This window comes from Beta vulgaris, chromosome 7 (assembly GCF_026745355.1).
Source record: "Beta vulgaris subsp. vulgaris cultivar EL10 chromosome 7, EL10.2, whole genome shotgun sequence".
Taxonomy (NCBI): Eukaryota; Viridiplantae; Streptophyta; class Magnoliopsida; order Caryophyllales; family Amaranthaceae; genus Beta; species Beta vulgaris.
The window spans coordinates 40936610-41008172 of record NC_079208.1 but is presented as its reverse complement, the minus strand read 5'-3'; the positions used below and the strand labels follow the sequence as shown (position 1 = coordinate 41008172).

Below are 71563 nucleotides of genomic sequence, written 5' to 3'. Positions count from 1 at the left end.
GCATGCCTTAACAGAGGAGAGAGAACATTGGGGCAGAACAAAGGAGAGAGGACGTGAAGGTGTTTAATTTTTCAGTTTCAGATCTAGAATTTTTCGTTTAATTCCAAAAGTGTCAATTTTTCAGTTTCAAATCTAGAATTTCTTTTTTTTTGTATTTTCATTTTGAAATTTGAATTTAGGATTTTTTCTATTGATTTAGGAGCGATTTAGGATTTTTTTCGGATTTATTTGTGATAGTTTATCCAGATCTTGTTGATTTCGTTTCATGAACATATATTTCTCTAGAAATTTTCGTGATGTTTTTTATAATTTCATGATGCTAAAATAAAACATATACTTAGTAACTATTTTTGGATACATTTAGAACTATAAAATGCAAAACCAAAAAAAAAGGGTGTTGTGGGCTTTAGAAAAAACAGCATCCCTTTATACAAGGAAGGGTTGCGGTTTAGGCCCAAAACCACTGCCCTTCATTGTGAAGGGCCGCAGTCCAAAACCGCAACCCTTCATTTTTGCCGAAGGGCTGCTACGGCAAGAGCTGTTGGCCAAAAATGCAGCCCTTAGAGTTGTTTTGACCGCAACCCTTGTGTTTTATTACACTAGTGAAATTATGTACTTGTTTGTACTACGTTATTCCTATCTGTACTATGTTATAAAAAAACTATTTTTAAAATACAAGTATTATTATTTTACGGGATGGAATTGTAATTACTTAGCTTTCGCTAATTTTTTTGTATTTGTTTTTCTTAGTTCTTTTCCTATTTATATTGTGCAGGTTGGTGAAAGGGACTACGTTTCAGGATTGAGTGAATCTATAGTTTTATTTTCACCTAGTTTATTATATTGCAAAACTGTTATTTGGGGATTCTTTAGTTTTGAATTGGTTTAAGTTAGACAACTTAGTTTTGTTTATTTTAATAATTTATTTGCAAGTTATATTTTTTTTTTAATAATTAACCTTGCATTTATTCTTAACAATAGATGCTAGGGGTGTTCAATGTCGGATGTCGGATCGGATCCGATCCGAAAATTCGGATATCCGAAAATTTCGGATTGGGGAAATTGCGATCCGAAATTTTCGGATATCCGAACTTTTCGGATCGGATACCGGGTTTTCGGATCGGATCACCGGATCTTCGGATTGGATCACAGGATTTTCGGACCGGGTCCGTTGAAATTTTAGAAAAATCCCGATCTGTATCCGATCCGAAAACCCAAAATTTTTCCGGATACCCGATCCGAAATATCCGAAATCTTAAAATCGGATATCCGAAATTTCGGATCGGATCGGCGGATTTTCGGATCGAATATTTCGGATCGGATATTTTTGCACACCCCTAATAGATGCGGCGATAACACCTTAAAGTTTTTGTTAGATATTTTAATGAAAAGTAAATATTTTATAAAGTTTTTAGACCAATGTTTTGGAGTGTTACAAGTATTCCAAACTCTAATCCTACACAACATTTTATCAATTAAACCTTGACAGTCATTAGCTTTAAGTTCGCTAGTAGATATAGGAATACCCAAGTATCTGAAACGCATATTCCCAACTCCAAAACCACTCACATCAGTCACCCTCTGAATGTCATGATCAATCATCCCTACATAGTACACTTTATATTTATGCTTATTCACCTCCAAACCAGACACATTTGAAAACATTTGGAACCTTGAAGTAAGGTGTAGATGGACCTAAAATCACCATTGTAGAAAAGTAGCAGGTCATCTGCAAAGCAAAGGTGTGTGAATTTTAGCTTTTTGCATTTGACATGGTACCTAAAACCATCCATATCTCTAATGTACATCAAAATTCTATCTAAATAATCCATACATAGGGAAAAGAGCAAGGAGGACATAGGGTCCCCTTTCCTGAAACCCCTATGAGCTCAATAAAACATGAAGATGCCCCCATACATTAGAGTTTTCACACACACGATGATTAGATCTCTAAACTCCTTAGGAAACCCAACACCATCAAGCATTTGTTCAATAAACTGCCAGCTTACAGTATCATAAGCCTTTTTTAAACCCAATTTCATCGTGCAACTGCTCTTGTTTTTTTCCTCTTATAGCACCTGAAGAGATCTTGACAGATCATCACATTGTGGAGAATATTTCTTCCTGTAATAAAAGCTCCTTGGCTTGCAGAGACAATGTCAGGAAGGACCTGATTCAATATCTCACTTAGTAACTTTGTAATGCACTTATATTGTACATTACAACAGACTATATGCCTGAATTCAGTAACATTTTCAAGGCACTTCAGTTTTAGAATCAAAGTGAGAGTGTTCACATTAACTGCCTTCAACAATTTGCATGTCTTGAAAATTTCTAACACAGCTTCACAAATATTCTCCCATATCACCTCCCAGTAGTGTTTGTAGAAACAATTATTATTAAACCCATCACTCCCTGGTGCTTTGTCATCAGGGATGCTGAAAATTATTCTCTTAACATCTTCTTTGGTGAAAGCAACCTGAAGAGATCTCAGATGACCTTCTATAAGCTTCTTACCTCTATTAACCCGGGCTGGTAACACAATTTGCTTCTGATCAGTACTTGTGAATAATTTTTTATAGAACTCTACAAAAGCTTCAACCATCTTCTCTCTATGGTTAACCCAAATGCCATTGCTATCATAAATAGCATTGATTTTATTTTGTCTTCTTCTCGCCTTCAGTGCTTGCTATAAATTTTTTGTATCGTCATCTAATATTTCCATAGGAACAAAGGAAAAACTTCTTGGGCCCAACGAGAAGAAACAACCTTGACCATTAGGGATTTTAAACTCAACTCTTTCACTATATTAGGCGAAAACACCTTTGTTATAAACCTATTATCTCTCGAGCCACTCCTTGAGTTCCTCTACAAACTTAACTCGAACTTCACTCGAAGTTCCTTTCTCTTTCTTTACTTCACTCAAAGCCTCACACTTTACACAATTCACTCAAACCCTTTCCCCAAACTCAAACAATAAGAGTTCTTCTCAAATCTTTTCTCAACTCGAAATACAAAACAGTAGAATGATAGAAAGTACTAATGGAAACAATGAACTCGTATGGTAATGAAACTTGGAACTTGGAACTTTGAACTTTGGTGGTACTGACTCAATAAAAGTGATACTCAAATTAATACCTTTGTAGATTAATTATCACTTTGTCAAACACACATTAAACTCAATTAAGTGCTTTTCTTAAATAGTAGTAAGTTTAATGAACGTGGTTTATATCATGTTTTAGTGGGTAAAAACATTTTCCCATGATGTTCCTTAACCAGAGGAACACGTTCCTTTTGACACCCATGATCTCCATGATCTACGTTAGTCGTGTGTTATGGAAATTCTACTGCTTCCTTAATTATAGCAACCACTTATGCAGTAAACCAAAAATCTGATTTAATTAAAAAGTATTTTAATTAATAAAATCAAAATTAAATCCTTTTATCAAAATAATATCTTTTAATATATTTTATCTAAAAAAACCAAAAAGATTTTATTTTCAATTAAGATAAAATCTTTCCTTTATAAATATTTTCCTAAAAATCAGATTTTTAACAAACACAAAACAATTTCCTAAATTTTAGCCTTTAACAATTCAACTGACACATTATAACTGTTGCACCATATACTACTGTTGTCTAGTTTCTTTAATTTCGTTAGTTCCTTAACAGTGCCAGTTCATCAGTTCCTTACAAAGGAATTAATAAACACTATCTTATAATTTTAGTCAGTTCATCGTTTTAGACACATGTTTCCTGTACTAGTTCCACTAACATAGTTCCATAGGAACAATTCCTTTATTCACAGGAACAACTCCATAGTTCTAATTCGTTACCTTATGAAGATCTTTGTTTCTTAGATAAGAAACCTAATTACACCCTTATGTAAAAAAGCTCTTCTTCTCTTGGAGTTCCAACACAGGAACTTCATTCTTCTCTTGGAGTTCCAACTTAGAAACTTCACTTATTATATTTATAAAGCACCATTGTTAATTAATGAACCTTGCACACATAAAGCTTGTAAACCTTGTTAGTTATTACTTTAGTTTGTCATCATCAAAACCATATTGGCTCAAGAATTTTCCCCTTTTTGGTGATGACAAACCAAGGCAAAGTAATATAAAACTAACACAAATAACACATAATATAACAATGTAAGATCATGTTAAGTAGAGAATGAATTAGATTAAGAACAATAAATAAGCTACTTTGCCATTATCTTCCCCCTTTTGACATCATCAAAAAGCGTATTATTTTTCAAGAATTTATGATCAATCTTCCAAACTTATAGTGACACAACACCACCATAAATATATAATTAATGGTCAAACATGAGTTTAAATTTTTCAATTTGCTCAAACATCAATCTAGTAATATTAGCCATCCTCATACACATGTTTATCAATTAGTTAAAGAAGCTAAATCATACTAAACATAAACCACCACTGTACCAAAGTGCAATCCATAGAGTAGAAAACAAATAGAATGTCCAATAAAATTCAAAGAGAAGATCAAAGGCTCATTTCTATGAATGAATGATTGGAATAGGCTAAAAAAAATATCTATATGAATTGGTCACTTGTTCCTCCACCATTACTTCCTTACTTCTTTTTCCGTATTTTGAATGAAAATTCGTTGTTTGTTCCTTGCTTTAAGTTTCAAGGAACTAATTAATTCCTTTTGTTTACTTCAGATTTGATACGAAAGGAACATACATGGGACTACTAGAACCCATAGAGTTTATGACAGCTTTGAAGAAGTAGGAACTTGAATAACTTATGGAACATTGAATTTCTTCTCTATCTACCTCTCACACATCTCTCCTTTTATTCTCTTGTTTGCTCTCATATTTTTATTTCTTCTTTGTCTCCCTCAATCTCTCCTTTTTCATCTCCATATCAACTTATTCTCCATCAAAATTTTGTTTTTCTTTCCTTAGTTCCCCCTCAAATGTTGCATCATCAACATGGAGGAACACAAATTGAAGAATTTGGATATATAATGAACTGATTAGAAAGAAAATGGTATGTAAATGTGATATGAAAATTTTGAAGGATTTTTTATCTCTTTAAAAATAAATGATGGAATAAGAGGTTTGATAATCTAGAGAATGATATTGCTCGTTTATACTCATAATTGGACATTCACGTGTAATGCACTCGGTGTGGGTCGAATGTATAATAAATGAGTTCCTTGAATGAAAGGAACTACACTTTTTTACTTCATCTTTCTTTTGAATAACAATTAGCAATATGGACAATAAGGGTAATAGTACAAAGAAATCAATGAGTCATCTATTAAATTTAACTCATGAATATGCAAAAAACATAGAAACAATTGTGGTGACATATTTATATGGAAGACATTTCACAAAAACTCTACATATGCACGCTAGATGACTTTGCCATTTAGAGAAAAACAAGACATCATAACTTACTTAACAAAATCATCTCTACAATTTTTGTATGCCTTTTGAGTGAGAGAAATTTAAATACTTCAGTAGATAAACGCAAGGAACAACAGTTGTCATATATTGTTCCCCCTCACTAAGGCATTCATAACGTCTAGTTGTTAGAATTAGGAACCCACATTTTCTTGAGTTCCTCTCTTGAACACACATTAGACTTATTAATACTTAACTCAGTCTTAGACTTAAAGTCAGATTTGGCCATTAGACATCACTGAGCAGTTCTTTTGTCCCAAAATTCCTCTTCGGCTTTAGATTCTTGTTCCCAAGAGGGACACTCTTTAATATAGTGATCTAAGCTACCACATTTATAGCAACCATATTCAAATTTTGAATTAGAAGAATTTTTCCTTTGGTTTTGTTCGATTTCAGATTTTTGTACATCCTCTTAAATTTTCGAACAAGCTTCATAATTTCTTCTACATCAAAGTCTTCCTCTTCTTCTTCGTCTTTATCAGCCTTTAGAGCAAGTGCCCGATTTGTGGAACTTTCACCATATTGAGTTCCTAATTGGAGTTCATTGGTTAACAATGAACTAGCTAGCTTCTCTAGATTGAACTTGGTGAAATCTTTGGTTTCTTGGAGAGCAGTTACTTTAGCCATCCATTTCTCCTTTGGCAAGCTCCTTAAAATTTTGCAAACCTGTTCCTCAGATGAAATATACTTTCCAAGAGACTTTGACTCGTTAACAATGTTAGAAAATCGATTAAGCATATCACGAATTGCCTCATATGGTTTGATTGTAAAGAGTTCATATTTATTCATTAGTAAATCAATTTTAGACCTTTTAACCTCACTAGTTCCTTCGTGGGTGACTACAAGTAAATCCCATATTTGTTTAGCGGTTTTGCACCCCATGACACGGTTGTATTCATGAGGTCCAAGATCACAATATAATAGCTGAATAGCTTTAGTATTAATTTCCAATTTCTTATAGTCAATTGAATCAAAATCACATATGGGTTTAGAAACTACCTCGTTCCTTTCATTTTTGGTTGTGACTTTGAAATCTCCAACCTCTATAACTCTCCATACTTGATAGTTTTGTGCCTTGATGAAGATCTCCATCCAATTCTTCCAGTATGTGAAGGATCAACCGTTGAACATTGGAGGTCGTAATGTTGAGTAACCTTTTTCAAGTTTCTTGGTAGAATTCATCACTACTACAAAAAAGGGCAAAGATAACTGTTAAATAAGGCTTTACATAACAGTTTTGAGGTGTTATCCAAGTCAATGTAATGTAAAGTAAACATAACACCTAACGAAAGTGTTATGTTTGCCAGAGAAAACATAATAGTCATTTAAAATACATGCTATGCCACTAGATAACACATTTTTGTAAATAAGTGTTATATTTGCTATTTATATGGCAAATTAAAAAAAGGAAAATTTAACACTTATGTTGAATAACTGTTATGTTTTCATATAATATATATAACATATATTACCTATAACTGTTATCTATGATATTTAAAAAAAAAAATCAAATTATCATTTCACACATACATCGGCAGACGCAGCACAACAATGTCGTACAGTACAACTCCTTTTTTTTTTACAAGACAGTACAGTACCTATATCTGTTGTATAATTAATACTCAACCTATAAGATCTTACAAGCAATAAATTGAATATGATATTCCAAACTTCCAAAATTCTTTATATTACAAAATAATTCAACTAATATTTATAATTCTGAACTTCTAAAAAAACTACTATATCTACATATAAATATTAATGTAAATCATAAACAAGATCAAATCTAGCCTATAGCCACATCCACATGATGTCAATATCCAAATCCAAAAATATAATGTATGTCCAAAAGTGAATTTAGGTAAATAAAAATTAGGCAGAAAGTTAGAACACATTCATCATTTGTGCTTCGTGTTGATCTCCGACGTATGTAATCGATAACTCCTTGAGTTCATCAATTTTATCCTGAGAATAGGTTGGACCAATGCCTTAATAGTACTACAATAAAGGTAATTACAAAATAAGTATATAAAAACTTGAAAAGTAATTAAGCTTTATAATCAATCATGCATAAATTAAAAGGAAACAAATGCAGGTTTCATGAATTGTAGTAAATTGGTTGGTACATTAGCTAGCAATGCTTTTTTTGCTTGCTTTGTTGAGGAAATCTACATTAAACAATGCTTGATTTTCAAAACTCTTTTTATCATAGGTGTAGCAAGATCATTCATATATAAATTCACACTCAAATAATGAAATAAAATCTGCAAGTTGATGTCATGCAACCTTTTACACCTTGGAAAATGTAGATTGCAAGTTGATACTGCAAACATGATCTAACATGATCTATACAAATTGGTCTGAAATGATCTAGTCTACATCTACATTACTCAGACTCTTCAATTTACCTCAGTTGTGGGATACTTAATATTCTGACATGGGTATGGACTTATTTTATGCCAAAATCATGCGTAATTTTCACTAGACACTTGTCTCAGAGTTCGAGTAACATAGGCCTACATTTAGGAGAAAATGAGACAATAAATGTTATTATACATATCCTGTCAGAAAATAATTGTATTAGTGAACTTAGCTCACAACATTTATGAGAGTTCATATTATTCTAATCTTTCAGGAAAATAATTTTGTTGGATACTATGGCTGAAATTTTCTTTTCTCCCAACAGCTAGAGAAGAAGGCAAGGACTCTAAGACAACAGATATATAGATAACAAAAATAGGCTCACACTTCTTTCATTTCTCACCATTTCATTTTACACTTCTCACCGCCAATATATATATATATATATATATATATATATTATAATATATATATATATATATATATATATATTATATATATAAAACTTCTCACCACCAATAAATAAAATCAAAGAAAATATATATAAAGCACATTATTTGCAATTTTAAGAACACCCATGATGACAATCAAAGATATAAAGAATATGACTAAACTATACTAATGGTAATTAGAAGGGTAAACATGAAGAAAAAGGAACTAGGTACATAGATAATTAAAGAGATCAATAATAATGCTGGGCAAGACTCCCCCGTACCCTCATGAAGGATTGCACAAATACACTTAAACAAAGGAGCTCTCTCATGTCTTGACTCACCAAATTGCACATACTATACAAACTCAATAGTTTATAGCATCATACTCTGAACTAGAAGGTATACACAACTTTTCTCTTCAAAACTTTTTACAGAATCTTTTAGTATAATAAATACCTCGATCACAAGTACAAAAATAACAACATCATCATCTAACATCATTCCAATAATGCAATAGTAGATAAAATTAGGCTAGTAGACTAAAAGATCTAGTAATTACAAATTTGTACTGAGAGTAAACAATATTCAAACACACCAAGTAGGAAATTGGTGAACCCTAAACAATGAAAAGAACACAACAGAGCAATTGTAGTTGAGAAGTAATTAAAGAGACTATTTGGCATTTTATTTCTGTTTCTATATATCAAATGTCGAAAACTTTAATTATCAATAACATAGAGCTTAAATGAATTTAGATGAGAAATCTCTAATAAGTTTGTTGCAAAGAACAATAGCAGTAAGATCACATCTGATCATCAATGAGCTTAGTATTCTTTAAGCAAAATTGCCATAAAAGAAACTCACATTGTGCAATCTTATATGAAAAATCTTATTGGTTTATTGCTACAATAGCATCAACAAGAACATGGTCAAGAAAAAGCACAACAGTCGTCCTTTGAATACTACAAATAATGCATATTGTTTGTTTGGTCTTGTGTATAAGCTTGCGAATTTTACTATATTATGAGAAATGCAATTACTTAGCCATGTAAGGTAGAACAACACTAACTTACTAAGCATAACAATTTTAGCACCTCTATACAAAATATAACATAATGAAACATATTATGAATAAGCACACTAAAAAATCTAGATTTGATAATTAGGTTACATTAATTTAATAAACCAACATTCACTCGTCATAGTTCTCCACATCATAAGCAAATTAACTAAAACTTAGGGGTAGGGCGAGAAGAACAAAAAAGACAAAGAAAAACTTGGCATAATAATCCTTCAAAAACCAACGAGCAATTTCATTTTCCCAATAAAGTTTGATGTCGAGTTGGCCGGTACTAAACTAATTCCAGAAGAAAGGGGGGAAATTAATCAATAAAAATTAGTTAAAATCCCCAAAATTGATTAACAAATTGTTCCTCAAATCGAAAACCCTAAGAGTGTCACCTCGTCTTTCAATATGGGACCATGGGTCAAAGTTGAAAGTAACTGAGATTGCTAATAAATTAAAGCCAATAAAATCAGTTGTTTAGGTAAACTATATCATCCCCAACATACAAAACAGAGTAAACAACAAAGGGAGTGCGTGAATCGTATTCCTCCAAAACAGTTTACACAAAAACTACATCTCAAAGGTGGATTTAAGCCAAACCTGATGCTTAGAATTGAAGGCCAGCAAAGGGAGTGCGGGAATTGTAAAATGAAAGCTTCCATGGTGGGTGAACTTCGAGTCCCCACTTGTATTCCCAATGAAACCAGCTTCTCCTTCGCAACGTTCATCGCGTGTTTCACCAGATGTTCGCAACGTTAGTCCCCACTTTTACAGAATATATATATCCTAATCCCTAGACAGGGAAAGAAAGGATGTAACCTAATAAAGTTGAGCAGTTAGCCAGTTAGCAACAAAGAGTTAAATTGAATTATGTTGGTGCAGTCATTGCTTGATGACCATGGTTGAAAACCTTGTTTAAAATCATGGCTAATCTAACCCCTCCTTGTGCAACGCGTTTCATCACAAAAGGCAACCTCGAACTGAAGTATTCATCTGTAAACACACATCATTTCATAACAACAATATTGTTACTTGTCACGACAAACATCATAAGGGGAAACTTTTTTCCATAGAAATTAAAATATCTTCTAATTGAAGATCTGCCATTTTATGTTACCGATATTTGTCAAACTTTTTTGTTTGGTGAAATCTCATCATATAACACGCTTCCAAGTTACACCACCAAATTATTGCTTAATTACCTGCAAGAGTTACTCTAGGCTCAGCATCTTTGTAACCCCATTTACAAGCTATGTTAATGCTTTCTGTGGCATACCCGTGGTTAAATACATAATCAAAATTATACTAGATATGATAAAACTATAATATATATGCTAATTTATGGGGAAAAAGACAATCTTATATATATACTTGGTTACACAAGTATGAAGACTGTTGCAATCTATCCAATGTGAGACATCATCAGACCATATGCCCTGTATAATACAAAGTAATCCAATTACATTAGTAATAATTAAGCATGTTACAAGAATTTGGAATCAGTGAATTAATCATGTTTAAATCTTACATCAGTATAGTTTCCTTCAATGTCTTGTTGTAAGAGATTCATGTCATTGTCATAGTAATCCTTCATGGATGTTAGAATTATCTCTCTGTCCCACACCTATTAATATAATTAATCACCAAAAGTCAAAAGATTGAGTAACCGTAAGAAAAGACATGAAATTTTACTAATTAGTTTTCTTATATTAATCTCATATTCTAATTAAGTAGATCAAATGGAACCATAAAAAGAACATTAGAAAAAAAAATTAGTGGTATTTAGCAGATACACTTACATGATGAAGATTAGACTTGTGTCTAAACCAACGTAAATCAATAGTATTCCCTCCTTCATCACTGGTATGCGCGCAATGCATTGGCTGTGAGAATGATTTTTACATAAAAAATTTGTTAGTTTATAATCATGCTAATCATGTTTATAAGTTAAGATAGAAATTATATGATGATAAGCAAGTTTGGCAATATATATAGTGACAATTGGATATATCAATATGGATTATTTCAAACCTGATGAATATCTCCCATGAAGTGTGACAAAAATAGCAATGTCTCAGTCAAATTATCTGCATATAATTTCAAAGCAAAACGCTTGAGGAGATGAGCAAATAGGCATGTCATGGCAACCCACAAATCTTGGTTAATTACCAGTACTACTCAAAGACTCTAAACTAAGCTATTTAGCATCCACGATACACGTTAAGTTGGATTCGAAACAGAGTCAAATAAAAGCTAGAGATCTTACAACGTCTATCAGAAGTATCATCACGGTAATACTGAAGTTGAGAAGTGAAATTTTGGATAGCACCAGCAACGCACATGTCCTTAACACCATGTTGATCATGACAATCCCCTAAATCAATCCATTATTAGTTAGTTATAACTTAAAATTGTATCCTTAAGATATTTGTTAAAGATTGATCGTGCGCTCTAGGATCAGGTTGCTTACTTGTATAATCAAAAGAGCAAGAATCATCAGGAGTATCAATGAAGTGAAGTGGGCTAGTCCAGCGGTATTTGTACCAGTGCCTTACTTGATCAGGCCACACACATATTTCTGATAAGTTGCCATCTAAATTGTCTGGTAATAAACTCTTTACTGCGTGTAGTGCCTCTGGTTCCAACAGATTCTGTAATAAACACGCAATATAGTAGTATATAATTCAACTAGTTAGTCCCTATGATAAAGCAATTATCATGTTAGTAAGTTATTTCATTGATGAACAGACCTACGGTTGCAAGGGATTTTTACTATCATGTGCTTAATTAATGCAGGGAGTGGCAAAGAAGTTTCAAATTTCCCAGTTCGTGTTCGAGCTAGCGATGAATATAGCCATATAGGAACCAAATAACTTCCAATCCCTGTCGTCATTTCTTGCTCGTCTAGGGTTTTGTATTGAATTGCCGGTTCTTCAAAACAGATATTCGCTCGTCGTCAGCCAATTATTGTAACCCGTAAGATGCTGTTGATGCCACCGAGTTGGAGTTTTAAAATAAAAAAGAAGAAGGGAACAAAGAGAATTAAATACCGCTGGAAAATGAAGGTTTAAAGCTCAACGACAAAGGGAAGAAATTCGAAGGCTTTAAAGATAAGAAATAAAAGAGCCATCATACCTGTATTTAGTTGCCTGTAACAATGGTTTTCTTGACGCCGGTGAGAAGAATGGTGTTGCCGACAACAAATACGGTGAAGTTACTCGTTGTGCTTACTTTTCAGGCGATGTAACCCTAACAAAAAATCGTCAATCAAGCTAAGTGAAGGATTGAGAAACTGAATAGTTAGTGGGGTTTTGTTTTTTTTTCGGAAAGGTAGTGGGGTTTTAAATTAGTTAGGGATTTGAGAAGCATTTAAATTTTTTATAAAAATAGCAAAGATAACAGTGTACATGTTTGTACGGGAAAAAAGATTATGAATAGGGAATAAAAGATAACGCCTAATTTATAAAGGGTTAAGTTTCTTCTTTTACATGGACCATCTTCAAACTTTAGATAACGTTTTTGTTAGTAAAATGTTAATTTAGATTAACGATAACAGTTACTATAGTAATTGTTATTATAGCTGTGTTATGTTTTTCTTATTTTGTAGTAGTGCATGTTCCTTGGATCTTTTTCTCAATAGGGCTTCCTACTTTTCGTGAGATCTGGCTCTGATACCAATTGTTATTTCTATAGGAACTAAAGAAAAACTTCTTGGGCCTAACAAGAAGAAACAACCTTGACCACTGGGGATTTTAAACTCAACTCTTTCATTATAATAGGCCAAAACACCTTTGTACAAACCTATTATCTCTCGAGCCACTCCTTGAGTTCCTCTACAAACTTAACTCGAACTTCACTCGAAGTTCCTTTCTCTTTCTTTGCTTCACTCAAAGCCTCACACTTTACAAGATTCACTCAAACCCTTTCCCCAAACTCAAACAATAAGAGTTCTTCTCAACTCTTTTCTCAACTTGAAATACAAAATAGTAGAATGATAGAAAGTACTAATGAAACAATGAACTCGTATGGCAATGAAACTTGGAACTTTGAACTTTGGTTGTACTGACTCAATAAAAGTGATACTCAAATTAATACCTTTGTAGATTAATTATCACTTTGTTAGACACACAATGAACTCAATTAAGTGCTTGTCTTAAATAGCAGTAAGTTTAATGAACGTGGTTTAGATCATGTTTTAAATTTAGTGGTTAAAAACATTTTCCCATGATGTTCCTTAACCATAGGAACACGTTCCTTTTGACACCCATGATCTCCATGACCTACGTTATACGTGTGTTATGGAAATTCTACTGCTTCCTTAATTATAGCAACCACTTATGCAGTTACCAAAAATCTGATTTAATTTAAAAGTATTTTAATCAATATAATCAAAATTAAATCCTTTTATCAAAATAATATCTTTTAAAATATTTTATCTAAAAAAAACAAAAAAGATTTTATTTTCAATAAAGATAAAATCTTTCCTTGATAAATATTTTCCTAAAAATCAGATTTTTAACAAACATAAAACAGTTTCCTAAATTTTAGCCTTTAACAATTCAACTGACACAATATTATAACTGTTGCACCATATACTACTTGTCTAGTTTCTTTAATTTCGTTAGTTCCTAAACAGTGCCAGTTCATCAGTTCCTTACAAAGGAACTGATAAACACTATCTTATAATTTTAGTCAATTCATCGTTTTAGACACATGTTTCCTTGTACTAGTTCCACTAACATAGTTCCATAAGAACAGTTCCTTTGTAAATAGGAACAACTCCATAGTTCCAATTCATTACCTTATGAAGATCTTTGTTTCTTACAGAAGAAACCTAATTCCACCCTTATGTAAAAAATCTCTTCTTCTCTTGGAGTTCCAACACAGGAACTTCATTCTTCTCCTGGAGCTCCAACTTAGAAACTTCACTTATTATCTTTATAAAGCACCATTGTTAATTCATGAACCTTGCACACATAAAACTTGTAAACCTTGTTAGTTATTACTAAGTTTGTCATCATCAAAACTATATTGGTTCAACATCATCCCCACATTTTAATCAGTTTAGCTTTGAATTCTGTTGAAGCATGATGTTCAGCATTATCTTGGATCTTTGATACTCCTCGTTTGCATGTTTTTCAGCAGTTATCAGACTAGGATCATCTTTGTTAAGGTGCAAATTATTCTGAACATTCAACAAGGTCTCTCTAGTTTTCACAATAGCAGCTTCAATAATATCACCAATTTCACTCTTATTCAACTCTTTCAAAGCATGCTTCACTAGCTTCAACTTTTACAAACCTCTATACATAGGATACCCCCTAACTTGTTGTCTCCAAGCTTCTTTAACAGCATCAATAACAGAGCTATGTTGGCACCACATATTGTCAAAATTTAAAAGGCTTTTTCACATTACAATCATAGCATATGCTCAATAGATAAGAGTGTGTTCATAGTCTCCTTCATGCATAAAACTAACTTCAGCCAACTCAAACAAGTCTAACCAATCATGATTTTTTAAGACCCTATCTATCCTAGAATACACCCTTCTATCTCTTTCTTATTTATTATTCTAGGTAAATAAGCTCCTAGTAGCTTTAACATCACTAAGCTGACAGTAGGAGCACCTATCTTATCCTCAGTATAACTCAAGGCATTGAAATCTCCAATCAACAACCAAGGCAAATTACTTTCATCAGCAATCATCCTCAAGCCTTCCCAAAGCTCCTTCATGCTAGTGTTATCATTAAACCCATAGTAGCAGGTACATCTAAACAATAAGCCAACACTAGTTTGCAGAACACAATGTATGTATTGACTATTTACATAAGTAATATTTAAATTAAATGCATTAGGGCACCACCCAATAACAATCTTTCCATTATCATGACAAGCTAAGTTATGAGAGAAACACCAATTAGGACAAATTTTAGAGTAAAGTTTGACTAAATTATGGGATTTCACTCTTGTTTTAAAGAGACTAAATAATCTAATATTGTGAGTGTGAATAAAGTTCCTCACCTCATTCTGTATATTACAGCTGTTTAGGCCTCTTACACACCCTAGGATGTTAGCCATCTAGGCCAGGAAGCGCCACCCCTTCACCTTTGTCAACCAATTGCACCACAACTGCCGAATCGTTGTATGAAGCATGGAGAAGGTTTCTACGTTTGCAAAGACGATGCCCTCATCACGGGATTCCCGAATGGATATTGGTACAAACTTTCTACAATGGTTTGAAACATGAGTTTCGTATCTACATTGATGGTGCTTCAGGTGGTTCTCTTATGACTAAGAATTCAACTGAAGCAAAGGAGTTAATTGAGAAGATGGCGGCCAACGACAACTACCATCAAAGTGGTCGGAACCGTGCTAAGAAGGTAGGTAAATATGATATTGATGTGCTAACCACTTTGACTAATATTGTGCAGGCACTATCTCACAAGTTTGATCGACTCCAAGCTGGTTCATCTATGATGGTCTCATGTCAGATGTGTGGAGTACAAGGACATGCTGCTACTGAATGTCAAATCAACAATGATGGGATGACAATTAGAGAACCAATGCTCTTTATAATTCCAATCCAAAGCGGTCATATGATCCATATTCTAACAAGTACAATGAGGGGTGGAAGCATAATCCCGCATTCTCATACAAGAACACCCAGGCACAACTCAGTCCATCTCCCCCACCTCGCAAATAACTTTAATTGCACCACCAGGTTTTCAAGCTAGAGCACCGTTCCGTTATCATGGCAATCAAGGTGTTAATCAACAACCTCCTCCAATTCAACTGAAGAGCAACTTTGAGATTATGATGGAGAACCTTTTAGCCCAACAAACCAACTTCATGGCTCAACAAGGTAAGAAAAATGAGAAGACTGATAACACAATTCAACAAATTTAAGCTTAGAACAAGCTCTTGGAAAGTCAAATAAGCCAACTTGCACATCAGGCGGGCCAATCTTCGAAATCTCCAGGTCATTTTCTAGGTAATACAAAACAATCGTCTAAGGGTCATATCAATGTTGTGACTTTGAGGAATTGGAAAAGAGCTACAAGATCAACCTTTGAAGGAGCCATCAGTGGAAGAGGTGGTTCAAACTGAGAAAGTGGTAGAGAACGAGATTGTTGAAGAAGAGAAGAAGGAACCTACTCCTACCACTATTCGGCCATACATGCCACTAGTTCCATTCCCATAAAGGTTGGCCCATGCAAAATTAGAGAAGAAATATGGGAAGTTCCTTGATATACTGAAGAAGCTGCACATAAACATACCACTCTTATGCAAAATTTTTGAAAAACATGCTCTCAAACAAGCGGAAGATCGAGGAGAATGCAACTGTTTCACTTACAGCAGAATGTAGTGCTATTTTGCATAATAAGCTTCCTAAGAAGCTAGGGGATCCGGGTAGCTACTCTATTCTTGTAAAGCTTGGAGATGTTGAAATAAAAAAGGCGCTTTGTGATCTTGGGGCAAGTGTTAGTCTAATGCCAATTTGCAAAAAGCTTAAAATGGGTGAACCAAAACCCATATGTATCTCCTTATAATGAGCAGATAGAACTGTAAAGTATCCACTTGGTATCCTTGAAGATGTTCCCCTCCGTGTTGGGAAGTTTTTCATTCCATGTGACTTTGTAGTAATGGAGATGGAGGAAGATGCGCAGGTCCTTCATTCTTGGGAGACCTTTCCTAGCCACTACTAGAGCCATCATTGACATGAAGAATGGAAAGATTACCTTTAAAGTGGGTAATAAGAAGATGGAGTACAATCCCACAAACTCTATGGAAGCTCCTTCATTTCGGGAGACTATCTATAGGGTGGATGTTTTAGATGAGGCAATTGAGGTAAAAGCTTTTAGTCTACAACTTGATGATTCGCTGCAAACTGTTCTCATGGGAAGTGCCGATGAAGAGGATTGGGAAACTACGACGTACAAGAGGCTCTTAGAGGAATTCCGTTCATTACCTAGTGATGATCCTATCAAGGAGTTGTTGACACGAGGAATGTAAGGAGAAGTTTAGATCCTATCTGGTTGGGTCGAAGGTGATAGTTCATACGGACCACACGGCATTGAAGTATTTGATGAGTAAAAAGGATGCTAAGCCTCGTTTGATTCGTTGGATTCTCTTGCTGCATGAATTTGACTTAGAGATAAAGGACAAGAAGGGAGCAGAAAACTTTGTTGCTGATCACCTCTCTCGACTTGTCCTTGATGATGGAGATGATAAAGGCCTCCCCATTGATGATTCGTTCCTGACGACCACTTGTTTTCTCTTTCTGTTAAGGAGTTTCCCTGTATGCTGATATAGCTAATTATATGGCTAGTGGTATTGTTCCTCATGGTTATTCATCACAACAGAAGAAGAAATTAAAAAACTACTTTTGGGATGATCCTTTTCTTTACAAAGGATGCGCGGATGGCGTCATTAGAAGGTGCATTCCAGAAGCTGGGGTAAGCCTTATAATTTCTCATTGTCACGATTCTCCATGTGAGAGGACATGCTAAAACTGCTAGACTGCTGCAAAAAGTTTTCAGTGTGGTTTTTATTGGCCAACTCTATTCAAGGATGTTCATACCTATGTCCAGTCTTGTGATCGTTGTCAAAGAACTGGGAATATCTCTAGGAGGAATAATACCTCTAAACAACATTCTTGCGGTCGAATCATTTGATGTATGGGACATAGATTTCATGGGTCATTTTCCTTCATCATATGGGAATCGGTATATTCTAGTTGTTGTGGACTATGTCTTAAAGTGGGTTGAGGCTATTGCCACTCCTACTAATGATGCTCGTGTGGTTCAAAAGTTCTTTAAGAAGACGATTTTCCCTAGATTTGGAGTACCACCAGTATTGATTAGTGATGGAGGTACGCATTTTGTCGAAAAGAAGTTTGAAGCTATGTTGAAGAAATATGGAGTACATCATCGAGTGGGGCTCTCATATCACCCACAAACTAGTGGCCAAGTGGATATTTCTAATCGAGAGATCAAAACTATCTCAGAGAAGACAGTTGCAAGATCAAGGAAGGATTAGTCCACAAAACTTTATGATGCACTTTGTGCGTACAGAACTGCATTGAAAACAGCCATCGGCATAACTTCGTATAGGCTTGTATATGGAAAAGCATGCCATCTCCCCGTTGAATTAGAGCATCGTGCATTTTCGGTGATTAAGAATCTAAATTTTGATTTACAAGCGGCGGTAGAGAAGAGATTATTACAACTAAATGAGTTAGAAGAATTGCGCCTCGAAGCTATGAAAACTCAAGGTTGTACAAAGAACGAACAAAAAGGTGGCATGACAAGCATATCATGAGGCGAGAATTTCATGACGGAAAGTTGGTTTTACTGTTCAATTCTTGATTGAAGCTAATTCCTGGTAAACTTCTCTCAAGGTGGTCTAGCCTTTTCAAAATCCTTAAGGTTTTTCCGTATGGTTCGGTTGAGATTTTGAGTAAAGCAACTGGCTCTTTTAAGATAAATGGACAATGTCTTAAGCACTATCGAGAAGGTGAACCTATTGAATAAAAGAAGGTTTACACCCTTTCCGACCCTTATTCAGAGTGACATCAAAAGGTGGTCAAGCTAGATGACCTTAAACTAGCACTTCTTGGGAGGCAACCCAAGCTTTCTCTTTCACTTTTCCTATTGCATCAAAATTTTACTAAGCCACGTTTAAAAGTGTTAGTGTGGAAATATTTTTGATTTTTGATTTGCAAAACAAAAAGGAAAAAGAGAAAAGAAGCCATGTTCAATCCCCCATTAATGGTGCCTTCTTCCTCACCCTCCTATGGCCATTTGGCACACATGCCATCACACTCTCTTCTTCTTCTTCACTCAAAAATCTGTCACCAATCCCTCACCATAGCTTATTCAAGCTAACAATTCAGATTATTTACTCCAACTTCTCCCTCCCAACCACTGATTTTAGGCTCCCAACTTCACTATAAATAGCCATGGAATTCAACACCAAGAACCCATCAACAACAACCTTCATCCTCTCTTCTCTCACTAACCAGAATTTCAGTCAATAATTTGCTGGAAAAAGGTGATTAAAGGAACCCAAAAAAAAGAAAACCCCATATTCTCTCTCTCTCCTCTGTTTCTCCCCCCACAACCGACCACCGGTCGCCACCGGTCGCGCGACGCCGGTCTCGCGCCACGCTCAGTCCCGCCTCGCCGTCGCTCGCCGGAGATCCGCGCCAACACTCGCGCACTCTCTCTCCTCACACTTTCTCTCTCACTCCTCTTTTTCGCGCGACACTGCTGCACGCGCAACACCGCCAACGATACGCTCGCGCCGTACCACCGGAGACCACCGCCGGAGATTGTTGCTGCTGCTCGCCACCATTCACCGGAACCGGCGTCCCATCCCCTGCCACGATTTCGTCCTCCCTGCTCCTAGTAGCAGAGGTGATGTTTTTTTTTTCTCTCCTGTTAATTTCTGATTTCCTAAGTTTATATTTCAAGCCCAAATTTAATTCTTTATTAGTTATTTAGTTTGGGCCTAAGAGAATACTTTTGGACTAGAACTTAGGTGTTTATAAATCTGAATTTTATTATGTTGGGCTAAAAAGATAGTTTAAACTTGTTGTATGGACTTGTCATGTTATATTCATAGACTGAAGTAGTTTGTTTAAATTAAACCACCTAACTTATTTACTAAAACTATGTTTGGGCTATAATTCCTAATGACTAAGTCGTTTGAGTTAACTAAAACTAATTAAAACTAATTCGTTAAGCTTGTTGTTTATCATTTGAATACTTCACTAATACTTAAGTTTACTTATAATCACTAGTTACTTGACTTATTAGTTTTAAATGATTAAGTATTATGATAATAATGTTAATGGATCTATTATAACTTTAAACTTAATTAATTTATTAATGGACGACTAATTAGTTATTAACTATGAACTAGAATAATGTTATGTTTTCGAAAGGTTATATAATATGTGTAATATAACTTTAATGTTTCGATAATTTCAAAAGTTAACTGAACGAGTTATTTACTAGTTAGTGGTCAAAGAGTCACCTTAATTAAAAAGTTATTAACGATTAAGAAGTAATGACCTTTAAGGAGACCTTTACGACGTTATAATGACCGCTATGACCTTAATAAGCGCTTAGGCTTAAAAGATAAATAACGAAACGTTCATTAATAAAACTATTCTTGAATAGATTAAGGAAGATAAAGGATATTACAAGCCTCCCCCGGCTATCAAGGTTATTAAGCAGGAATTCAGGTAACGTCTACTGCTAACACCCGCATTCCCCTTTGAAGTATGTTTTATGATCATGATTAATATTATGCTTTATATATGGATTGCGGGAAATGAAATGTTTTATGATGGTTATGATGATACGATGCTATAAAATAATGATGATGATGTTATGATATGAAATGAAAGAATATAATTATTCACGATGATGATATATGCTTAAAAGAAATGAAACATGATAAATTCAAGTGAAAGACGGTTCTTGGCAAGTATTCTGTTATCCCGGGTGTGCACGTACCTTCCGGCCGGTTAACCACCTTCCGTTTAGTGAGGGTTTGTCCTCGGGTGGCACCGCGATTCTGGGCAAATAACGCCACCTTCCGTTTAGTGAGGGCTTTTGTCCTCGGGTGGCTGCCTTCCGTTTATGATGTTACTATGTTTGGGGAGACGTCCCTTCCGTTGTACTAGCCAAGTTACCAAAGTAAAAATATATGATGATGAACATGATAAAGAAGATAATGTAACATGATATGATATGTTTGTAAATGTTTTACTTTTCTCTTTCTCCCTGTTTTATAATAAAATGATGTGAAATGAATTTACGATGTTAGAGTAGTATGTTACTGAGCCTCGGCTCACGACGTTTTGTTTTATGTTTTAGGTACCGATGGTGATAACGGGATGGCGTAGCAGTGAGGATTTAATTAATATCTAGATTACATAGACTCTCATGGTTTTAATTTAAGTTTATGTCAAAACTCTGATTAGTAACTAAGTTTCTTAATCAAGACTAATGTTGGATCTATATTATGCTTCATGTTATAAAATGTTTAAGTTTATGATTTTATGTCGCCTTGTATTTTCCTTATGGAAAGTACGGCGGTAACGCGCCGACTATCTAGGTTCCGCTGCTAATAATCGATTAATTAACTTAACAACGATGATTAGAGGTCGGGGTGTTACAAATATCCCACGAAGTCAGTGGGCATTGCAACCCCTTCGCAACTCGTCTATGCCTACCGCCAACCCCTCGCAATCCTTGTTGTGACACACCAGACCCATCGAAAAAATACCCGAATGTCCAACCCATCGCAGTTCAATCCTGCCCACTACCAACCCCTTGCAATTCTTACTACGACACACCCAGCCCATCGCAGCAAAACAAACCGAAAAAAAGGGGCATCCAAGTTTGACCCTACCGCAGCCATCCCAGTTCAACCTACTACCGCGCATACCACAAAACCACCACAAAAATAATATATATCGAAAAAATGAGAGAGAGAGAGAGAGAGAGAGCGAAACTCACTGAAAAAGGAACCGGTGGTGAGATTCGAATTCCATTGTTCTTCCCTCTTGCTACTTCAATCTGTACTTCACGGCTGAACCCATTCATCTCTCCCACCTTCGTGTTTTTTTTTTGTCACTAAACTCCATTTGGTGATTGTTGCTTCCCCTGTTCTTCGTCGAAATTTGACTACTGAGTTCGAATTTTAATGGTTGTAATTGTGGCCCTTCTTGACTAAATTCACTGCTCTTCATTCCTTTCTTGCATTGGCTTCTTGAAATTTAATGAGTTGCTGCGAATTTCATTAATCTTGACTCAACACTTGACTATTTCCATGAATACCTTGCTGCGAATTTGATGGTTTGGGGTTTTTGTGCTTGAATTCATTGCCCTCAATTCGAATTATTAGCCGAAAATTTGACACTAACGAATTTGGGGTTTTATTTTATTGCTGCACTATTTGGCGAAGGACATATTGCGTGATTTCAGACTATTTCGAGAAGTATTTGTGACTGGATTGTTCGAGTGTTTTGGTTTTGATTGACAATATTGTGTGTGTGACTGTTTTATTCATTGCGTGTGAGACTTGGTCGTGCCTTAATTATATTCTAATGGCGCGCTCTCTAAATTATCGACAAAAGAACGTGCCTACAAGCTCTTCTAAGGCCAAATATGTTCCTATGAAAAAGGGTCCTACCTCTAAGAGTAAGTCTTCCGTTTCAAATGGTCAAAAGGCAATTTCATCCGCTACTCGGACAAAGAGAAAAGACGTGGAAATTAACTACTATGACATTGATTTTAATGGTGATACGCAATTCAAAGCGAAACTAGTATTTCACCCCGGGCGATGCTCCAGTCCAGTTATAATTATTAAATATATTATTCATAAATTTCATATTTGATTCTATTAGCTTTTCGTAATATTATGTCTGGTACGAAATTGAAAAATGGATGTTATGGCATGATAAGTTGTTCAAAAAACACTTTTGAGGAATTGGGGATAATAAAATAACAATTTCAATGTGATTTGTGTAAACAAATGTTATTACTTAATAAAAAAAGGTTAAAAGATAAAAAAAAAAAAGCGTGTCTACATGATTTTATAATTACATATAATTATGAGACTTTATTATGTTTTACTTTAAAACTTTAAGCATTGAAATTGTATTGGATTAGTGGTTAAACTCTCACATTTCATTTCAATGGTCGTGTGTTCGAATCCTAGTAACTACACATTGTTAATATTTTTGATTGAGATTGTAAGCATGTGTATTAGATCTTGAAAAAGAGTGTCACGTGGCACCGTCCTTTGATAGGAACGCCTTTTAATATATTTGTATAGATATGAAAAGTTGTTCAAAAGAGGGGTTGTCGTTACTAATTATTGTGACCTTGATGCCTTGACAACTTTGCATATAGAAGATGATGTTCGTTGGCTCTTCAACAATATCGGTTTGGGAAATTTTTTTATGACCAAAACTCCAGCATGCACATGAGTGACACTAGAATTCCTTAGCTCCTTGAAAGTTCACATGTTTCCTCATCCGTCCAGTGGCACATCTTCAATCACTTTTCGGTTATTCAGTAGACCATACTTGGACTTTGGAGATGCTTAATGATGCGCTTGGTTTGTGAAGTGGTGGAGAAAGAGTTACTCCTCAACAATGGTCTGTAACACCACTTTGGCGAATTATTAGTGGAGAGTCTAACTATGACTCGAGTTCAAGCTCTATCAAGTCCACTCGCCACCTCGCTTTGCGCTATACTCTTAAGGTGCTTTCCAACACTGTTTTTGGTCGTCAAGAAGGGAGTAATGTTCGGCAAGATGAGCTCTTTATGCTTCATCACATGCTTTATGTTACACCTATTGACACTGGAGCCTTTCTTATCAACCAACTACAAAGCGTAGCCAACAATGTCAATGTTGGAGGTAAAACTGTGCAAGGAGGATTTATCACTCGAATATCCGCTTATTTGGGCTATGTTGAACAACTTAAGCATGATGGTTTTATCGATGAGACTGATGTTGTTGAATTCCTTTTTGGTTGGTTCAAGAAGAAGGATGGTACTACTCTTTGGTGTGTCCAGAATGATGAGGATGAATTTCCTACTCCCGAGCAAATGACCTTGACGAATACGGAAAATTGGTCCTTTGATTGTTCTTCGAGGAGGATTTTTGTACTATTGTTATTGATCCGCCAATTGAGCAATCTTTTCCATCTAGCACATCTGAAGGTGCTAGCTTTTCTTCTACAGCGATTGAGCGAGCACTTGACAAACTTGAGCAACTTCAAACATCGATGGATGGAATCATAAACGAGCAGAAGGACATAAAGAAGCAATTGTCATCTATGTATGCGCTCTTGGAGAGTTTTAGCACTTGGATGCAATCTGGAGGGTTCCCCAATCCTCCATTTATCCCTCCTCAGTGAGATCTTGTGAGTAGCTCTCCCCTTTCTTCTTGTGCCTGACTATTACACTGTGGGCATTACAACATTTAAGTGTGGGGGAGGGATTCATTGTATATAGTCATTTTATTTATTTATGTTCATTTTTGTTTCTTTTTGGTAGTTTTTTTAGATTAGTTTGATATTTCCATGTTGAATGGCAATTGAAGTGAGAATTTTGAATCACTATTATTTTGAATATTTTGTTATGAATTGACTTGCACTGAATTGATGATCTATTGCATGAAAGATAGCATAAATCCCTCTTTGATTTGGTTTGTGGCTATAATGATCTCCTTTGATATTGACTCGACCGACAATAATAGCTTCAGCACCTTGGTAAGGAATTTGAGTCATATTCAACTGTTACATGTTATTTCAGCCGTGTTCTTTTCATGTGTGTTAGTTATCCTTCATGTAATTTGAATCTTCGATTTGCTCTGCGACTATTTGAGACTTTTTGATGCAATATGGACGAATGATTGATGGTCTATCTAGATGATTAGAGCTTCAACATCTTAGAGCCACAATAAATTTTTTTCTTCCCTTTACATTTACCCCTAGGATGAACCAATTTGAGCCTCATGATTCGCTTTTTGACAGCCTTACATTATATGCCTTAGAGCCTTTTTTCAGGTTTTGTCTTGAAGGTGGATTAATTTGTATGCCCTATGAGTGATTCGAAACAGGAAAGAAAAAAAGACATCAATTCTTGAAAACAAAAGGAATTTGAAGAAAAAAAGAAAGGAGATGAATTTGAGAAAAAGAAAGGAGATCAATTTGCAAATATAAAGAAGACGGTTACGTGAAGTTGATGTGCTTTATTGCAGTTAGGATGAGTGATTCTTATTCTAACCTCATAAACACATGAGTGACTTATTTGTTTTGTTTTACACAACTAAAGTGAGAAGTTGTTATTGTACAACTGAGTCAAGTTTAGGGGAGATGTGTGGTAAGACTGGTTGATCGCTGAGGGTGCTAAGTCTTGTTTGCATGTAAAATTAAGTCGTGCTTATTAGTTTGTAACGCATACATGATTTCGAAAGAAAATGAAATTTGTTTTTTCATGACTATCTTGTTTTGCTATTCGGTTTAGGACTTCATCATTTGGCTTTGTAGGTATGCCTTCTGAAAAGCTTCACGAGACCTTACTCGTCCACTAGGGTAGTCTAGGGGTTTAAAGGACTTTTGCACGTGCTAAGTGCAATTGTGATTTCTACGATAGTGAGTATAGGTTCTATTGCTTCCTTAGAATAGTTTTTTTTCTTACTTTCTTTTCTTGAGGGAGAGCAAAGGTTAAGTATAAGGGAATTTGATAACACGTTTATATACTCATTTTTATGTGATATATTTGTGTATTTCATCATATTTTCCCCATATATTTAATCTTTTAGAGCTATTATTCTTTACTTTTCGATATTGCTTTTCTCGGGTGTGTTTGTTTTGTTTTTGTAGGATTATGTCGTTTATTGCTAGGATTATTGGAGTTGATTGGAATTTGCACGAAAGCTTGGATGATTGCGGAGCATTTAGATTGATTGATAGCTTTTATTCAGCGATGCTTTTGAAGACATATTGCAATATGGCGTTGGTAACCATTAATTATCGTGCCTAAGAAGCAACAAATTAGACTTTTGATAGCAAGAGAGCAAGAAAACAGCATAAATTGCCACCCTTTGGCGGTCCTTTCAAGCTTACTGCAAGGCGATGGCGGTGTCCAATTTCAATATTACGTAATCCTAATTATAGAGTACTATTTTAGGAATCCAAATCCTAGTCGAACTCCTTGTATTTTGATAGGATATAAATAGATTTTGGATAGAAATTGAGAGGGGATTTTGAGGAAGGATATCAAGTGAGATTTAGGGATTGAGTTTTTCTTGGGCTTCTTCATGGCTATCACGTAATTCCCCACATTTTTCCTTAAGTATTTATTTTTCAACATTCAAGTTTGCAATTTTATCAATTAATTCAAGTATTATTTTCTCTTCTCTGTTCTATTATTATTATTATTATTATTATTATTATTATTATTATTATTATTATTATTATTATTATTATTATTATTATTATTATTATTATTATTATTATTATTATTATTATTATTATTATTATTAACCATGCTTTCTTTTAATCTTTATTTTATTTATTCAATCATCATGCGTGAGTAGTTTTCTATTCTAGGGTTAGGTTGAACCCTAACATGAATTGATACATGTTCAATTCCCAATTCCCAAATCTTGATAATTTATGATTCATTTATTTTAGGATTTGTTTCAATTATCAATATATCACTAGAAATAGTATATATTGAATGTGATTGTTTTTGCAACAAAAGTTGATTCTAAATCGAATCTAGAACTCTAATTTAAGATAAAGGAAGTCATCACAAAAGTAGTTGATGGAATTTATTAGGATGTTAGGATGCTATGTCTAAAGTCCTTAAATTGCATGACTCCATGAAAATAGGCATGATTGCATTGTTAAGGAAGCTATTGATTGATCGAAAGAAGTCCTTAGTATCATTAGGGCGCGTCCATCCTATGAGTTATCTATTAATTATGGCATTAATTCGTGTTAGTGGGGATACTTAAACTTATATGTCTTTAGTCCTTGATTCATTCTCAATAATTTCATTTGCTTTAGTTATTTAGATTAGTTTCATCATCACTTATTTTGATTACTTGCTTAGTATAAATTAGAGTCAATTTAACTACTTCGAATCAGTTAGTCTCTTGGGATTTGACCCTTACTTTCCCGACTACATCAGTTAGGAGGAATAGTTAGGTTATTTTTGTTAGGTACGCAGCACGCCTTTCATTTGCCTAGGACGAGGAGTGGCAATGATACTATTTGGGTTATCGTGGACTGATTGACGAAGTCCGCCGTATTTATACCTATTAAGGAGACATGGAAAAAGAAGCAACTTGCAAAGACTTAAATTAGGCATGTGGTGAGATTGCATGGGGTTCTAAGGAATATTATTTCGGATTGCGATTCGAGGTTTCTCTCGAAATTTTGGAAAAAGGTCCAATTAAATCTTGGGACAAACTTAAAGACGAGTACAACTTTTCACCCTGCGACTGATGGTCAGACTGAAAGGACTAACCTAACCATGGAGGATAAGTTGAGAGCGTGCGCTATTGATTTCCTAGGTAGTTGGGAGGACCAATTAGACCTGATCGAATTCTCATATAACAATAGCTATCATGCGAGCATTAAAATGGCACCTTTTTCAGGCACTATATGTATGGAAATGTAGAAGTCCCATTTGCTGGAATGACTTTAGTGAAAATATAGTCTTGGGGACATATTTTATTGAGGAAACCGGCGGGAATGTCAAACTGATTCAGGCTAGAATTCAAGCTGCTCAAGATAGGCAAAAGAGTTATGTCGACTTAAAACGACGCGAAGATGAGTTTGCAGTAGGTGATAAAGTATTTTTGAAAGTATCACCAACTAAGGGCGTCATAAGATTTGGAAAAAAGGACAAGTTGAGGGCCAAATATGTAGGCCAAATATGAGATTTTGGAGCGAATTGGGAAAGTAGCCTATAGGTTGGCATTGCCAATGGAGTTTGAGAAGATGCATGATGTGTTCCACATTTCCCAACTCAAGTGATATATCCCGGATGAGTGTCATGGGTTGGAGCCTGAGCGGATCCTAATCGATAGTAGCCTCACATATGAGGAAAGACCTGTTAAGATTCTTGACAGGAAGGTGCGTAGTACACGCACTAAGGTGTCCATATCGTGAAAGTACTTTGGTTTAACCACGAGTATGAAGAGGCAACGTGGGAAGCCGAAGATGAAATGAAGAAGAAATATCTAGACTTGTTCCTTGAGGTGAGTTCTGAGGGTGTAACTCGTTTTCTTTAAGGGGGATAAAATGCGATAGAATTTGCGCTTTTCACCTATTTTTATGAGATTTTTATGCTTATTTTGGCGATTTGCACATGTTTGTGCAAAATAAATAGATTCTCCGCATAGAAAAGTGTGTCCAAGAAGCAACGCAAGTATTTCTCAAATGAAAATTTAGTTCGATTTATGGCAATTTTGCGTCAAGTTTCGGGACGAAACTTCTTTTAAGAGGGGCAGACTATAATCCCTCGTTAATTTATGGATTTTATAAATATATTTTAGTATATATATATATATATATATATATATAATAATAATATATTATATATATAAATATATATATATATATATATATATTTATATTTATATTTAAATATGATTTAGTTTAAAATAATTTATTTATTTAAAAAGTTTAGTATTTTGAAAGTAAAATGAATTATTTTAAAGATTTAAAGAAGTTAAAATATTTTGTTAAAGCATGCTTTGAAAATATATTTGAAATACTATTTGAATTTGAAAGAGGATTTTAAATGGGATTGAGGAATCCAAATACTAATTGAACTAGGAAAAGGAACTTCTAGTAATGTTAGGAGTTTATTCATCAATCCTATTCGTTATCCTATCCTACCTAGGATCCAATTGTCTTTTCCTAAGCCCAAAAGGGAAGCTTGCCTATAAATATCATTAAGCCCAAATATTTTACCCACAAAAAAACTATTCTCTCTCCTCCCACATAATAACATACATGTTCTCTGTCTCCTCTCCCTTCCACGTGATTTTACTCTTATTCTTCTTTCTTTCTTCTTCTTCTTCTTCTTCTTCTTCTTCTTCTTCTTCTTCTTCTTCTTCTTCTTCTTCTTCTTCTTCTTCTTCAAGAAACACTTTCTTAATTCTCCACAAGAAACACCACCAATCCACAACACCACCACCACCACCACCACCGACCTTCCGGTTGTTGCTGCTGCTGCCACTGTACTGGTCCTTGTCTGGCGATCCTCTCTTCCTCTCTTTTCTTGTGTTGGTTTGATTTCTTTTCTTCTTCCTCAAGTTTTGATTAAAGATTATGTTTTTATGTTTTATTTTAGTAAAAAATTATGATTAGAAGCTTTAATTTACTGTTTTAATGATGAATATATGATTATATCAATTATGTATTGAAAGAATAAAAATTCAGATTTACTTATTATGTTTAAATTGGATTTTGAAATTATCAAAGCATGAATTTTTAGGGTGTTAAAGATTGAAAAATCATAATAGCATGTTATAAACTATGAAATTGATTTAACTTATGAATTTAAGCATGTTTAAGTATGTTTAAAGAGAGTTTTAATAATTTATAAGTTGTTGGAATATTAGAAAGGTTGTTATTAATGGAGTTTTATGGGTTTTCATAACTAGTATAGTAGTACTAGGGAATATGAGTAATTGAAGTTTTAATGATAAACATAACTTTTAAATATTTTTAAAGGAATTTAAAGTATTCTAAAGTTGCTAGAATTTATTTGGAGTATTGAGTATTTATTCTATTGGTTGATTTTGGCGGAGATTACTCTGTAGGCGACTTCTAAAGTGTTAAAAGTGGCCTATCAATTTGTCTACACAAGGTACGTACATACCAATGTGTTGTTTGATGTAGTATCATGATTTTAGAAAGGAAAGTTATGTAGTATCATGTATAGGAACTTTGTGAGTTCATATATGATTTATATGATGTTGGATTTTACATGCTTTATGCCTGTGTGCGAACATGTTAAGTAGGAGATTTAATTATGAGATTAATATCATGTTTGTATGGAATATTGATGCAAGCATGTTGGTTGGGAACTTTATTCATTAATTCACATGGGGGGATTTATATATTTATTGAGTTGGATCATGATTGAATCATGTGATCCTTATATTATTATGTTCATTATTCTATGAGGATTGTGGGCCTTATTTGGCAAGTTGAGATTTTGTACCTTTGAAAGGTAAGTTGATTGTTGGCTAGGTTCAACAAATTAAAAGGATTCGATTAAAGAAAGAATTAATCTTGGGTTGTAAGTTGTATGATCACTTATTTAATCGTAAGATAAAAAGGAATAAAGTTGTAAATGTTTGATTATGTATTACATGTATTGCTTGTGTGTCATTACAAGTAATAATTGGTAAGTCGTGTAAAGTGAAATTTGCATAGTAATAAACTTTAGACTGGTGCACGTATGAAGTTTGACAATCAGGAGTTGGAGTTCATGGTGGTCGTGCCATGGCTTTTTTCTGAGAATTGGATTGATCACCGTTCCTATTTTAATTAAAAGGTTACTCGATGTCGTTGGTCATTATAGAATAAGGAGTCGCGCCCGTATTTCGTCTTCCAAAGGGAAGGCTGATTTTTGGATGAGACAACTCGGTCCAACGACTATTCCATTAAAGTAATACAAACATTGTTAAAGTTTAGTTCAGTAAGGGTTATTTACAGATATTTTAGATTGTTATGTTGTTATTTATCCCTGCTTATTATTTATTAGTATCATGTTAAGAATGTTTATTTATTATTATTATTATGTAGTACTCAGTTTTGCTGACTGCGTCTTTTGTTTGTAGTGTTGATCATGATTTTGCCTTATTGATCTTGTGATTACTCATTGTTGGTGAAAAGATTATTTAATGCATTGACATCTACAAAGGTGCAAATGTTGCATCATGGGGATTTGGGAATGTAGAGTTTGTGTAGCAGATTGATCTATTTATTGTTTTATAGTACATACATTTATGTTTAAGTTTGGTTTGAAGTAAAGTTAACAGTGTTGTTTGGTTTTAAAGTTACTTTGATCATTTATTAAATTTCAATTCTAAAGTTCGATTATATGTTTTCCACTGCAAAATTCTGAATAAGCCGATACGTTATCACACGAGCGATAATGATTTGATAATTCTCTGAGTTTTATATTGAAAAGGTATTTTGAAAAAGAGAGAATTATTAGGGCGTTACAGCAAGAGTAAGGCTGAATCACCCTCTCAGCAGCATCCATTTCCTCTTCCAAGCTATCAGGTTTCTCCGAAATTGGACTCGGGACATTGAGTTCTAAAATGCCAGTAACCTCATCTATATACACTCTTTGTTTTCTTCACCGGAGACGATAACATACCATCTTCCCCTTTCCTTTTCCTTTTTGTGCACTCTTCTTACCTCCCCTCCCTCTTGCCATGGCGGCAACGCACGTTAGTCAAGAATCGCTTTATCATGCGCTACGAAAGAAACAAGCCCTCGCCAAAACACTTTCTTCATACATATTTATTTCTATATCACGTCATTCTCTCCAAGTTACTATTCATAAACTTATCAGAACTTCACTTATTGAAACTTATCCGAGATTATTAAAGTTTATTGAAATCATTTTATAAAATAGAACTTATAAGAGCTTATGTGAACTTATTGAAACTCATCTGAATTTGTTTGAACTTACTAATGCGTATTGGAACAAATCTGAACTTATTAATTTGTATATGAGAGATGGCTAAATCTCCTTTTTTTAAAGGAAAATAGGATATTAATAATCCCACCTTTTAAGCGGTATTCTTAAAATAGTCCACCTTATGAGTTATTTTTGAATAATCCAACATTTTGAGTGTGTCTTCTCATAATAGTCCTTGTTCTGTTTGTGACCAACATGATAGGTTAAGTGATGTAATATGCTCAAACTTTCATTGGTCAGACTATTTTTTTAGCTTTACTTTTAATTAATTAAGAAAACCCTCGTTCTCTCCTCCCCCACCGGCCACCACCATCCTCCGCCTCCTACCTGCTTTTACCCCCGAGCTTCATCTCGGTTCCTTGCTTTCCCCCCACTTTCCCGTTGCACCTCTTTTTCTCAGCTTAACCATCTCCGTGGATGCACCTATACCACCCATTCATCGGGGAGGCGTGGCGTGGAGAGTATAAATAAGATGTGGGAGACTAGTGTGGAGGAGAAAGAAGGAAAAGACAGAGAGTGAGTGAGGTCTTAGAAAGAGATAAAGTGGGGAAAAGTGAGAGAGTGTGAAGCAGAGGAGGAAGGAAATGTGAGGGCCGAAGGTGGAGATAAGGTATGCGAGTGAACGGCGCTGGCGTTAAGAGGATCCAGTGGCGCTAGGCGGCGATTGCAAATGAAGGAAGAGAAAGACAAAGGGGAGGTGGCAAAACTTTGAATGGGAGGTTGGGGTTGTGGGTGGTGCTGCAGCAAAGAAAAAACGAGGGTGTCATAATGTTTGATTCTTGGTGGTTCAAGGGGGTGGTGCTACAATGAAAGGAAGGTAGTGGCTTTTGGGGGTAGGGTCTGGTGGCTGGGGTGGTGGGGCCTGTTTCGAAGGGGAGGGTGGTGGCTTTTGGGTGGGGGGCTAGTTGTTGGGGTGGGGGCCGATGGATGGAAAGAGGGTCAAAATAGATATAGAGGTGAAGGAGGAAGAGAGAGAAGAAGAGAGATAAGGCACCTTAGACCATTATGAGAAAACATCTTCAAAAGGTTGGATTATTAAAAAATAACTTATAAGTGGGAATGTTTTAAAATAACTGCTTAAAAGTTGGATTAATTGAATTTAATTTTTATTAATTTATCTAATTATAAATTTTCATCATCTCAAGATCTACCACTCTCATATTTTACATATAGTAAAATCTAAGATATTTCTCATCAAAATAAAACATACTTAAATAGTAATCTGATAAGTCTAAATCTAGTACAATCCCTTTTTTCTCAAATATTCAATCAGTTGTACATCAATTCATGATGTCGACAAGTAGCATTAGCAAATGATAATCTGATACATGTACCGAGTGTGCTTGCAATCATGTCAATTCATGTGAGTGATCATTATTCGAAGAAAGGCAGCATGATATTTAAATTAGTTTTAGGAACAGAAACCTCCCCCCAAACCATAAAAAATAAAATAGAACTCCCTCAGTTCTTTATTACTACTGCAACATCTCAATGCTTGTGAATGCAATTTTAACTTTAGTATTTTGAATTGTTCAAAACTAAAAATTAATAATTAATAATATTGAATTATATCAGGAGACGAATCTACAAGATCGTACATGATTATATATTTTTACATACCATTTCACAAAGAAGCATGTGAATAGTGTAAGATATTAGACTATTACAATTAATAAAGAACAGAAGAATTAATACGTACTCTAACAATATTTTATATAATAATTAACGGAAAATGTTTGAGTAATCCTCAGGGTTGTCAACCCTCTTAGACACATTAGAATAAGATATTAATAATATTTTATTGTATTTTTAGTCAATGAAAAATCAATAATAAAAGCGTTGACAATTAATCACTCTCCTAATTAACACATGTTTCTATTAGTAAGAAAGTAAGGTTAATATTTTGTTCATCCTTGATTAAATAATGTCTTATTTAACTTTTACAGTTCTCAATTAGTTTAATTTCTAATATATCAAATTTGATACAACAAAATCGTTCAATGAAATGAAGCTAGAAAGAAATATTTTTTTTATTCGGTAATTTACTGGCCGAAGCAAGCTCAATAGACCACCTCATAAAAAAAACTTCTAGAGACTGAAAAGTGAGGATTTATAGCCACGAGCAAATATCTACACAAAACCCCAAATACAAGGTTGATGAGAATCGAACTCTCGATCATGAGGTTGGGAGGTGGGAGTTCGAACCATTGAACTCCCAAGTAATTCTCATAAGAAGAAGAGTTCTAAATGAGCAGAAAGCAATCTTGGGTGTACATACTCGGGTGTATGATGAATGACTCATATTATTATAGGGCATTTTATATTACCAATATATTTTTTAATATCAATTTTAACTAAGTTATTAACATTTGTAGACGTAGTTTACATGTCTTAGTAGTAATATGAAGTGGAAGGAGCGGAGAAAATTAAAAATAGTTTTAGAAGGGATATTTTTTGGGGGGATACTATCTTATGTCATTGAGATGTTAAATTTTCTTTGAAAATGCAAACTGAAAAAAGGAGTTGAGAAAATTATGATGGTTCATTGAATTGCACAAGGGCAACCAGCATAATCGAGTAAGCATATGAGCATGTTGTGTTTCACGACTCCCCATACCTCCAATGCCCCAACTCCTACTTACGAGTTCCGACTACGGCTATGTTCAGTTCACCTGAAATTTTCTGATCTGAACTTATCTGATCTGATCTGATCTGATCTGAACTTATTTTTTCTGATCTGATCTGATCTGAACTTATTTTTTCTGATCTGATCTGATCTGATCTGATCTGATCTGAACTTATTTTTCAACAAGATCTTATCTTTTAAAAATATATATTACTATTATATTATTACTTTGTAAATCATTATTATGCAATACATTATAAGATCTTCTTTATAGTGTTACTTTATTATCATTTTATTTCTATTACAACTTTTATACAACTTTTATTATTAATAATAATAATTATTATTATCATTATTATAAGAACAACAATAATAATTATAATCATAATTATTATTATTACTAAAAATAATTATATAACTCAAGTCATTATTTTATAAAGCACTTATACAATGTTTCACACTTTCCCTTAAAAAAAGTTTCACACTTGAGAAGTCGGCAAACTGAACTCTTTTTTTTCCATATAAAATAGAACAAGATATACAAACAACTATGACTTGAGCAAAAAATAAAAATATCGTGCAACTTCAAATAGCTAGAGAGATTTGGAATTCGGTAAGAAGAGGTATACCGAATCTAAATTTATAATTTGTATGTCACACTTAGCTTATTTTGAAATGTAATCCGAAATTAGTAGTTTCGTTGTCATGAATTTGAGATATCATATTTTATATATTTCTTATTTTTGCGTCAATCTTATGTTCTTAACATGTGGCTTTTAATTTTCTATTATTTAATAACAACAAAATAACTTAATATAATAATAGCAATGACATTTATAATGGTAACAACAAGATTAATAATAATTACCAATATTAATAATTAATAAGTACAACAACAACAACAATAATAATTCTTTTGAACAAATGTACTAGTAAATAATAATACCCCTTTGTATTTTTTTATCTTTCTCACTTAGAATCTTGACACTATTCACAATTAGAGATAATCTTTTAGATTTTTCTTAATATATAAGAAAAAATATAGTCATGTGGGGTCTTGTTTGATTCGTCTCAATGAGTACTTTATTAATATTCAATTATTATATTTTTATTAATATGTAGTGAAAGATATTTAATAATAATAAGTTTTTAAATATAAGCATGATATGATCTGAACTGATCTGATCTGATCTGGTCTGATCTGATCTGATCTGATCTGATCTGAACTTATTTTTTCTGATCTGATCTGATCTGATTAGATCTGAAATAAGCAAAAATAAGGTGAACTGAACATAGCCATCTGTTCACGAGAATTTCAGATTTGGAGATTTCATGAGGACGTGTATTTGAGTTGGCGCCCAGTCGCAGCCGACAATTACAACTTCACCTTATTTTGTAATCTTGCACTCAAATATTTAGCGATATTTTCCATGTTTCCTACTTCAGGAGAAACTTAATTTACATCAATCTTTGTTTTCGAAAGGATTGTTTTACCTAAATTGTTTCTATGTTGAGTCGTTTCCTAACAGATTTATGTTTCATAGTATTACCTTATATTGTTTGGGGGGTAACGTGTAATGTAGTTGTTCATGTGTTGGGATGATATAGAGATATATTTAGGAAAGTATTGTACTACCTTGATTTCTTTTTAATCTAACATAGTTTCACTTTTACGCCTATAAAACATAAAGCTTTGAACATTAATATTTTTGGTTACGTATGGAAAAAAATTATAAAAAGTTGATATTTTGAAAATTTTATGTTAAGATGAATTTAACATGATTCCACGTGACTATATTTTCTTAAAATATAAATCACAAACAATAGTCAAAGTGAAATATACGAATAGTGCCAAAGTACAAAGTGATTACGACTCTTGATGTACCATATATCCATTAATTTAATAAATAATATTCTAGTTTTAAACCTTTAACCTAAACGTATAAATGGTATTGGAGCCAAAACGACAAAAACAAAAACCTAATAGTTTTTTTTTCTATGCCAATAAGGGAGACTCACATTTACCGCCTCCACTCCACCACCAACTTCTACCACAAAAACTGATCACATTTCAACTTTTTTTTTCTTGGTTCTCAAGATTGTCATGGTGATTTCATAATAACTCATATTCGTTTGTGTGCTGACAATTATGACGATCCGACAATGATATTCAAACGGCGTTGGAAGCATGGTGAAAGTTTATCTTTTGGAAAAAATATTTTTAATAAGTCAACTTTTGGTTGATCTTTTCGAAAGTAGTTAGAATAAGTTAACCTTATATGATCTACTTCTGCCATAAACGAGTTAATGACGTTGAAATTATGATACATGTCACATTTTAATAGGATGACATTGTGATTTAACTCATTTATTGTAAAAGTAGATACAAGGTTAACTTATTCATAGTTAATCGAAAAGCTGATTTATTTTAGGAATAACGCGCAAAGGTTAATTTATTAAAAATTATTTTTCCCTGTCTTTTTGAATGGCATTATCAAGGCCTCCGACCCGCCATGTATGATTTGCCGCCTCTGATTGGAGCACCATTAATGCTATACTAATTTCTTGGATCATGAATACTATCGATTTGCTGGTCAAATACATCGTAATGATAATCGTCTACGATTCTTGTTAGATGTGTGATCTCTTAATATAATTGTTATTAGAGGTAAATTGAATTACAGTTTAATAAAAAGTGGGGTGATGACTTTAATTATTTTAGAGACATTTGGTAACCAATTGAGCTTTATCCATCACCTCCCTTCTAAGTAGTTGAAAGATAATCGCCAATTACATTATTCGACTTTTCAATATTATAAATTGCATACTTGTGAAGTGGGTTTCGAAATGAGGACACTAAACTTGTATCATCTATTTATATTTACGGTTACATTCTAGTTAAAGAGCTTGAGCTGTAAGATTCTATTTTAATTGCTAATTAAGTTGTTTTTGAACTTGAGTTGGTTTATGTATTTGATACTCTTCAATCAAGTTCATTGAGTGTCGTGGTAATATGGGTTAGCATAACACAATTCTTTTCATTGTGTGTTGCTCTAGTAATCTAGTTTAGGCCATGCTCTATCACTTGAAATAATGTGATATGGTCTAGATTTGGTACTTGGTCTCGACCAAATTTTTCTCAAGTGGTTGTGAACAATTGGATATAAATATGAAAAACATGCAAATTGAGACTCCGACCTAAAAATATTATTATTTGACGACTTTTACATACTTTGTATATTTTTATGTTAAAATTATTTGAGTGTCACTTGATCCATCTCAAACTGGGCCAATTTATTCGTGGCCTTGCCTGGCTTAAATGATCAAACTAATGTTCCTGGGATGGCTCAACCGAATTGTCCTTTATGTACTAAATAAGTGTGTATGAGGCGAACAAAGAAATGGATCCAAAGTGAGCGAAAATGGGGAAGAGATAATATCAGTACAACATTACATAACATCAACACCCGCCCCCATCACATCCCATTCATAGGATGGTTGTATGTTTGTGAGGCCATATATATATATATATACTTCCTCCATAACAAAATAGATGTTACATTTTCTAGATATTGTTATAACAAAATAAATGTTACACTTTCTTCTTAGGCAACAATCTTTCTCTTATAATCCTATTACATGAATCATCTTTTTTTCTATTGATTTCTCTTCTTTAAAAAAAAAAAAATATTACTTAAAAAAGTGTGTTTTTAAAAGTGTAAACTTGTTAATGAGAATTATTTTTTCTGGACAACTTTAAAAGAGTTTGGAGCCAATAAGAAAGAGTCTCGAAATGGAGTGGTAATGGCGGCAAAACCATATACCTTACATTTTTCCATTTTTATCCTTCTCATTTTATATTTTTTCTCCTTTTTGGTCCAGCAAATGTCACTTTCGCCGCGTTTGTCCCCCCCCTTACAAATTATTATTTTTTTCATTTTCCTAAACAATTTCCTTATATTTTCAATTTTTTTTAAAAATTCATCACAAAAATTCTTTGAATACTCTAATTATTCTTATTTCCATCGAATAGAAAGCAACTTCAGCAAAAAGGCCTTTTCCTTTCTCCCTCCTCTCTCTTCTCTCTTCTCTCTTCTCTCTTCTCTCTCCTACCCCGGTGTTGATGCCGCCAAAATCTCGACAATGTCGCCGTCCGACGACATCAATTCATAATCTCAATCGTAAGTTTTCTCTCTCCTCATTTTTTAAAATCAATTCATTAATTTTTTTCGTTTTCGCTTGATGATCTAATTCGAAATTCAAATAATTTTTGATTTCAGGAAAAAGAAATTTTATACATATGATCGGACGAAATTTCAATTTTATTGATCATCAGTGAGAGGGAGGTAGTCTTTTTCGATTCATGAAATTCAAATAATTTGCGATTTCTCGTCTCCTTAATTTTTTGTTATTCCTTTTGTTTGATTGATTGGAATTCAGCGTAAATTGAAGCCACAAAAATAGGACAAACAAAAACAAAAACAAAAAAAGAGGAGGAAATGATGTTTTATGGTGTTGTGAATAATTTTTAGGTTTGATTTTTTGAAATTTATGTCCTTAATTTTGGGTGTTGGTGATAGGTTGAGGAGGAATTTGGTATCTACTATAGTTATATATTGATTATTATTATTATCATCATTATTATTATTATTATTTTATTTTATTGGTGTATATAGAGTTATTAAACTCGTATTAGTATAGTATATCAGTAGGTAAATCATTTGTGGGTTGATTTTGGGTAGATATACTGATAGTAGCGTTTAAAGGGTATAGTTATAAGTGTTATATATATATATATATATAGGTATATATGTTTTCTTTGTTTCGATTGGCGGTATAAGCTTCTGGATTGGGAAGGTGAATTGGATTCGAGTATGAGCTTTTTCCGGTGGAATTCGCTCGTGATTAGAGGGTTTGAAGGAAAGATTTGTTAAGTGGGTCGAGATTTGTGTCGGGCTAGCTATGAGGAGTAACGTGCATGTACCCTTGGATCAGGGGTTTCATAATGAATCTACTGGCGGTGTTGGGAATAGCAGGTTACCAGCGGGAAATACTGTGAATAATAATTGTGTGTCTGTACAGACAGGAGAGGAATTCTCTTCTGAGTTTCTTCGTGATCGTCAAACTCCGAGGGTGGCCCCTCCGGGGTTACCTATAGGTCAAAATCAAGAGTTAAGAGCTGGATTTAAGAATGAGCATGATCGTCAAATGGGTTACGAAGAGCTTACTAGAATACTTGGTATCAGTAGAGTGGATTCTGAGTGTAGTTCTGAGGTATCAGATTTTTCTTCTGCACAAGGCTGTCCGCAAGAGGTTGAGCATCAGACTCGTGTTGGCAGAAGATGTCACATAGATGACCTTGCTAATGGCCTGGGTGCATGGGAGGCTAATGGTGTTTTGAACTTTGATCAGCTTAACCTTGGAGCAAGAGTACCACCAATAACTAGTCCTCATTCTCCTCAATTGTACAACCCTTATGATTTAGGCTCTTCGGATGGCTCTCAACCTGGCAAGTTGAGGATTCTGTGTAGCTTTGGTGGTAAAATTTTACCTAGGCCAATTGATGGGAAGCTTAGATATGTTGGAGGAGAGACACGAATGATCTCAATCAGGAAGAATATTTCATGGGAAGAACTTATTTATAAGACTTCTGGCATATGTAATCAACCACATAGTATAAAATACCAGCTACCAGGTGAAGATCTTGATGCACTCATATCAGTATCTTGCAATGAGGATCTCCATAATATGCTGGAGGAATATCACGGGATTGAAAGGTCTGCTGGGTCTCAAAGACTTCGAATTTTTCTGATCCCCGCAAGTGAAACTGAAAGTCGCGGTTCAGGCACCTTCCAGCAGGCCATTCCCGATTTTGAATATGTTGTTGCTGTTAATGGTATACTGGACCCTGGCCCTCGGAAAACCTCTGGAGAGCAGCTAATCACCGAATTAACTAAGTCAGGTGGTACACTGGATCGTATTCCGAGCTTTCATGGTGATTCACCTTCATCTCTTAATGGCATGGAAAGCAAGAATGGGTCTAGCTCCTCACAAGGGGCATATTTTGGTAAGGAATTTTGCAACACAACCAGGTCACCAGCTCAGTCTCCGTCGTTCTCTTCAAGACCCGCTCAGTACAATAATGTGAAGAGTGGTGGCATGCCATGGCATGAGGATAGCTTTTGGAAACACAGTGGTGAAAGCACAAGTTCCTTTGTTAAAAACCAACTGCCAGTGGATAGTTCCTGTGGTAAACCAGGTGTACCTGGTCGGGAATCCGATTTTGAAGCTCAACAGGGAAGTGGGGATTTTATCACACTGGTAACTGATGGTAGTCAGAATCACAATGGTGGTGGACCATCTCTGGTTTCAGGCAGAGAAGTTCAGCATGAGAGGTATATGTCACAAGTTGATTCTCGAGGCTTCATGCTGGGATCGACTGAATCATTGGACTCTCATCATGGTATGATTCATGCGTATTCGGATTCACAGCTGCAGCAGTATGGGGAGCAGGCCTCATACTGTTTGCAGGAGGGATTAAGCCCATCTTCGTCTTTGCACTTTGTAAACCCAGCAATAACCTCTCAAGCATTGTCTACAAGCCGGCAAGACAAGGTTGTTCAGCTGCAAGAGAATGTCCTTATTGTCAAGCCTGAAGCTCAGAATCAGCTGATAGATATGGATTTGACTGACTCCTGTAAGAGAGGTGATCTCCCTATTCCGCTTTATTCAGAGCATTTTGGTTGCAATCCATATCTTGAAAGCAGTAGCAATACTGTTAACGACATTTACCCAACGGGTATTGAAAACCAAAATAAACAGAATCCACTTGCGCAAAGCCCTTATGATTCTAATCTTCTAGGTCACCAAATGATGAACAGGGTTCCCAGCTCTGATTCCCTATTGCACCAGGGAATGATTGATCAAAATGTGTTTTTCAGTAAACCTGTAGAGCAAAAGTTAGTGAATGGTAACGGCTACCATATCAATGCTGATTCACAGGTTCCACACTTACACCTGCAGTCAGCGTCGACCACTTGTGATGCTTTGCCAGCTTCGGAGAATAAACCTAAATGTCAGCATGACTATCAACTCGAAAGCACCTCATCTGATATTGTTAAGATCCATGAAGATGCTGAGGCTCAGCTGTGTAATATCAGTGGGGGAATTATTGATGAAGAGTCAGGCAGATCACAGCAGTCTCATTGTCGAAAGAAAGAGATTGATATGCTTTCTGGGTCGTCTGGTGATTCTTTTGTGTCTCCTGGACAGCAGGATCTTGCATCCCCGTCCTTAGTTCATAATATTGATTCTCAATTCCCTAAGCATTCTACTAAAGTTGCTGCTTATGGAGGGGATAATATGCTCCATTCCGATAATAATTTTGATCATCCAAGTGAGAAGCTTGAGACTTTGGAACACAGACATGGGAATGATTTAACAGTGGCTAATAAAATTGGTCGAGCGGAGCCCTTGAATATGCAGAAGCACAATCAGGAGCCTCTGCTTGTTATTGGAGACGTGTGCAATTATATGCCTGAAGCAGTTAATTGTTCTTCTGCACTTACTCTTCATCCAGTGGATGTTTTCTCTGATAATGGTTCAGCTCAGCCAAGTGTAGCTGATGGAGATGACCTTCGCACAGAAATTGACTCTGAGGTATCAATATTTTGTACAGTGTCATTTCTGGCAATCTATCTGTCTACCTGGAGTTGACTGAAACTTTTTTTATTTGAATAGGATTCTAAGGCTGCTGGCATACATAAGGATGACTCTGTCATTGATGCTGTGATGGCTGAAATAGAAGCTGGCCTCTATGGACTGCAGGTGTTTTACATTTTTTTTTGTCTTACCGTGAAATATTATGTGCTTGTTGAGGTTTGTTTTTTTTAACAGGATATTGTTTGGAACCCATTATACTTTTGTTTGAAAAAATGTCAGATGGATTTAAAGTCTTGTTCATTTCTTGAACCTGTTCTGGTTTGTTTTTGATGGTCCTTTGGATCTTTTTTCCTTTCTCTTCAAATCATATAAATAGGGAAATAGTGAATGAGAATGCCTACAGGATTGCTTGCCTTTTTCAATGTCACCTATATATTTGCAGAAACTAGACATTTAGAATAGTTTCTGTAAAATGTTTTGTTGATAGATGATTGCTGTACAGATCATCAAGAATGCGGATCTTGAAGAATTGAGAGAATTAGGATCTGGTACTTATGGGACTGTTTATCATGGGAAATGGCGAGGAACAGATGTTGCTATTAAAAGAATTAAAAAGAGTTGCTTTTCTGGACGATCATCTGAGCAAGAGCGATTGGTAAGTCTTCTAAATGAAGTCGCTTTGTCGTTTATTTCTACTGCAAGAACACTAGGGGAAAAGAAAAATGAAGGCAAGGTTTTATGTTAGTATTAGAGTATATATTATAATATTATAGTCATATGTCTCTGTATATAACGTATAAACTGGACAATTTCACTCATATCAGACTGGAGACTTTTGGAGAGAGGCACAAATACTTTCAAAGCTTCATCATCCAAATGTACTCGCATTCTATGGGGTGGTTCCAGATGGAGCTGGAGGAACCTTGGCAACTGTGACAGAGTTCATGGTGAACGGTTCACTCAGAAATGTTCTTGTCAAGAAGGATCGGTAAAATCTACTCTCTTTGCTGTGCTCAAATTATATGCAAATAATATTTCATAACATGACTCTTCTGAGTTCTCTCTTCCTTTGTGTTTTTGGAAACTCATTTGACAGATCACTTGATCGTCGGAGAAAACTCATCATTGCCATGGATGCAGCTTTTGGCATGGAATACCTGCACTCGAAAAATATTGTTCATTTTGATCTGAAATGTGACAATTTGCTTGTTAACATGAGGGACCCACAACGACCTATATGTAAGGTACTATTGATAAGAGCTATCACAGATGAGAATCGAAACTTTATATGTGTGTTTTTCAGTATGTGTCTTAGGGATTTTTACTCTCAAAAGATATTTCTTACTTTGAGGAATTTTTTTATTTGCAAATTATGACCTGTTCGACATTTCTACTCCTTAAAACCTGAAGTGGATGAATATATAAGCCTTTTTTTCTAGCTGTAGTGTTAGACTACTTCTAAAAATTCTTGCACGTTTTGTTCAAATGGCTTCCTTTTGTTGAGCTAGATGGTTTGCACTCCAGACTACTCATATAAGGGTTTGTTTGGTTCAAAATATGGAATGTAAAGGGAATGACAACCAATAGAGAAGGGGAATGGTAGCAAAGTGACTACTTTTATTGGGTGGTTAGTTCAAGCCTTGGAATGGAAAGGAAATGGTCCATTACAACAAAGTAATGGATTTTGTTACTTGAAGAATGAGAGAAAGGTAACGAATTGGGGGAGTCCATTACAACCAAGTAATGGTAATGGCTTGATGAGGATTCAACAAGAAGAAAGGAAATTGTAAGTGATTCTGTTTCTTTTAGCCCAAAAAATAATGAACCAAAAATGCTCTTAGTTTATAATGAGTTTGGGCGAGTGGAATTCTATTTCGTGACCTGACATCCAAACTCTTAATCAGTACAGTTTTGATACAAACTAAGCAATTACAAACTGCTTGGTGTTCATCAAATTAAAGAACGAAAGAATTGTAAACCTTTTTTTTTTTCCTTCATAGTGGTAGCTTATTTAAGTCACCTCTTTTCAGGAACGAAGTCTTCGTCATCCTATTTTCCATAACTCGACCCACCATTTCCTCATTCTTTTTTCTCTTCTCCAGCAAAATGCTATCTTTTTTTTTTTCAAGGAATAACAAAACTAATATTAAAGTTAACTAACGTATGAAATTTCTATGACTATTATTTCTAATTCCGTCCTGATTTAATTTTTGGTATCATTAAGAACTGGCATTGAGTATTTTGGGAGTTGGACCCTATCCCATAAACTGTGAAATCATAGATTTGGCACTTTGGGAGTTTTATGAGTAGGATTACATGATAAGTACTCAAGAATTACATTTCTCGGTTTATCTACATATTAGAAAGAAAGTGAATTTTTTGATAGTACTGAACTTAAGTGTTGTAAAATTTGTGTTGGTTTTTTCATCTAAACATTAGGATTGAACTCTATTTATACTTTAATTTCGAAACCTTAACTCTTATAGAACTAGGACTGATAAAATTAGTCCATTAAGCTTTCAGAGATGACTATTAAATACGATTCTGAATGATGTTCAAATCTGGAATACTTGTGTGCACAGTGCACCAGCTAGTTGTTTTCCATAGGTTCTGATGTCCATTGGTGTTCAGTTCAGCTACCTGTCGCTTGTGATCTCAAATCTTGTGTATTAGTAAGGAATTCTTTGTGAATTTGTATTACTTGTCCAATATCTACTATGAATTCTTAATTGTTGGCAATGTTAGTTGGACTCAGAGTATTGCTGTCACGCACAGACTGATAGACACATATTGAGTGTCCAATTCTCCATGCTCTAGACGACAAGGGCCACTCCCCTCCAATGGGTATCATCGTCATTTTTACGTGGATGGTGGACCTATTCTGTATGTTTGATTAGTGAGTGAGTGTCATCATGTTTTGATGCAGTTTTCCATGAATGCTGCTGTCTTTGTGGAAATGTAAGATACTAACATATTCTTATGGTGCTGATTTATAACAATGTTCCTTGTTAATAATATGGTGGGATGGAAAGACCTGCATGTTATACCTGTATCTGGCTTCTTTATGCTGTTCGTATAGGCTGTTTATTATCTCAGATTTTTCCTTGGCCGGGGGGCGGGGAGGGGGGGAGGGGGTGGGGCGGGAGGAGGCAGTTTCTGATATGGTTTGGAAGCACAAAGAATTTAACTTTTTCTAGTGGTGGGAATATTGGATAGCCCTTGTTTATACACGTCTCTTGAAATTCCAGGAGTACTAATTGATAAATCTGTAGGTTGGGGATTTTGGCTTGTCAAGGATCAAACGTAATACATTGGTTTCTGGTGGTGTTCGTGGAACACTTCCATGGATGGCACCAGAATTGTTGAATGGTAGCAGCACCAAGGTTTCTGAGAAGGTTTGAGGAACATCTATGATTCTCTTTCTTGCATTTTGGTGCTAATCAACTATATTGATGAGAATATTACGGGAATTGGCAGGTCGATGTCTTCTCTTTTGGAATTGCGATGTGGGAGATCTTGACTGGCGAAGAGCCCTATGCAAATATGCACTGTGGTGCAATCATAGGTAAATAATTTTGGCCTTGACATGTACCGCTTTCCTTTTCTTCCTTGTGGTAGTTTACACCTGGTCTCTTTGTTGTAAATCGATGATTTTGGTTTGATGTATTGACACCATTTTAGTTTTTATTCCAAGTCTTCTAATCTTGTCTATATACTTTTGCATATGAAGACCATTGAAATAATACCAGCTAGGACTGTACTTGTTAAAAAGATCTTTAAGTCCTATTTTCTTTTTTAGTTGAATTTTAGCCACTTGATGTACAATATGTCTAGCTGAAGGCATCAAACCCACTGATAAGTTTGTCTATGTCATAACTTCCAAACATTTATCAATAAAAGTCCAAAACATCGAAAGGACTTGGCCTCTTCCAGTCTTATAGTATGTTTTAGGAATGTGCTTAGTCCATAGTTGGCGGCACTGGAGGCCAAGTTCCTTTCTATGCATTTTATTTCCAATGCATGTTCATTGGCAGAGAACACTAGGTTTTGCAAAGTGATTGTATTGGTAAGTCTATTTTTCCATCTAGAATCTTGTAATTGCTTTTGAGTTCATTATAATCTGTCCGATATCAGCACTGTCCTGTTTAGAAGGGTAAAACCTTTTGTCATTCATTGAAAATTGATCTTAGCCCTATTTTAATGGGATTCAGGCTCTAATATTGTTGTTGTTGTTGTTGTTGTTGTTTATAATGTGAGCTAGATTAAGGTCATCTTGAGAATACATATAAGTATTGTTGGCCAATTTTTTGTAAGATTAATTTCACTGTGGGAATCTGAAATTAGAATGTTGGAGAATTCAATTTAGAACTTACTGCACCACAAGGGCGTAAATGAATGGGAAAACTAAAGATGGATAAAGAGGTTTTTTCTTGGTGTTTGAGAGCTTATTACTTATCTTTAGTAGTGGTATGGCCTTTCTTGCCTTTGAGATTATTTCTGTAAATATGGAAGGTCTACAATGGTACAAACTGAATGTAAAGGTTCTAAATTACTCTTATCTATTTCATACTCATCATTTTAGGCGTTTGTGGGTTTTGAGATTGAACTTCAACTATTAAATCTTCTAAGCATGTATAAAGTAAAATATACTATGAAAAATCTTGTCACCTATTAGTATTAGATGGTTCTTTCATAATTATGTTCTAGTATCATATTGATTGTAAAATTTAGAAAGACATCAATGGTTAAAGTTTGACTTTAAAATATGTGATGCCTAATATTAGGAAATGTTTTATAATGTAGAAGCTCTTATGCATTTTACTCCAAAAGTGTCACTTTTTTAATTGCCTCATGCTTAAGATTTAGCTAGGAAAGGAATAAGAAATTAAGAGAATTTTTTATTTAGACATAGACGGTCTTAAGGAGACAAGCTACTGGGAAGTAGTAAATTTTGTTCATTACGTGTTGAATCATGCTGTTGTCCTGCTGGGGAAGGTAGTGGAATCAATTGAGGAGGAAGTAGGAACCTGGTTGATAAGTAAAAGCATATACTTCTATAAAGAAGTGCAACTGCAAATGGAGGATTAGCAGCGTGAAGCAGATATATGAATCTTATGTAAGTGTTGGTTTGACAAATATGTAAATTGTAAAGTTATTACTCAGCTCAAAGGGATATCAAATTTCACTAATCATCTTCCAGAAGTGGTTTAGTGCATTTGGTTAAAGTCTCTTACCTTTATTGGATGTTTGGTTTCACAATAGATGAACGCTTAAGGAGGATAATGTAATGTCTTACCATGGGGTTGAGAAACGTGATAACTAGGAGGAATTAGTTGTTACCCGCATAAAACAAAAACCACTACCCATCCCAGATACCAGACATTGTAACAGAAATGGTTTCTTGTTTTTCGATACCTAAAAATCCCATACCAAACACGCTCTTAGTGTCATCATGTCATTATAACTTGCTGCAGGCGCCTGCCATGTTGTGTTTAATAGTTCTCTATGATAATTGTCTCTTATATGTGAGCCTGTTTGATGAAATAACAATGCAGGAGGTATCTTGAAGAACACTCTTCGGCCACCAGTTCCAGAGCGCTGTGACCCTGAGTGGAGGAAATTGATGGAACAGTGCTGGTCAACTGAACCTGATGCTCGTCCTTCATTCACAGAGGTAACAAGTAGGCTTCGTATTATGTCTGCTGCTCTACCTTCAAGGGGACATACAAGGTAAGACTAGACGTTACATCTACGTTTTTTATTTTATTTTTATTTTTTGCTTGCATTGAGCAGTTCAGCCAAGTTTATGTTAAAATATTCTAATGTTGCTTCTATACATTTCCAGAACTCTCTCAGGTAGAGGATAAATATGGTGAATCAAGCAAGATCTTCACATTTTGTTAATGCTGTAATATTCCTACCAAATTTTCTTGTGCATAGTTCTGTCCAGTCCAATTTTTTCATTCTTTTGATACAAGGTCACATAATGTGGGCAGGCCTATGCCAGCCGTAGAATGGTTGGTCTACCATGAAATTTTTGCTGAACAGAGTTTTGTATATATACACCGTATAAGTTTTAAATGAGTTTGTTTTGCTGGGCATAATAGTAAATTATGTGTACATAAATCATTTTTTTCTTATCTGGCCTTATATTTTGATTGTTCTTGTAAGCTTATCATTTCCAAAAACTGTTATTTGCAAATTTTTGTGATTTTTCCCAAAAAGAAACACAAATTGTTGAATGAGATAGTCAGATAGGTACATATTAAGTTATTGTGAGGTGAGGGTAATCTTTTATGTTAATGAGTCACCTGTATAGAAATGACACAAGATAAAAAGAAATTTTCAGATTAGGGGGAGGGGTGTTCCCCTAATAAGTCAATACCACTTGTATTAAAGTGGCACGTCAAAGATAAAAAATTATTTGTTGTTTAAAAGTGATTTTTTTAACTTGATTGACTCATTTTTTTACTTAAATAGTTGCCTATTTTAGCTATAAATGAAGTGGTCATACATTAAATTATGGTGTATTACGTACTCCTAGTGAAATTGGTTTTGTTATTTTGTACTATCAAGTTGCATATGCAAATTGAACTTTTATTGAATGTCTCAAAATTATTTAAAATCGTCTAAAAAAAATTGAAATTACATTTATAATCTTTTCTTTTTCTCTAAACCACCAACCTCACCACCTGCCATCTCCTATTACCTCACTCCACCACAATTTACTTCCTGCCACCAACACCCTCATTGCTACAACCACTAGCCCCACCTCTAGTCCCCTCTACCATCTCTCTTTCCCCTATTTTCTTAAACACAACACCACCAATCTGCCACTAGTGAGCACCACCACTCAACCACCACCAGTGAATCTAATCGCGCCACCAAGCTTGCCGCATCGCACCACCCTTTCTCTGCTCTCCTTGGTCATTCTTCTTCCTACCCACACAACTTCACTTCTCTCGCCCCTATTTTCTCTCTCCTCCTCGTGAATCCCTGCGACCCCACACCACCGCACCATCGCTCCTTTGCCGCCGAGAGACCACCAGTAGCCGACGTATCTACATAGATTTCGGTGCCTGTTGGCTTGAAAGCGAATTCTTTTTTCTATACTTGGGCGATGGCCCAAGTGTACAAAAAAATCGCCTTCAAGGGTGGTGGAGGAGGTGGCTGTTGGCGGTGGTGTCTAGTGGTGCAGGAGATGGCGAGGATGGTAGAAAAAAGAGAAGGGGTAAAATAGTCTACTAAAAGTAAATTCGGTGCGATTTTAAGTAATTTTGGGGGGACGTTTAACGATCCCCTTTGCAAATTGGTGTTGCTTGTCACCCGAAAAATCTTCAGGGGTGATGGGACTCATTGACTCGCTTATTAGATGAGTAAAATTACTAAAATGCTCATGGTTTGGTAGCAATTTACAAAATAGACAAAAATCATTTTACACGATTATCGTCATTTTGTATTGGGTCTTACATCTAGATTTTGTGAAGTTCGTTTCAAAATTTCAATGAAATTCTATTAGTATTTAGTACGACATAAATAACAAAGAAATTTGATAAGTATAATCAAAGTTTAGGTGATTAAAGAAAATCAAGTTAAATAAAAAAAAAATCAGGCATACATCACGTGCATAATTTGCTTGTGTACTATTAATTCATTAATGTGATAACATAACAAATTTGAAATTAATTTAATATTTTTTTTTAGAAATTGCGTAGTATAGGGGGTTTGATTCCGAGACCTCAAATACATATACCAAAGTTTTAACCACTCAACTAAGTTGTATTTATTATTATTATAAAAAAAATGATATTAATAAATGAAATTTTTTCTTACCCAAGACATAGATCGGACCTAATAACTAGTTGATTTATTTTTCGGAAAAAAAAAAAACAAAGACCCAAGGGTCCAGAGTCAAGACGACTTCTCATTAATCCAAAAACGTTCACATTGACCAACTCTTCAATTATTCTTCTAATTTTTTTGCGGGACTTTCGTCTCAAGTTCTCAGTAAACCCTTGTCCAATTTCCCTAATTCCCTACAATGGAAAAAGATACAAGGAAAATGTGCTAAAATTTTCGAGAAATTTTGTTCCCAACTTCCAAAATCGTTTATTTTTTGGTGGGTCCCTTAATAACTAAATTTTCAGTCTTGACATGTGAGGTTACGTGCATGTCTATATAACAGAGGATGTATGTTTATGTAAATGTGTAAATCATACACCAACAAAAACCAAGCACAACCAGTACCAGGGTGAGAGAAAGATAGAGTGATGGAAAAAGCGTTAAACAGGCAGAAAGTGCTTCTACAGCACCTCAATCCCACCTCTCCTCGACCTCATGATGTTACTTTCTCTGTAAGTTCATATTCTACCCATTTTTTAATTAACAATTCAGTTCAGTTTCAACAATAAAAGAATTAATATAATTGCTGAATTTTTATTGGGTCCTAAAGTTTTAAATTTGAAGTGGGTGTATCTGTTCTTAGTTGTGGTGTTGGTACTTTGAAGAAATTTTTTTTGTAAGGTGAAAATTTATTATGGAATTCATGAGGGTGAAGAGAAATGGTGTCTTTAGTTATAACTGTACATAAGCAGTGTTTTATTATATGCAGCCTTGCAATCTTAAAATTGTAATGGGTTATGTTTGGTAATACTAGATGAAAATAAATCGAAAGTGATAATGAAACTGATAAGATAAAGTTGAAGCTTACTAATTTAACTATTTGACAAAATTTGGTGTTTAGGTTGATAAATTAGTTTGCAAAATTAGTTGTCAGAATTTTAGAAAGATTTTTTCAAACTTTCAATCACCTGAATTTGAAAAATAAAATTTTAACTTATCATTTAAGTTATTTTAACCACCTGAAATTTATTTTTAGGTACTTTCCAAATATTATTAATCATTTTAGCACTTAAAATCTATTAGCACCTTATCATCTGGAACTAAAATGCTTTTCCAAACAGAGCCTAGAGTTCTCTGTTACTCCATCTTTTCCAAAAATGTTGCTCCATTTTGACAGTTGACACTATTTACTTGGTAACTTTGACCGTCTTTTAGTTGATATACATAAGAAAAAACATAGTCATGTTAGATCTTATTTGATTCGTCCCAATTTGTATTTTCCAAATATATAATTTTTATATTTTTTTCATATATGTAACTCAAGATATTGGTGTTTAAAATTGCATCTCGTAAATTGTGAAAAAACAAATGTAGCAACATTTTTGAGACAGAGGGAGTAATTCTTAGGGAGTTAGGATTTGATGGAATACATTTTCCATGGAAAATGGTTTTTTTTGTGGAAAATATTTGTAGGTTGAAAACGCAAATAAATACTATGAAGATGTTGGAGTGCTGGAAAATGGTTTTCCTTCAAATTGTTCACCTTGATCCCTTATACAACCAAATAACGAAAAATGAGGAACATACTTTCTGAAAAATGTTTTCCTCCAAAACATACCGAGCCTAAATCTGATATTTCTACTAGACTTGTCAGAAATATACACAAACCTAAAAATTTGGTCGACCAAAACTTTTCCACATTTAACCCAATATTATTGTCTAGAGCCAAACAATCCTATAAATTTGTATCGAATTCGACTCGTCTTGTGTTGATCCACTCCAACCTGAAAACTTGTACATTTTTATGTAATAAAATAAGATTATAAAGTTTTCCTTAACAAAACAACTTCAAATATTAGGGGGTGTTTGGTAAGATTAATGGAAACGGAATGGAAAGGATTTTGATAAGGAGGAGAAAAGGAAATAATAACCGTTACCTTTAATAGTCGTTTGGTATCCTAGTGGGATGGAAACAATTGAGAGGTTTATGATTGAGGAAGGAAACGTGATTTGTTTCCACTAGTTTGATAAGGGTAACAAATGGGGGGATCATGTTTCCCTCCGGTAACAGAATTTGTTACTTAACACTCATACCAAACAATTAGAAATGGAAATGCTTATTTGAATCCGTTTCCTACATCAAAAAATTTCATACCAAATACCCTCTTAATATCTTTAGATACAATTTTGGTTTCATTGACATCGTTTATATGGATCAAATGATTGTTTTTTTAATGGTGGCTATTTAAAATGCATATTTCTATATTGATCGAGTCAAGGCTATATTTTTCTATTCAGAACTGGAAAGGTCATACAATTCCTTAACCTATTGGGTTAACTTGGAATTGAAGGCCCTGAGTCTTAAGCAAGGACTGTCTGACTTGGTCGGTAAGTGACCCGACCCAAAAGTAACTCAAACTAGAAATAACCTAACCAGAACCCAACTGACCCCTTTCATTAGTGTATGTCTTATTTTTGATAACAAAGAAGTGCAGATGATTTAATGAGCCAACTTTATGAGATTAAGTTTTGTGAATATTGTTGGTCATCTGGTATTAACCAAATTCTCCATTGCCAAAGTGATTGTCTTCTGGTTTAGGTTGGATTTTATAAGTTATAAAGGCCTCACATTATTGATTATTGTATGAAGCCATCCTTAATTACCTACTTCATATTCCAAGTTCATACTTTTTTGATTTTGGAAGTTACTATACAATTGCATAGGAAGATAACATTCATATTCCAAGTTCATACTTTTTTGAACTGCCGATGATAGTTGGTGTTATTGATTAAGTACTACTTTCTCATCATATCCAAGTACATTGTGAAAATTGTGATGCTAAGAGTAAAACTAATAAAAATTACCATGCCATTTGTCAGGACGAAGTTTAACCTCTTTTCTTATTGGGTTTATTTTGATATTGCATCAATGCCTCTTTTCAGAACTCAAAATAACTTGATATTGTCCCGCCTTTGTTTTTTTTGTCAATTTTTTGGGATACTGATCTACAAAGTAGACTTCGGTTTGCTCTTCCGGAGATGATGGAACGTATCATAGAAATGCTGCTTTCGGAGATGATGTTGTAATTGTTGCGTAAGTAACCTATCATTGCTCTTGGAGCTGTTGGTTGTTATGGCATGTATCATGTATGTGGCTTGTTTAAATTTCTTCATGTCATTGTGAATTTATTTGCTTCTAATGTTATTAATTCATGAGATATCTTCAATTGTGGTGTGGGTATTGTATTGCAAGAAAAAAGCACAAGTAGAGAATATATCCCTGTCAAAATGTTATCCATTTATGTCCATCTCTTACTTTTCCTTTTAATTGAATGAGACTTAACTACATGCAACTGAACAGTGCTTGTCGAACTCCAATATGTAAAGCAAAACGTGGTGGTTTCAAAGACACACTCGCGGATGATCTTCTTGCTCCTGTATTGAAGGTGACGGCAGTCCTTTCCCTCATGCAACAACCTTATGAAAATCAGATTCTTTATAATAATTTTGATCGTAACTCTTAACTTACAATATTCAACTACAGGCATTGATACAGAAGACAAATGTAAAACCCTCTGAGGTTGGGGATATTGTGGTGGGTACTGTTCTGGCCCCAGGTTCAGCAAGAGCAATGGAGTGCAGGATGGCAGCATTCTATGCTGGTTTTCCAGGTCAGTATAGTAGTTAAGGGGTCGTTTGGTTTATTATTTTTGGGTTTCAAGAAACAGAATCAATTACCGATTCCCTTTCTTCTTGTTTGGTTCAACCCCACATCAATCCCTTACCATTACTTGATGGTAATGGAATCCCCAATTTGTTACCTCCCCTCCCCTTGAAGTAACAAAATCCATTACTTGAAGGTAATGGTTACCCTTCAATTCTATTACTTGGCTTGAAACAAACACTCAATAAAAATTATCAGTTTTGTTACCATTCCTCTCCTCTATTTGTATCCATTCCATTTCCATTTGATATATTGAACCAAACGACCCCTAAGTACTTGAATCAATGCTTGCTTGCTGAGGTTTTGTTGTGGTACTTTATAGGATCAAGCTGAAACTATTTTGCGACCCATTACATTTCTATTTCAACTGAAATTGTGTTTTTAGTCTCAGTAAAAACCTTTGATGTACCTCTGTTCTAATTTTTGTGAGTACCGGTAGAAACTATTAAGGTTCTTAACAGCTGTTCTACTGTACTTAGCATAATTATGGGTATGTTTTGAACAATGAAAATTATATAGAGGACCTGATTGTTTTTTCCCTCTTTTTTGTTTCAGACACAGTGCCCATCAGAACTGTGAACAGGCAGTGTTCATCAGGTCTTCAAGCAGTTGCTGATGTAGCTGCCTGCATAAAGGCAGGATTTTATGACATAGGTCAGAGATATATGTTTTATATACAGTATCTGTTCTGATTTGTAAGACTTGAGCGGAAATAGCCTTTTTGCTTGGGATTAGATTACTTTCATCTGGCCCTCACCCTGCCTTAGACTATAGCCTTCTGCATTCCTAAAGTTCTTATTGTTATATGCCAACAGGGATTGGTGCTGGAGTGGAGTCAATGACGATTGATCGTGTTGATGGTCCTCGCCATATTAACCCAAAAGTATATTTCAATATTATATTTTCTGCAGAATTCGTAATTATTAAGCTGAATGTACTAAGGATTGGAACATTGGGGAATCTTTGTTACAGGTAGAAAACTTTCCTCAAGCAAAAGATTGCCTTCTTCCCATGGGTATAACCTCAGAGAATGTCGCGCAATATTATGGTGTGACACGGCAAGAACAAGACCAGGCGGCGGTAAGGTCCATTCATATTTTAAGTTTGTTGCATCTCCTAGGTACCTCAAATATTAATGTAGTCATGATATGTGTTATAGGTGGAATCTCATAGGCGAGCTGCGGCAGCCACTGCATCTGGAAAATTCAGACAAGAAATTGTTCCAGTTTCAACCAAGGTAGACATAGAGTCTCTATGATAGAGATGAAGTTTCTTTTTCATTTGGTAGGGGTATTATGTACAGATGCTTATGTGTTTTTTATTGCCTAGATTGTGGATCCAAAAACTGGAGAGGAAAACTATGTAACAATATCTCTTGATGATGGAATTCGGCCAGGCACTAACCTGGCAGATTTGACGAAATTGAAGCCTTCTTTTAAGAAGGATGGTACTTCAACAGCTGGTATGTGAAATTGGACTTGATGTAGACGTTAATTATGGGTGAAAGAAATCGTTGTTTCATACTCAAATTTGATCCATTTGCATAGGTAATTCTAGTCAGATTAGTGATGGGGCTGGAGCAGTTCTTCTCATGAAGAGGAGTTTAGCAACAAATAAAGGGCTTCCGATTCTTGGTGTATTTAGGTAAGTTCTTCTGTGGACCATCGATGGAAGCTAAAAGAAAGCATTGTAGTTTTGTTAAATTATGCTCATTTTCTGTCACCTTTCTCATTCATCATTAAATTATATTTATACAACCTAAGTAGAGAGTCCTACTTCAACTGCGTAATTAGGAATAACAATCCTATTTCTAATATACATCATATATAGAGTCCTAACAAGTTTGCAATCAGGACAGCTTAATTATATATAATTTGTAGTGTGGATCTTAATATAATTGATGAACTTTTCTTTTTGCATACGTCAACCCCTTCAACCTGAACCTCTCAATGCTCAAGTTGATCTAATGTGCTTTCTGCTCCTTTTGAACCCTTCTTGTTTATTGTTTTGTGTGTGCTTCTAGGGTTTCAAGCATTTGATTAGTATCTGGGGAGGGTCTATCCTCGTCAGTCTTCACATCCCTCCATTCATTGTGTAATAAGCAGCTGACCTCTGACCATCTTTGGCCTTCCTTTCAGGTTTCTTGAGCTATTAGCAATTTGAATCCTTTCTTATGTGTGGGTGCTCATCAAGTAATTTTTGGCTCTTTGCTCAATACAACATGGTATCTGATGGCGAATGTCCATGACAATTTCTTGGTCACGGACTCATCTAGGCCGGATGTTTGCTAGTAGGGTAGTGCCTCTTTACCAATGAAGAGATGAGACTATTTTAGCTCAACCTGAGGATGTCTTAGAACTTGTTAAACAATTATCTTTTCCTTGTGTATTGTGGAAATGATTTCCTACTGAAAAGAACTAGTAGGCCTCTTATTAGTTATTAGGTTTATCTGTCAAGTTATGTACAAGATTTCTTCATTTTAGTTTTTTTTTTTTTTTTGTGGGCATCAAATCAGCTAGGCCTCTTATCTTGGTTATGTTAGATACTGCATCACTCACCCCTAAAAAAAAAAAAGATTATCACTGACTGATTTTCTGCAATTGAGCATGAAGTAAATGTCTGATCTCTCTTTCACTTGAGGCCGTTTGTTTATTGTGATCCAAAGTTAAATCTATAAATATGGAATCTATGCTTGTAATTAATGTATAGACTGGCTACGCAAGGTTTGAAATTGACAGAACAAATAAGCTCATTAATGAGAGAAATCAGACAAAACCATGAATCTTATTGTATGCATGTTTAGATCTTCTTAGTTCCCGATTCTCAATTTTATCCTGTGATCCTCATTTAGGAGCTTTGCTGCTGTTGGTGTGAATCCTGCTGTTATGGGGATTGGCCCAGCCTTTGCCATTCCTGCTGCAGTGAAATCTGCTGGGCTAAAGCTTGATGACATCAACCTGTTTGAGATAAATGAGGTTAGTCCCCTTAACAGGCTGTTACATATTTTTTTTCTTGGTAACAGCAACATCATTTCTCAAATTTGTAGAACTTCATTTTTGCAGGCCTTTGCATCGCAGTATGTATACTGCTGTAAAAAGCTGAACCTCGATCCAGCAAAAGTCAATGTTAATGGAGGAGCATTAGCACTCGGACATCCTTTGGGAGCTACTGGTATGCGTTTTGCCATTACTTGATTTTTTTTTTCTCGAACTACCTAACTATATATCACTTTTTGAATGAGCACACTATATAACTTTTTCTGGCAAACTACCTCATAAGTTTTTCTGGAGTAATGCTACCTTCAAGATAAAAATAACTTGAGTTGACCATCATTTAAACATTTTATTGGGATAGTGAGGATCCTTTGAAATTTAGACTTTTAGAGCCCATATGATGATGAGTTGAGGGCCTTATTTAGATCTTTTTTGAAACTTAGATGTAGTGTATTTTCTTAAAAAGTGCTATATACAATTATAAGTAGTAGTTGTTATTTATGCGTTGCTAAAAATAAACTTTTGCTGGTGAGTTACTGATTAGTTCATTCTTGGCTTGCTCTTTTGTCAGGTGCTCGGTGTGTGGCAACTTTACTGAATGAGATGAATCGCCGAGGAACAGATTGCCGTTTCGGAGTCATTTCAATGTGTATAGGTCTCTTCCTCCCTCCGTTCTTGCTGCCCTCTTCTCTCGTGCACGCATTTGTGTAAAATGAATCTTGTATTACGCTAACTGTGGACTGCATTTACAGGCAGTGGCATGGGTGCTGCAGCTGTTTTTGAACGAGGTGATCATGCTAATGGATTAACTAACACTCGCGCTGCTCAGACGAACCAATAGCAGACTGATGTTTTAGCAGCATGATACCTTTTTCATTCTATCTTCCTTTAGAACTTATAAGCAGATTCTCTCTACATCGCAGAACATTATTCAGCTGATAATAATTATGTATTTTCCATGATGCTCATATACAAAGAAGATTTGCTTAGCAATAATACAAAACTTTTCTTGTTCTTCCTTTACAGTTTACAAAACTCAGTTCTTTTCTTTTTATCTTTACTTCATTTATATACCCATGTCTAACGCTATCTAAAGTTGACGTGGGTTAAAAAAGCTCTAACAATTTTAACCGACGAAATTAGACTCCCTCGTGAGATAGGGTTCGCACTTCCTTGCGAAATAGGACGGCTCTTCTTCCCTGGGTCGCTTTTTCGATCATGGCGGAAGATATGTCAATTCAATGTTCTAGACTACAAATATCTGATACTGAAAACGAAATTGTGGACCTAGGTGATACTATTGCGCCGGAGATAGATGAACAAGTCTCGTTGATGTTGGTTGGACGTCTCGTCACAGACCGACCTTTTAACCTTGACGCTTTTAAGAGGACTATGACTATGGCATGGGCGGTTTCGAAGAAGGTTGTGATTCAATCGGTGGCAGCCAACTTGTTTGTGTTTCAATTTTTTCATTGGCGGGACAAGGAGAAAGTCATGGAGGGTCGTCCCTGGTGTTTTGATCAACATCTTTTGGTGTTGAATGAATTGTCGGGTAACGAACAACCTGCGAGGGTTCCGCTGACGTTGTCGCCTTTTTGGGTACGTATCTATCACTTACCTTTTAATTGTCGTGCTGATGAGGATATTCGTGCCATTACTGCTGTGTTGGGATCGGTGCAATGCATTGAACCTGATGGTTTAGGACTTAATAATTATAGGCGAGTTAAAGTATTGCTTGATATTAATAAACCCCTGCGCCGTATTCAGAAAATAAAGGGGAAGGATGGTACTATTCTGTCTATTGAATTTAAATATGAACGTCTACCATTTTTTTGCTTTCTTTGTGGCATTATGGGGCATGGGGAGAAAGATTGCCCTACTACTAACGAGGACCCCCAGAACTGTAATTTTGGGTGGGGTCTTTGGTTGAAGGCTTCTCCTCGAAAGGGGCGGTCTCGTTATATGGAGGAGGAGGCGCAAGTTATGGCCAACCGCAAACTGAGTTTTGTGGCTAAGATTTCGGACACATATTCAGGCTCTCTACTTCCACGTGATGGTGGGGGTAGTCATGATAATATTCAAGTGGTGGAGATGGGTTCGAATGTTGTTGGTACTGTTGCTGAGGACCCGGATAAAAAGGAGACGGGTGTGGAGGAGTGTGTGGGTGCAGGTGAACAAAAGGGTGTGAGGGAGGAGTGTTTGGGTGCAGGTGAACAAAAGAGTGCGAGGGAGTTATTGGAGGGGGAACAAGAGTGTGCGAGGGTGTTGGAGGAGAGGCTCGATCCTGAATTGGTCGAGTTGAATAGGGGGCCAGATGCTGGGACGGAGAGCTCGGAGGACGGGGTGTCTACCGCTTTTGTGATGGGAGTAGGGAGTCTAGAATCTCGCAAGGTGAAGAAGGTTGTGCGTAAAGGGGGAAAGGCTGGAATGCTGAATAGTGGTAAACTTTTAAAAGGGTCAAAGGGGGCGAAAAGGAAGGAGTGCATGGCAGATGAATGTGATGATGGTTTCGACGTTCACATGACAGAGGCCGAAATTATGGGTAAGAAATTGAAACTTGATGATACTTTTGATGGGAATGTGATGTCCTTGACAGTAGCGGAGGTTGGAGTATACCAACCCCGCGAAGGACAATGAAAACATTGAGTTGGAACTGTCAGGGGTTGGGCAATCCCCGGACAGTTAAAACTCTCCAATCGTGGTGTTGGAGAGAGCGCCCGAGTATGGTCTTTCTCATGGAGACCAAGATAGATGCTACGAAGTTACAAGTTGTTAGAGACAAGTGCGGTTTTATGGACGGGTTATGTTTGAGTAGTAGGGGTTTGTCGGGGGGTTTGGGGTTCTGGTGGCGAGATGTGAATGCTAGGGTGGTGCCTTATTCAGCTCACCATGTGTTTGTGGAAATTTGTGATGGGAATAATGTGCCAGTTTGGGCAGCGGTGGGTATTTATGGATGGCCGGAAACGGAGAATAAGCATAGGACCTGGAGGTTGATGCAATCCCTTAAGGTGTCTTCTCCTCTTCCTATGGTATTTTTTGGCGACTTTAACGAGATACTTCACGGTTCTGAAAAAGACGGTGGTGTGGCTCGACGGGAGATACTTATGGATGCTTTTCGGGAGACGATTGAGGGATGTGACCTGCGGGATTTGGGTTTCCGTGGGAGTACTTTTACTTGGCAGCGAGGTAATGATCCGGATACGTTGATTCGGGAGCGGTTGGATAGATTTTTGGCGTCTGAGGATTGGTGTGCTTTGTTTCCTTACTCTTGGGTGCGGAATTTTCCCATTTATAAATCGGATCATGCTCCTATTCTTCTTTCAGCAGATGTTGCTCCACCACGACGGTCGAGGAAAAAGTTGTTCTATTTTGAGGCGTTATGGCTTTCCAAGCCGAAGTGTCAGGAGGTGGTGAGGCAGGCGTGGGAGAGCGAGGCTGGAACGGGTATTGAGGGGCGGATAGCTGCGTGCGCAGCGAGCCTAGGCACGTGGGCTGCTACGACTTTTGGTGATCTGAAGAAGAAGGTGAAAGACAAGGAGGCTGAGCTTGAGTTGTGGCAAAATAAGCCGCCGGATGGGGTGATGCTGGAGAGATGTCGGGGATTGGTGAGTGAGTTGGATGAGCTGCATCGACTTGAGGAATCTTATTGGCATGCTAGGAGTAGAGTAAATGAGTTGAAGGATGATAAATACCGCGTATTTTCACCACAAAGCTAGTTGCAGGAAACGTCGTAATACCATTTCACAATTGCAGGATGTAGATGGCGTTTTGAAAACAGATGAGGAGGAAATTGGTGATGTTATTTCGAATTACTTCATGGACATTTTTTCTTCTTCTTCTCCGTCGGGATTTGATGATGCATTGGCAGGTTTGTCTAGGAAGGTGTGTGATGTGGCAAATGATGCGTTGATTGCTGAGCCTACGAGGGACGAAATTTATCATGCTTTGTTTCAAATGCATCCTAACAAAGCTCCTGGGATTGATGGCATGCATGCTTTATTTTACCAAAAATTCTGGCATATTGTGGGTGATGATGTAGTTTCTTGTGTGCAAAATTGGTGGCATGGTAATGTTGATCTGCAGATGCTGAACAAGACTTGCATTACGCTTATTCCTAAGTGCCAGCATCCGATCCAGATGGGGGATTTCCGGCCCATCAGTCTGTGTAATGTGCTTTACAAGGTGATTTCGAAAGTTATGGCTAATAGGCTCAAAGTTATTCTCCCTGATTTAATCTCTTCACAGCAAAGTGCTTTCGTTCCTGGTCGACTTATTACGGATAACGCAATGATAGCTTTTGAAATTTTTCATTATATGAAGCGTTCAGGAGACGGAAGAACAGGGTCAATGGCCTTTAAGCTTGATATGAGTAAGGCTTACGACAGAGTCGAGTGGTCTTTTCTTGAGAAGGTGATGCTTAAGTTGGGTTTCTGTGAGAGTTGGATTCGACGGGTGATGGTGTGTCTGTCTAGTGTTACTTATTCGTTTAAGCTTAATGGGAAAGTGCAGGGAAATATTATACCATCGAGGGGGCTTCGGCAGGGAGATCCGTTGTCCCCGTATTTATTCCTCCTTTGTGCTGAGGCTTTTTCTGCGTTGTTGACAAGGGCTGCAGGTGATGGGAAAATTCATGGAGCCAGGGTATGTCGTTCTGCTCCTCGGATTTCTCATTTATTTTTTGCTGATGATAGTATTCTTTTTGCTAGAGCTACACTTCAGGAATGCTCTATGGTGGCTGATATTATCAGTGTATATGAAAGAGCATCTGGTCAGAAGATTAATTTTAATAAGTCTGAAGTGTCTTTTAGCAAAAATGTGAATGTGACTAGAAGATGTGAGATTCGCAATCTGTTTGGAGTTAAGGAGGTAGTGAAACATGATAAATATTTGGGGCTACCAACTTTGATCGGTAGATCCAAAAAGGCTGTATTTTCTGTGCTTAAAGAGCGAGTCTGGAAGAAGTTGCAGGGATGGAAGGAGAAATTGTTATCCAAAGCCGGAAAAGAGGTACTTATCAAAGCGGTAATTCAATCTATTCCAACCTATATGATGAGTTTATTTTCTATTCCTGAGGGTATTCTTGATGATATAAACTCTTTGTGTGCCCGTTTCTGGTGGGGGGGTAAAGGGATGGAAAAGAAGATGCATTGGGTAAGTTGGGAGAAATTGTGTCTGCCGAAATCCTATGGTAGAATGGGATTCCGTGATTTGAGAACTTTTAATCAAGCTCTGTTGGCTAAGCAGGGATGGAGGTTGATGTGTGATGTTGGGGGGTTGGCTCATCAAGTTATGCAAGCTCGCTACTTCAAGAATGATAACTTTGTAGATGCGCGACGAGGTTATGATCCTAGTTTCGTGTGGCGGAGTATCTGGGGAGCTAAGTCTCTGCTTCTAGAGGGATTGAAATGGCGGGTCGGGAATGGAGCAAATATTAGAGTGTGGGATATGGCTTGGCTACCGGGGGACTCGGTTTCGGTGGTTCCTACCCCAAATGTGGAGAGCCCGGGGGACTTAGTTGTGGCGGACTTGATAGGGGAAAATGGGTGCTGGGATGCGGAGGCTCTGTCACTACACCTTACGGGAGGATGCGGCATTGGTGCGGGATATTCCTTTGAGTGAGCGACAACGGCGGATGTGCAATATTGGTGGCCCGCGAAGGACGGGATCTACACTACAAAGTTGGGATATTGGCTTGGTAGACTTGGTCATGTGCAAGGATGGATGAACCGCTTTGGAGGACGGAATGGTGATGCGTGGTCGATTATTTGGAAGATGGGAGGGCCACCGAAACTTTGCCATTTTCTATGGCGGGGTTGTGTGCGTGCTCTTGCTACAAGAGGTCGGTTGAATGAGCGACATATCGTTGCTGATGGTGCTTGTACTTTTTGTGTGGGGCACGATGATTCGATTGTTCATGCTCTATTTCATTGTTCTCTTGTGACCCGAATTTGGGATTCCTCTCCATTTCAACAGCATATCATAGATTGTCCATTTTCTGGCTTTTTGGATTTTTTCATGTGGATGCATTCTAAGTTGGATCACTCGGATTTATGACATTTGCGAGTCTTGCTTGGGCTTCTTGGTCATACGTAATTCCGTGGTACATGCTGACCCATGGAATAACTCACAGGTTGGTGCTCTTGGTTTTTTGAAGTTGGTGACAGATTATAAGGCCTATGCTGGGGCGGTTTTCACTCGGATGTCTGCTGCTACTTTTCCTCACTCGCGTGGCAGCTGGGTACCTCCTCCTGCTGCTCATTTTCGTGTAAACACTGATGCTGCGTTGCTGGGGGATGAGGGAGTGGGCCTGGGTGTCGTGGTCCGGGACGAACTGGGTGTGGTACGTGCAGTAGCAGTGCGTCGAATCCGCACGCAATGGACAGCGGCACTGGCAGAGGCTATGGCTGCCAAATTTGGCCTTGTTATTGCGCGCAATTTGGGGTACTTGAACGTTGAACTGGAATCGGATGCGTTAAGCCTTGTTAAATCTGTCCATGGCAAGATGAGGAAGAGCTCCTGTTGATTTGGTGCATGAAGATATTGGTGTGCTGAGTGATGTTTTTACATCTTTTTCCTTTTATCATGTTAAGAGATGCGGGAATACGGTGGCTCATTTAGTAGCTAGACTTTTACCTTTGAATGATGTTGAACAATTGTGGACTGATGTGTTTTCCGCAAGGTGTATTAGCCTTGGCGGAGCTTGATTTTGTTTAATAATATTTCTCACCGTTTCCCCTCAAAAAAAAAAGTTGACGTGGGTTAAATTTTTAGATTATTTGAAAATGGGCCTGGGTAACCCAATAAAGAGGAGGAGAGTTTAGACCACTTACAAGATAGGAGGTTCCATCCTAAAACCAATTGGTGATAGGAGGAGTAACTCCTCATCTTATAAAGTGTTTTATTCTTTTCTCTTTCTCCAAAGTGGGACACTCATAAGTGGACATTTAATGGGTTTCAACACACCCCTTCACTTGTGAGTGTCTTTAGAATTTAAAACTAACTGGAAAGATAATCAGAAATAATCCTTTTAGGGGCTGGACATCCTCTTAGGGGCTGGACATCCTGTCGAGGTAAACCCTTACCCAGTTGGTTGATTAGAAGCCCAGTTTAGAAGAGACCCACAACCCGGGCTCTGATACCATGTTAAATTTTTAGATTATTTGAAAATGGGCCTGGGTAATCCAATAAAGAGGAGGAGAGTTTATACCACTTACAAGCTAGGAGGTTCCATCCTAAAACCAATTGGTGATAGGAAGAGTAACTCCTCAACTTATAAAGTGTTTTATTCTTTTCTCTTTCTCCAATGTGGGACACACACAAGTGGACATTTAATGGGTTTCAACAACGTGCACTATTAAGTTTCTCTCTGTTAACCAACCAATAATATTGGTCACTCCTTCTCTCACTCATCGATCACGTATTTATATTATAAAGTTGGGAAACCTCACTAAACACTAACTCATACTCCCTCCATTTCAAAATATAAGGCACGCACGATTTTCGTGGTCGAACTTTGACCGTTAATTACTCTCAATTTACGTGGATACAAAAATTAAAAAATTAATGTCATTATAGTATTTTTCATGACGAATCCAACGGTATAATTTTTATTTATCGTATTATGAGAGATATTTGTGGTCAAAGCAAATTTTCGTAAAGCGTGAATGTCTTATATTTTGAAACGGATAGAGTAAAATATTATCTAACTGTCCTCTTAGATAAACTATATTACCTAATTCTGTCTTATTAACTTTAATCATATCCCCTAATACTAGACTTCTACTATCATAATAATATATACATGGTATTCTCTTAATCATACCGCAACAACAATTTTACGAACGACACTATTGGAAAAGTAAAAGATATCTTATATTTTAAGCACGAACTGGAACTTCTTCGCCTTTGTTCAATTCGAGATGCACAAAACTAGTTATGTCGACTTCAACAATACAAATCTTCTTTCTTGATGATGAAAACCTTAATCTTTTCGAATCTATCAATCACCAGTCAAACAGGAATGACAATATTTCCAAACTTACAAGTTTTATTTTTTTCTTCTAACGTCATTCTTTTTAACTCACCAAATATTTCAACAAAAGTGAGAACACTAGTTTTTCGGACATGCAATTTTTTTTTCATCTTCTTGATGAGAACGTCATTCTTTTTGGACTCACTTAAACCATAATGCGCTTCTTTTCGATCTCGTCATGTTTATATTTTCCTCTTACCTCACAAACTGTTATAAAGTTTTTTCAATTGATTGATCTCCTCTCTCACACTTACATGGAGGGTTCTTTTTTTTTTTCAAATTTCATCCTTACATTCTTGTAAAGGTTTTTATTCAATATACCTTCTCACAAACTCTCATGATTAAGGTGTCTAGAATTTCTCTAGGCTCTGATACCATGTCAAATTTCTCTATGGTAACCAATACCAATCTCAATATTAGTCACCTCTTTTCGAATTTATCAATCACATATTTATCTTACAAAATACTAACTCATAAAATATATCTAACTGGTCTCTTACATAAACTATATTTCCTAATTATACCTTATTAACTTTAATCATATATAGCTTCTAATACCAGACTCCTATTACCATAATAATATCATATATGATATTCTATCAACTAGCTAGGATAACTACATTATCCTCAACAGACACTTTGACGTGGCAGTCTGGCACGTACATTGTGAAGTAGGGGGAAAAATAGTGTCACACACTACTATCAAATAAAATGCTTTTGTAAAAAGTGTCTAACACGCACTACTATCAAATGAAGTATTCTCGAAACTATGATTTGACTATCACGCTTGTCAAATAAAAAAACTTAGGCGAATTATGTTCGTAATTATCAGTAGATTAAAAAGTATAAAACATTGATTTTCCGCTTTTTCATATTAGTTATATTTACATTAATTTTCAGTATAGATTAAAAACTACTTTCTCTTTTTTCTTTTTAGTTTACTTTTGAGGGAGAACCAAGGAGGAACTACAAAAGTATGACAGAGAAAGTGAAAAGGCGGAGAGGAAAACTTAAAAGTGAGAAAGATACTAAAAAGTTGGTTTAAATATTAAAAGGTAGATGGCATGGACGAAAACATAGGAGAAAGTAAATGAGACATGTTATCAAGAACATGGATTAAATAAAAGAGTGTAGATTAAAAAAAAGACCAAAAAGGAAAGTGTGTAAATTAAAAAGAATGAGAGGGAGTATAACACTTTGACTTACATTAATTTTCCCCTTGACAAAATTATTTTTGGCCAATCATATGTTTTCACTATGACTTTGGTGCTCTTACATTTACAGTGTTGTTCAATTTAGTTAAATATGATTAATTTCTTTTAGTCTTCTTTTACCAAAAGAAAGAGAAAATCCTATTTTTTAAAAGAAAAATTGACAAGATAGGTCTTAACTATGTACGTTTTGCCATTCTTTATCTCAACTTTTGATTTTTTTTTATGCTTAAGAAGAGGAAAGCCTCGCGAAAAAATAAATGATTATTTTACAACAGACCCAACTATACATTATGTTTTACAAACATAGTCCCAATTTGCCGGTAATTGGTCTCACGAGTTGACAATTTTTTTTATCAAGTTGCTACTCTATATTCATCTTCTTTCTTCCTCCTTTTTGTCTTTGCTGCTGCAAGTCCTTATTTCTTCACCTATTGTGATCTTCTTCCTTCTTTTTTTTATTGCTCCATTTGCATCTTCTTTCTTCCTTCTTCTTTTTTGTCCTTGGCCCTCCAAGTCAGTCCTCCTTCCTCTTTTCATCCACTCTCATCTTCTTCCTTCCTTTGTTATTTCATAGCCATGCTATTACAATTGCAGTCCTGCTTAAATTGCTTGCTTGAATTATGTCTTTCAATATATAAGCAACGAATAAAGTACAATTACAAAGATCATGTCTTTCTCAAGTTCGAGCCCTCTCAATTTTCATTAATCTTAGCATGTGTATCCATAATATAGTCAAAAATAAAATTTTGGGAAAAAACACTTTAATTAGTGCAAGTTAAATCTTCAATCAAAAATAAATCATATGTTAATTGTAAGTTCGCCAATGGAGGAGAGAAAATAAATGTGAACATGGAAGTTTAATTTCAAGAGTATTGAAATTTAGGTCGAACTTTTGACCAAAAATAGTGAATTCGAGCATAGAATTTAGCAGTTAAGAGGAAATGCAACTGCTTGTTGATTACAAAAGTTTTTTTTTTTCGAAAAAAAGACGTTTTAAGAAGAAATTTTTACAGAAATCAACAGAAAGTAAGAGAAAGGTTTGCAACAAATCAAGAACTATTAGTGTGGCGGAATTATTAGTGGAAGAAAAACTTATGATCGATTAGCATGTTTTACCAGTTGTAGTAGTTCTGTCACCTGTTAGGACCATTTTGTAAAAAGTAAGTAATAGTTCATAAGAGAAGAATATTCAGTAGTTGGGACTGAAAATAACATAATGGTTATAGTTAAAACATACCTTATTAAATAACTAGATTTTTATGCATGCTATGCGTGCGACAATTTTTTTTTTTTTTTTTTTTTTTGGAATAACTATTACTCAGTAATAAAACAAACCAAAAAACGAAAGTTCATGTCTAAGTTCACCTCCATTTCGTGAGTAAAAAAGATTGAAATACTTATAGATAGTATTTAAAAACACATTAATAAATAAGTATAAGTAATGAAATTGCATCTCTAACTAATGTTTTTTTGTCAAAGCTCTAAACGACCCCATGAAACATGATAAAAAGAGACAAGATTAATGCAATCCTTTTTCTCTCTCTTCAATTCTTAGCTACTCTTACAATTCCCAAACCCATCTCAATTTCATGCTCTTCTTTTCCCCTCTCTATTTAATTGAAACAATGCAGTCGTCACTTTTTCTCCCCTTTTCATCATCTTCCTCAATTTCCCCCCAAATCAAACTACACACTCTATTCTCATTTTTAGCTAAACCTCTCAGTCTCAATCTCCGTTTCTGTGGACTTCAATTCGAAGAGAATCATTGAGTTTCTCAGTGAGTTCGCGCCGAGTTCAACTCCTGAGTCGTCGAGTTCACTCTCCTAAGACCTTCGATTATGATTTTGTCATCATTGGAGCTGACTTTGGTCGTCATGGCGATGCTTTTCATGTCGTCGATAAGGTATTTTTGAATATTCAGTTGATGGTTCGAAATTCGATTATGGGCACAATTTTTTAATTTTATTATATGGGTTGAAGTATATTTTTTCTCGAATTCTTTATAATATCTGGGCACAAAAATAATTCGTGTTGAAGTATTTTGTCTCAATTTTTTTTTTTAATATTTGCGCGCAATTTGAAGATATTTTTTGATGAAATTTAATTTTTTTCCAATCATTTATGATGTAATCTAAATTAGAATTTCAACTATATTTAAATGAAATTTTAAATAAACTGTAATTTGAGTCAAATATTTTTTAAAAAACGAAGTTCTAACACAACACATAGTCGTAAGATTTACTGTAATTTGAGCTTAAATTTACTCAAATATAGTACATATTCTTACGACTTATTGGACATAAAACATTACAAAATACTTTCGTTTTCAATAAAAGATTGCGTACCTGATTAACAGTTAGTATACACAAATTTGAGAATGTCGTATTTGAAAATGCCTTGAAGCTCAAATCTATGAAGATAACTGATTTTTTTATATTTGAAGTTTGTGTTTGTAATTGAGTTTGTGTTATGGAAAAATTTATTTAAGTTTGAATTTAAGCTATCTCTTTAATGAGAATGTCATGTTTTTTTTTTGTTATTGTATGTGGTACTAACGAGTTATAAATTCTTGATTATGAATCTTCTATTTTGATTGAATCTTTTATTTTGATTGAATTTTTTTTATTGGCAAGTTTATGTGATTGAGCATTATATAAGATAACTGGATTTAATAGAGATTTGATTGATTTTTTTTGGCAAGTTTATGCATAGAACTAGTTTTGATTAACTGCTAGAGATTGTATTTAGAAATTTGGAATGTAATATTTATGTTGTAGAGGGGAAATTAAGTGAATTTCTAAGGGATACCATTGCTCCCTTCTTAGCTTATATAATTAGATTTTTTTAATTTTCTTTTTTTAAATATAATATATTCTCTCTGTGCTAAAAAGAAAAAAGAAATAAAAGACTACGTGTTCTTTTAGGAATAAGTATTACTAGTTTCAACAATAAGTTATCCAATTACTCAATAACATACATATATAATGTATTGCCATTAATTCAGTCAAGTCATCTTAAAGTTTTGAAAAATGAGAGATACAGTTAGAGAGAGAGATAGAGAGTCTAGATCTCAATCCTCAACCCCTCATCACTCAAGAAACCCTAGCCTTAAATGCTTGAAAAAATCGCCCAATTCCATTGGCAAATTGTCTTATTTACTCCTCAAATTACGCTTCTTCATTGTATATGTGCTAATAATTTTTCTCTTGTCAGTGAATTTATCTAATTTCATGGTTATCTTTTTGCCTTCCCTTAATTATTTTGGGGCTATGTCTGCAAATGTTAGTTTAGTGGTTGTCTATAATTACAAAAAAATTATAAAAAATTGCCAGGGCTATAGGCCTAAGAGTGAAGTAATTTAAGGTATTTTCATCATTAATCAAGGGAATTCTTCTCCGATTTGAATTAAATGGCTTCAATTCACGAGTTTCAAGTACAAACCTAAAACTAGGGTTAGGGTTTTTCTAGCAGGAGATAGCAAATGTCATTTTTTTTCGCAAGTATTCAATTTGCTTTGAATCTTTTGCAATTAAGGTCATGATTTCTTATAGCATGATGGTTTTGCTTGATATTTGAAGAGATTTCTTGCTGTTGTTGGACATTTGTTCATTATTTAGCTCAAGAATTAACTGCGAATTTTTTTTTCGTTTAGAAAACTCAATTTTATCTCTCTTCAGTCATATTTCTTCTTATCGCACTTTTCTTCAGTTCCTTATTGTTTTATCACTTGAAATTTCCGAATTAATTTTGTTAAGTTTGTTGGGTGCCTTGCTTTATCTGTTGCAATGTCAATATCTAAGACTTTTAAGGATGTTATCCTTGAAAGTGTTGTGCCTATGGGTGGTTCTGCCTCTATTACTGTCAATACTGATGTTGAATGTGAGTACTAAATTTAGTTATGTTCCTGTATCTTATGATGATGCTATCCATGACCCCCTTGACCCCCTTACTTTTCATGAAGTTATTGTTTTGGATGAGTTACCTCAAGTGCGAATATATATAGATGATTTATCTAAACATTGTCTTGTTGGTAAGATGCTAAGTGAGCTTGTTGATTTAAGAACTATTATTGCTAAAACTAAGACTACTTGGAAATTTTACAAAGGTGATGTAGAGTATCTTTGAAATGGGAAATAATTGGATTTTAATTCGATTCGCAAAATCTTGGTAACTTGTTTTTAGTCTGGTCTAAGAGACTTTGGCATGCCTAAGGAGAATTATTTGTGATTTACCCTTGGAGATCTCACTTTGGCCCATATGTGGAAGAAATAAATGGGTGTATTTATGGGTCACGATTCCTAGGTTTCCAACTAAATTGCTAAAGTTTGACTATGTGGCAAATTTGCTAGCTGCCAATTATGTTACTTCTTTGATTAAGCTTGATTCCAGATCATTGCTAAGACATAAACTAAGATTTGTCCGTGCTTGTTTAAGGGGGTGGATATTATTAAACCGTTGCTAAAGTATGTTGAAGTGATGCGTGCTGGTAATGTTGCTTGTGGTTATTTGATATGGTATGAAGATTTTTCATTTGGTTGTTCTTTCTGTGATTGTGACGGTCATGTGATAGATAATTGTGCTTTACTTTACCCTCCCAAAAAAGATTTGAAAGTAAGATTGTTGAAACATCCTAAAAAGAAAATGCTTCTTGAGTTCTTGGAGAATGCTAATAGGTAAGAAAAGCTTTCCACCACAACTGAGCAAGCAAATGTGGTGGAGGCTACGCCTAGGCACATTGGTAGACCTGTATTTGCTTCTTCAGGTGGTTTTCAGTCTGCTGCTTATAAGAAAATATTTTTTGGTAAAGTGTTAACTGGTCCTAAAAACGTTGTAATAGAGAAAGGTGTTGTTATCAAAGATATTTCTGATGATGTTCATGTTCAACATGCTAATTTGCCTTTGCCAAAAAAAAAGGTGATTGAGAAAGGAAAAGTTATTGCGTGCTATGGGTGTTCCTGCTATTAAGGTTGATTCCTCCTTTGATGATGATCTTGTTTTGAGTGTTATCTCTCTTGTATCTTCTCCCGCTGTTGCTAGGGGGTGCCTCGTCACACTTGGTTGTGCATAGTTCTGTGCCTCAGCGTGAGGGTGGTCTATAATCCCTTCCCCCTCCCAAAGTCCATGATGAAATTATTTCTCCAATGCCTCTTACGGCGATTATCCTGAAGACTTGCTTGGTAATGCTTATTTACCTGTTGTTGATATTGAGTTTCCTACTAGTGAGGTGGTTTTTTTTGAGGAAAAGCTAGAACAATCTAATATGTTATGGGTGACCCATTTGAGGATGATCTGCTGAATGATAAATTATTTATCGTAGCTCGAAAAGTCTTTTCATTCAATAAATTTCGAGACTACTACTATAAAATAAATATAAGGGATTGGGGTAGAAGGGGCTAGTCCTGGTGAGCAATGCTCTCACTCTAGCTCAGCAAAAAGGAGAAAAAGTTGTCTAGAGATTGTTTAACCTCTTTAGGTCTCAAGAGGGGTAGCGTTTAAGTTAGTCATGTTTTACAACTACCATATGTGTTATGTTAATTAGTTTTTGGAATGTTAGGTGATGTTTTTGAGCTGAAGATGGGAAGAAACCAACTATCAGTACAAGAAGGCGGATATTGACTAGGAAAGAGCGGGTCGTTCCCGAACACTACCTAGTCGCGAGTCAGTCCGACTGGTGGCTGACCTTGTAGTCTCGAGAAGGGGGCTCCCCCGAAGAAAAAGGCTCCTGTTTATGGAAGTGAGAGATTTTTGTAAATGTAATAAAATTCATGTTATGATGTGTGAAAGTAAAGTGCCTACTCGTCATTTTGAGGGATTTGTAAATGCACTGTGGGTTCACACACTTTGACTATCTCCCTTCTGTGGGTAAAAGAGGTGGCATTTGGTTATTTTGGT

The 71563-nt window shown here is 35.4% G+C and overlaps 6 protein-coding genes across 8 annotated transcripts; 4 read left to right on the top strand and 2 right to left on the bottom strand.

Annotated features, from left to right (window-relative positions):
• Positions 1–2038: 2038 nt before the first annotated feature.
• LOC104899477 (uncharacterized) lies at positions 2039–2605 on the bottom strand. Its single transcript, XM_010686674.2, has one exon. The coding sequence runs from the start codon at positions 2603–2605 to the stop codon at positions 2039–2041; it is 567 nt and encodes a 188-aa protein (XP_010684976.2).
• Positions 2606–10155: 7550 nt separating this feature from the next.
• LOC104899476 (endonuclease 1-like) lies at positions 10156–15037 on the bottom strand. Its single transcript, XM_057390822.1, has 9 exons — positions 14921–15037; positions 11775–11955; positions 11571–11678; positions 11336–11391; positions 11104–11187; positions 10833–10928; positions 10684–10740; positions 10507–10609; positions 10156–10297 (listed from the first exon to the last, which is right to left on the bottom strand). The coding sequence occupies exons 1-9, from the start codon at positions 15035–15037 to the stop codon at positions 10173–10175; spliced, it is 927 nt and encodes a 308-aa protein (XP_057246805.1). The 3' UTR covers positions 10156–10172.
• A 1926-nt stretch (positions 15038–16963) lies between these two features.
• LOC130589541 (uncharacterized) lies at positions 16964–18343 on the top strand. The gene is made up of 2 exons (XM_057390821.1): positions 16964–17313; positions 17896–18343. Exons 1-2 carry the CDS (start codon positions 16964–16966, stop codon positions 18341–18343), a joined length of 798 nt encoding a protein of 265 aa, XP_057246804.1.
• Positions 18344–38221: 19878 nt separating this feature from the next.
• On the top strand, positions 38222–48004 carry LOC104899446 (hypothetical protein). 3 transcript variants are annotated; one of them, XM_010686642.4, is made up of 11 exons: positions 38224–38385; positions 38485–38550; positions 39009–41863; positions 41945–42031; positions 42369–42521; positions 42691–42854; positions 42963–43110; positions 45139–45261; positions 45344–45431; positions 47422–47596; positions 47712–48004. In XM_010686642.4, the coding sequence occupies exons 3-11, from the start codon at positions 39167–39169 to the stop codon at positions 47731–47733; spliced, it is 3657 nt and encodes a 1218-aa protein (XP_010684944.2). In that variant the 5' UTR covers positions 38224–38385; positions 38485–38550; positions 39009–39166; the 3' UTR covers positions 47734–48004. The 3 variants fall into 3 exon arrangements, 2 of the variants coding, with proteins under 2 accessions (XP_057252306.1, XP_010684944.2); XR_007276591.2 differs by lacking the exons at positions 47422–47596; positions 47712–48004 and having other exon boundaries at positions 38222–38385; positions 38485–41863; positions 42963–43105; XM_057396323.1 differs by lacking the exons at positions 45139–45261; positions 45344–45431; positions 47422–47596; positions 47712–48004 and adding an exon at positions 43437–44980 and having other exon boundaries at positions 38222–38385; positions 38485–41863.
• A 1831-nt stretch (positions 48005–49835) lies between these two features.
• LOC104899444 (3-ketoacyl CoA thiolase 1, peroxisomal) lies at positions 49836–57443 on the top strand. Its single transcript, XM_010686640.4, has 14 exons — positions 49836–50220; positions 52726–52802; positions 53070–53154; positions 53253–53379; positions 53988–54086; positions 54248–54315; positions 54405–54512; positions 54592–54669; positions 54762–54894; positions 54980–55076; positions 56284–56407; positions 56495–56603; positions 56997–57080; positions 57178–57443. Exons 1-14 carry the CDS (start codon positions 50137–50139, stop codon positions 57264–57266), a joined length of 1362 nt encoding a protein of 453 aa, XP_010684942.2. The 5' UTR covers positions 49836–50136; the 3' UTR covers positions 57267–57443.
• Positions 57444–59148: 1705 nt separating this feature from the next.
• LOC130589540 (uncharacterized) lies at positions 59149–62948 on the top strand. The gene is made up of 3 exons (XM_057390820.1): positions 59149–60120; positions 60179–62040; positions 62459–62948. The coding sequence occupies exons 1-3, from the start codon at positions 59149–59151 to the stop codon at positions 62946–62948; spliced, it is 3324 nt and encodes a 1107-aa protein (XP_057246803.1).
• Positions 62949–71563: the final 8615 nt, after the last annotated feature.

Coding starts and splice junctions, on each gene's coding strand:
- LOC104899477 (XM_010686674.2), bottom strand. CDS start 2,605: ATGGTTGAAGCTTTTGTAGAGTTCTATAAAAAATTATTCACAAGTACT.
- LOC104899476 (XM_057390822.1), bottom strand. CDS start 15,037: ATGAAGGAGCTTTGGGAAGGCTTGAGGATGATTGCTGATGAAAGTAAT. Junction 10,610..10,683: donor GCAACAGTCTTCATACTTGT/GTAACCAAGTAT, acceptor TATCATATCTAG/TATAATTTTGATTATGTATT. Junction 10,298..10,506: donor GCCTAGAGTAACTCTTGCAG/GTAATTAAGCAA, acceptor GTGTGTTTACAG/ATGAATACTTCAGTTCGAGG.
- LOC130589541 (XM_057390821.1), top strand. CDS start 16,964: ATGCGCAGGTCCTTCATTCTTGGGAGACCTTTCCTAGCCACTACTAGA. Junction 17,314..17,895: donor GAGTTGTTGACACGAGGAAT/GTAAGGAGAAGT, acceptor ACCTATGTCCAG/TCTTGTGATCGTTGTCAAAG.
- LOC104899446 (XM_010686642.4), top strand. CDS start 39,167: ATGAGGAGTAACGTGCATGTACCCTTGGATCAGGGGTTTCATAATGAA. Junction 45,432..47,421: donor GCACTGTGGTGCAATCATAG/GTAAATAATTTT, acceptor ATAACAATGCAG/GAGGTATCTTGAAGAACACT. Junction 47,597..47,711: donor CCTTCAAGGGGACATACAAG/GTAAGACTAGAC, acceptor ATACATTTCCAG/AACTCTCTCAGGTAGAGGAT.
- LOC104899444 (XM_010686640.4), top strand. CDS start 50,137: ATGGAAAAAGCGTTAAACAGGCAGAAAGTGCTTCTACAGCACCTCAAT. Junction 54,087..54,247: donor GGCAGGATTTTATGACATAG/GTCAGAGATATA, acceptor ATATGCCAACAG/GGATTGGTGCTGGAGTGGAG. Junction 54,895..54,979: donor GGATGGTACTTCAACAGCTG/GTATGTGAAATT, acceptor CCATTTGCATAG/GTAATTCTAGTCAGATTAGT.
- LOC130589540 (XM_057390820.1), top strand. CDS start 59,149: ATGGTCTTTCTCATGGAGACCAAGATAGATGCTACGAAGTTACAAGTT. Junction 60,121..60,178: donor TGAAGGATGATAAATACCGC/GTATTTTCACCA, acceptor TCACAATTGCAG/GATGTAGATGGCGTTTTGAA. Junction 62,041..62,458: donor GGTGCGGGATATTCCTTTGA/GTGAGCGACAAC, acceptor ATGCATTCTAAG/TTGGATCACTCGGATTTATG.